At 55.2% G+C, this 56,304-nt stretch overlaps 5 protein-coding genes and 1 long non-coding RNA gene across 29 annotated transcripts in view; 3 read left to right on the plus strand and 3 right to left on the minus strand.

Annotated features, from left to right (window-relative positions):
• The window catches only part of NLRP6 (NLR family pyrin domain containing 6), a 7,280-nt gene extending 5,115 nt beyond the window's left edge, over positions 1–2,165 (plus strand). For both annotated transcript variants that reach the window (XM_010999557.3, XM_031448500.2), the window contains exons 5-7: positions 374–544; positions 622–789; positions 1,270–2,165. In XM_010999557.3, the coding sequence (XP_010997859.2) occupies positions 374–544; positions 622–789; positions 1,270–1,408 (478 nt within the window). In that variant the 3' untranslated portion in view covers positions 1,409–2,165. The remainder of the gene's footprint in view (positions 1–373; positions 545–621; positions 790–1,269) is intronic.
• A 1,693-nt stretch (positions 2,166–3,858) lies between these two features.
• PGGHG (protein-glucosylgalactosylhydroxylysine glucosidase) lies at positions 3,859–10,285 on the plus strand. 9 transcript variants are annotated; one of them, XR_004135614.2, is made up of 14 exons: positions 3,859–3,962; positions 4,411–4,694; positions 5,046–5,256; positions 5,332–5,767; positions 6,671–6,790; positions 7,178–7,309; positions 7,534–7,645; positions 7,848–7,920; positions 8,010–8,146; positions 8,264–8,418; positions 8,543–8,638; positions 8,712–8,809; positions 8,966–9,095; positions 9,199–10,285. XR_004135614.2 is itself a non-coding variant. In XM_031448028.2 (14 exons), the coding sequence occupies exons 2-14, from the start codon at positions 4,436–4,438 to the stop codon at positions 9,252–9,254; spliced, it is 2,097 nt and encodes a 698-aa protein (XP_031303888.1). In that variant the 5' UTR covers positions 3,859–3,962; positions 4,411–4,435; the 3' UTR covers positions 9,255–10,285. The 9 variants fall into 9 exon arrangements, 6 of the variants coding, with proteins under 6 accessions (XP_031303888.1, XP_031303890.1, XP_031303889.1 ...); XM_031448028.2 differs by having other exon boundaries at positions 8,884–9,095; XM_031448030.2 differs by having other exon boundaries at positions 8,285–8,418; positions 8,884–9,095.
• Positions 10,286–12,150: 1,865 nt separating this feature from the next.
• Positions 12,151–30,418, minus strand: IFITM5 (interferon induced transmembrane protein 5). Of its 15 annotated transcripts, XM_064491905.1 has the most exons (7): positions 27,970–28,088; positions 17,576–20,707; positions 17,356–17,484; positions 15,341–16,717; positions 14,972–15,128; positions 13,560–13,849; positions 12,151–12,855 (listed from the first exon to the last, which is right to left on the minus strand). In XM_064491905.1, the coding sequence occupies exons 4-7, from the start codon at positions 15,524–15,526 to the stop codon at positions 12,643–12,645; spliced, it is 846 nt and encodes a 281-aa protein (XP_064347975.1). In that variant the 5' UTR covers positions 15,527–16,717; positions 17,356–17,484; positions 17,576–20,707; positions 27,970–28,088; the 3' UTR covers positions 12,151–12,642. The 15 variants fall into 15 exon arrangements, with proteins under 15 accessions (XP_064347975.1, XP_064347971.1, XP_064347973.1 ...); XM_064491901.1 differs by lacking the exon at positions 27,970–28,088 and adding an exon at positions 30,089–30,418 and having other exon boundaries at positions 15,341–17,484; positions 17,576–17,654; XM_064491903.1 differs by having other exon boundaries at positions 15,341–17,484; positions 17,586–17,654; positions 27,970–28,090.
• A 6,845-nt stretch (positions 30,419–37,263) lies between these two features.
• Positions 37,264–38,388, plus strand: LOC105105730 (interferon-induced transmembrane protein 3). Its single transcript, XM_010999546.3, has 2 exons — positions 37,264–37,620; positions 38,116–38,388. Exons 1-2 carry the CDS (start codon positions 37,372–37,374, stop codon positions 38,305–38,307), a joined length of 441 nt encoding a protein of 146 aa, XP_010997848.3. The 5' UTR covers positions 37,264–37,371; the 3' UTR covers positions 38,308–38,388.
• LOC135322616 (uncharacterized) lies at positions 38,254–41,699 on the minus strand. Its single transcript, XR_010383265.1, has 2 exons — positions 40,505–41,699; positions 38,254–40,157 (listed from the first exon to the last, which is right to left on the minus strand). It is a non-coding gene; the product is annotated as an uncharacterized LOC135322616 (long non-coding RNA).
• Positions 41,700–41,813: 114 nt separating this feature from the next.
• On the minus strand, positions 41,814–42,998 carry LOC116152066 (interferon-induced transmembrane protein 1). The gene is made up of 2 exons (XM_031448066.2): positions 42,656–42,998; positions 41,814–42,156 (listed from the first exon to the last, which is right to left on the minus strand). Exons 1-2 carry the CDS (start codon positions 42,839–42,841, stop codon positions 41,965–41,967), a joined length of 378 nt encoding a protein of 125 aa, XP_031303926.1. The 5' UTR covers positions 42,842–42,998; the 3' UTR covers positions 41,814–41,964.
• Between the last annotated feature and the right edge of the window lie 13,306 nt (positions 42,999–56,304).

The following is a 56,304-nucleotide window of genomic DNA, read 5'->3' on the forward strand; positions in this document are numbered from 1 at the left end:
AACAGCAAAAAAGCAGAACTGACACAACTACCAGCTGTCAGGGACGGGCTGACTAAGCTCTGCCCACCTGTCCCCAAGCGGTGGTCGCAGGGAGTCAGACAGGGCGAGGGTAAGGGCTCTTATCAGCTCGTCCGAAAGCTCGTGGAGACTATACAGAGGGAAACTGGGAGGTGCCGTCCAGCCACTGCACACATGGTCATGGCTCCCCAGGGATAGTCATGGTGACAAAGGGCGGGAGAAGCTCTGTGGGGCCCAGGGAGACAGGTGTGGCGCCAAACCATCTGCGTACTGCACCTCGGCCCCCAGGGAGAGGCAGTTGCCCAGCTGGGGAGTAGCCAAGAGGCAAACAGACTCCTGTACTTCTTGACCACAGGCTGTCCCACTGCAAACTCCCCGACTTGGTCTGCAGAGACCTCTCTGAGGCCCTGAGGGAGGCCCCTGCCCTGACGGAGCTGGGCCTTGTTTGCAACAGCCTCAGCGAGGCCGGCTTGCGTGTGCTGAGTGAGGGCCTGGCCTGGCCCCAGTGCCGGGTGCAGACGCTCAGGTGAGGCTCGGCCTGGAAGGGACCAAGGGAGGGGCGGCGGCTCCTACAGCAGCTCCTGAAGTCAACCCTCCCGCTAGGGTGCAGCAGCCCGGCCTCCAGGAAGCACTCCAGTACGTGGTGGGCGTGCTCCAGCATAGCCCAGCACTGACCACCCTGGATCTCAGTGGCTGCCAGCTGTCGGGACCCATGGTGACCTACTTGTGTGCTGCCCTGCAGTACCCAGGATGCCGCCTGCAGACCCTCAGGTAGAAGGAGGGGTGGGAAGGGTGCTGGGAACACAGACTGTCAACCCTGGGCTGGGGTGGGCGCCAGGGGCTTCCCCCGGACCCTAAAGAGGAGCCCCTCCCAGGACCCTCCTGAGTGGCCTCACTGAAACCCAGCCCCTGGAGCCTCACCCTCCAAACCCCTGGCCCCAGCCCTTGGCCTTGACCACTCTGCCACACCAAATATCCATCTTTTGTCTGCTGCCCTTGGCCACAGTCTGGGCCAGTGATCCCAACACTCTCTTGCTCCCCCGGAGGCTCTGGCCCCTAGTCCCTGCCCACTACCCCCATCTTCTGACAATCCCCCGGACTGGCCACCTCTTGTCACTGTGTGCCATTGGCATGACCCAGGTCAACAGCTCCATCACTATCCCCACACCCGCTCCCCTGTCACTGCCTCCCCAGAGCCCTGGCCTCCTCCCCCCGCCAACCTCGACTTCTGTCCTCTGCCCGTGGCTATAGCCTCACCTCCGTGGACCTGAGCGAGCAGTCATTGCAAGCACTGCGTGCCCTGGGGACAGCAAAGCCAGGACTGGTCATCACGCACCCGATGTTGGACAGCCACCCCGAGCCTCCCAAAGGATTCAACAGTACCCTCTGAGGCCCTGAAGGCCAGGCTTGCGGAGGACTCTGTCAGCCCCACGGAGTAGTCCTCCCCAGTCCAGGGGCGAGAGGATGCTGCCCTCTGCTCTGAGCAGAGGGTCCTGGACAGGCAGACGGGAGACCCAGACAGACATGGCCCCTCACCTGGCCCTGGACAGGACCAGGACATGCCCCTTCCCCCACACCCTGGGGACAGGTTATGTCTCTGTCCCCCACACCCTGGGGACAGGTTATGTCTCTGTCCCCCACACCCAGGGGACTCCTCCCCCCAAACCCCCACCGCTGTTCCACCTACCTTCCTCTCCTGGGACCCTCCAGTCATCCCCATTATAGGCGCCCCCAGCAACAAGAGTGATGGCTGAGAGCTCCCAGCAACTGGGCACCTTCCATGGCAGGGCCTGTACCTGCTGATCCCAGCACTGGGTGACCCCTTCACTGACCCTGCCCCCAGGCACAGTATGGGCTCCCACAGCCCCACAGTGCTGCTCCCAGCCACAGGCGATCAAGCAGGGCTGCCCTGGGCTGAAAGTAGGTAGGCCACTGTCCCTCAGGAATTTGGGTCTTGGCATTAGGAATGAAGCCATCCCTGAGGCTGTGTGGTCCGAGTACAGAGGTGTCCACACGCTGTCTGAGGTCTTCAGGACAGAGACCACAGGAGTAGAGATGGAGCAGTGGTCCTTAGCTCAGGATGTGGGTTGTGATGGCACTGGTGGTGGGCAGCGCCCCAGGCACTGAAAATAAATTCTTTGGATTCACTTTTGTTGGTTGTTGCACTTGGCCGGGCACCTAACAGGTGCTCATAGTCTTTCCTTTGGGACCCAATCCATCTGAGTGGGGTGGAGTTTTAGCCCCATTTCACGGACGAAGAAACTGAGGCAGGAAGCTCTGAAGTGAGGCTTGGCCTCGATGGCAAGGCCAGCAGTGGACAGCTCCTGCGTCCTCAAGTCTCCTCTGCTCAGTCAGCTGCACTCGGCCAGCTTCTGAGATCCCAGTCCAGGTGGGAGGGAACCCTGGGGGTCAGCCCCTACATGTCCCAAAATTCCCCTTCCATAATCTATTTTCAAATGCACAAAACAGACAAAAAATCCCTGCCCACCTGGAGCTGGCATTCTGGGGAGCTGATAGCTGCTGTGGAGGCGGGGAAAGCAGGGTAAGAGGAGGAAAGTGGAGCCAGGGGCTTCCTGTCCCGGGTGAAGAGTTGGGGGAAACCTAGTTGAGACTGAAAGAGAGTGGGGAGCAAGCCCCAAGGACGTCTTGGAGGAAGGGCAATGGAATAGCAAGGGTGAAGGCCGAGAAGGGGCCTGTCTCAGTCAGCTCAGCTCAGCTGCGATAACAGAATGCGTAGACCCAGGGGCTTGTCAGCAACAGAAGTTGGTTCTCACAGTTCTGGGGGCTGGGAAGTCCAAGGTCAAGATGCCATTCACTTTGGCTCCTGGCTGCAGAAGCAGCTCTGGCTGTGTCCTTCCCTGCATGACACTAACCCACTCTTGCCACTCTTGACCTAGCTGTGTCCCGAGGGCCCACCCCCGAGTACTGTCACGTTGGGGATTCGAATTCCCGGGTGGACTTTGGGGGACACATCCATCCATAACGGAGAGCAAGCTTGGGCAGGCACAGAAGCAGCAAGGAAGCTGGATGGCAGCGGTGGGTGGGGTCGGGAGGGGCTGCGTGCAGGGTCCTGCCAGTGAGGGCACCACTGCAGCTTCTGAGCAGAACCTAACCGCTCTCGGGGTGGCTGCAGCTCTGCTGACAAGGGTTGTAGGGGCAGGAGCAGGCACTCATCCAGGAGGACAGCCTGGTCTTACAGGTGGCAGGGCATGCAGCTGGTGAGAGCCGCACACCCGGGAAGGCAGGGCCCACAGGACTCGAGGATGGATGTGGGTGTGGGGACAGAGGGGGCTGTGCAGTGGACAGGTGAAGTCACCATCACCTGGGCTAGGGAGGCCACAGGAAGAGCAGTTTAGGGGATGGGTTAAATCTGAGTGCCTCTGGCTGGGGCACTGTGTGGTCGGAGTACAGTCATTCGGGTCAGGCCAGGGTTACACAAAGCTGAGATAGCCTAGGGCCTGTGACCTCCAGGGGGTGGGGGTGGGGGCAAGTAGGGAGACGGAGCATGAGAGGAGAGGCTGGGGAGAGCCAGAAAGTGAGATCGGGACTAAGGCAGGAAGGATGAGGACGGCCAGTGTCACCCTTGGGGGAGGGGGGAAGCTCAGGGAAAGAGGCAAGAGCCGGAGACAGGAGAGGGGCCACCTCAGCTGAAGGCCCCGGTTCCTCTCAGATCCACCCTTGGAGAAATCTCAGGTCAAAGTTCCAACAGGCTCCTGGCACAAGTTCCCGCGAGTCCGACCTGTGCACTGGTCCGCCGGTCGGGCAGGAGGGACGGTGGAGGCTGCGCAGCCCGCCGGGCCCCGCCCCGGAGGTGGGGCTCGGCCTTCCCTCCCGCCCCGCGCCGCCCTGGGGCGGGGACCGCGCGGCCTTCCGGGAGACTCAACCCTGCAGGCGACTTCTCTCTACGGTCCCAGAGGGGCGGCACCGACCCAGCTGGAGCCAAGGTACACGGCAGGCCTGCGGCGAGCCCCGGAGCCCTGCCTGCCGTCGGCAGCCTGCATCCCCGAACTCCTGCACACAACCCACCCGGGCCCAGCCTGGCCGAGGCCTCCTCGCTTCCTGGCCAGCAAGACCCATTCGTGGGTGTGGGGCTTGGAGGGAGCTGGAAGGGTTAGGATTGAGGTCCTAAAGTGGGAGTCTGTGGTCTCAGTTGGGTCCATGGAGATCAATATTGGGGGGGGGGGGGCGGTGTTGAGCATCCCTGAAGATTCAGGGTGTTTCCTGGGGTGGCTTAAGAGTGGGGGGTCTGGAAAATCAGGGCTTCCCAGGTGGGCCTACAATTCTCCCACCATCTGTGTGGGCATCAGCCAAGTTCCAAGGCAGGTTTTAGGGTTTACAGTCAGAAGAGGAAGTCCCTGCCGTTGAGAGGCCTCTGACTCCCCCCTTTTCCAGGCCACTCCACTGTGCAAGCCTTTCCATGGAGGATGCCGGCAAGAACCCCACCATATTCTCTGCCCATTCTCTGCCCAGTGACCCCCGGCTCTTGGCCACTGTGACCAACGCATACTTGGGCACACGCGTGTATCATGATACACTGCATGTGAGCGGCGTGTACAATGGGGCTTGTGGGGACACGCACCGGGCCATTCTGCCCAGTCCCCTCAATGTCAAGCTGGAGGTCCCTGCAGGGACAGGAGAGCAGCTGACCAAGACCTTTGCCCTGGACACTAACACAGGTAGCCACTGCCTGTCCTGCCCCCACAGCCCCCACCATTGTCCCAGGGAATGGAGAACTGACAGAGGTCCCGTGCTGGCACCTCCTCACTCAGGATGGCCGACTCCCAGAGAAAAGGAGGCCCTGAGAGGCCACTTTGTGAGGCCTTCAGCCCAGTGGGCCTCCTGGACTGGCCTGAGCCTGGGGTCCCCTATGCAGCTGTAACTTCCCAGACAAGGCAGCTGGGGCTTGGAGGTAGAGATACCTTACTAGGGGAGAGACGGACTCCACTCCCAGCCCAGAAAGGCCAGCAGCTCTGAAACTGTCCTCAGTGGCCCAAAGTGGGGTGTGCAAGTTGCTGTGTCCTCCCCAGGCTCCTTTCTGCACACCCTGGAGGGCCCCCGCTTCCGGGCCTCTCAGCGCATCTATGCCCACCGCACACTGCCTCACGTCCTGGCCTTCAGTGTGTCCATCACCCGCTTGGCTGCAGGAAGCTGGCCCGTCACAGTGCTGCTGCAGTCAGCCTTCTCCCCAGAAAGCCCGGACCTGGACCTGCATCTGGGTCCTGACTTCCAGGGAGCCCGGTGAGTAGGGGGCCGGGGCAGGCCGGGTGGCTGGAGGAGGGAGCCTGTCCCTGAGACACAGCCGTGCACTTGCAGGTACGTGTACGGCCGCACACTCACGTCTGAGCAGCCAGGGGGGCCACAGCAGGAGGTGCACATGCTGTGGTCACCAGTGCCCCCAGCCTTGACTCTTAGGGAAGGGGAGGAGGTGGGGACATGGGAGTTCCTGACGGTGGTGGGTGGCAGCCAAGCAGAGGCCCAGGCCTGCCTCTCCGACGCCTTGCACCTGCAGGCCCAGGGCACTCTTTACACAGCCCATGCCCAGGCCTGGGCTCAGCTCTGGGCAGACTGTGGGCTGGACGTGGTGGGGCCCCTGCCCCTGCGCCAGGCCCTGCGTGGGGCCCTCTACTACCTGCTCAGTGCCCTGCCCCAGCCCGGTGCCCCGCATTATGTCTGCCATGGCCTCAGCCCTGGGGGCCTCTCCAACGGGAGCCGCGAGGAATGCTACTGGGGCCACGTCTTCTGGGACCAGGTGGGCACGCTTCACCCCTGACACGCACCTGCAGCAGGGCCAGCAGCACACAGATGAGGAGAGTCCTGTGGCTAAGGACAGGGCACTGCTGCTGCCTCTCCCTGCCTGGGACAGGGGCTGTGGCTGGGGAAGCACAGGGACCATGGCAGAGGGAAGGCTTCCTGGAGGAGGCAGTGTCTCAGTTGAAGGATGTGTAGGCATTTGGTGGAAAGGAGTGATTCGGGCCAGGGGACCAGAAGGTACAAAGGCCCAGAGCTAAGCGGGTGTATGGCACCCGGCCAGGGCAAGGGGTGCCCTCACCGAGGCAGGAGAGCAGCCGTAGAGGGATTGAGGAGGCCACGGACACTTTGCCTGGGGAAGGACAGGGACAGAGGTGTGTTCTGGAGAGAGCTGTGGCTGCTGAGTGGAGGGAGGGTGGAGGAAGGTGAGGCCTGAGACAGGAGCGGGGCCCAGAGGCAGCAGGGATTGGGTGACCACTGGGCTTGGGAGAGTCCAGAGTGCTGCTCCCACGCCACCTGGTGCCAGAGGAGCCTGTGCTGGGGCTCCCTTTACAGGTGAGGCTCAGAGAAGCTGAGTCATTCCCTCTCGTCAGGCAGCCAGTGAGCAACAGAGTAGCCCCCCACCCCATCCCACTCCCTAGGCTGCCCACGCCCAGATCCTGGCCCCAGCCCAGATGCCAGATGGGGACACGAAGTGCTGGGCTGGGGACCAGGCCTGAGGAGCAACTGGGCTGCAGATGGGGCCTTGTGGTTGGCAGGTGGAGGGTCCAGGACAGACCCGAGTTGGCAGTGGAGGAGGGGCTGCCAAGGAGGCAGTGAGAGCAGGGGTTGCTCAGAGCCCCCAGGGAAGGTGGGGGAGAGGGGTGAGAGCTCCACTCCAGGGACTCCTCTGCTGTGCTCACAGGACCTCTGGATGCTCCCCAATATCCTGATGTTCCACCCCGAGGCTGCCAGGGCTCTCCTGGAGTACCGCATCCGGACACTGGGCGGGGCCCTGAACAATGCCCGGGACCTGGGCTTCCAGGTGAGGGGGACCTGGGCACCCAGCCTATGGGGCCCCCTCCCATGGCCCTCCCAAGCCTACATCCCTCACCCCAGACCCCTCTGCGGGTGGGCTTAGCAACATTCCCCAGCCTGTATGCACGTGTGGGAAGAACAGCCTGACTGGGAGCCGGCTGGGGTCCACTCAGGGCCCTGCCATAGGGCAAGCATGCAGCGGAAACTAGGCAGAAGCCACCTGGCCCATGGTGGGGACTCAGAGCAGCAGGCCCCACAAGGGCACCCGGGACAAGTGGGTCCCCCACCTCTGTCTGCCCTCCATGGCTGAAGGCTGACAGCATCAGGAAATGGGCCAGCTAACCCCTGGCCCTGAGAACAGCATCAAGTCTGCTCCATCCCCCCAACCCCGCAGGGAGCCAAGTTTGCCTGGGAGAGCGCAGGCTCTGGCCTGGAGGTGTGCCCCGAGGCCATTTATGGGACCCAGGAGCTCCACATCAACGGGGCCGTGGTGCTGGCCTTCCAGCTGTACTACCACGCCACCCAGGTGAGGGGTCACTGTGCCCACCGGGTGTGACCTCCCACCCAGCGGGGCCACACCCTCTCGCGCTGCCCTGACTTCCTGTCTGGGGCCAGTCCCTTGGAGTGTCTCGGAGCTGGGTGTTCATTTCCGGGCATTCAGAGGGTGGGTGTTGGCAAGAAATGCAGTGACCAGTGGGAGCTAGAACCACAGGTCCTGTGGCTTCTGGCCCACCCTCTCCTGCTCCCCAGGACCTGCAGCTCTTCCGAGAGGCTGGTGGCTGGGATGTGGTCAGTGCCGTGGCTGAGTTTTGGTGCAGCCGTGTCGAGTGGAATCCTGGGGACGAGAAGTACCACCTGAAGGGTAAGAGCGTGAGGAAGGTGGAAGGTCGGGGCAGGAGGCACGTGGATGATGGAGGGGAAAGCGGCAGGAGAGTGGAGGGTCACGGGGCGGGGCTGGAGAGTGATTTCTGGCACCTGGTGTTGCCAGCCCCATGCTGGCTGCCGGCACCAGGAGCCGGGCCCTGAGACCCTGCACTAAACATCGTCCTGCACTGTGTGCCCAGGAGTCATGCCGCCTGATGAGTATCATTCAGGAGTTGACAACTCCGTGTACACCAACGTCCTGGTCCAGAACAGGTCAGACCCAGGAGTCCCCCAGCCTCTACTCTGCAGGGGGCCAGCAGGAGTGCCGGGGCTGCAGCCCCCTGTCCCCTTTCTGCTCCTAGCCTGCACTTTGCTGCTGCTCTGGCACAGGACCTGGGTCGGCCCATTCCCAACCAGTGGCTGGTGGTGGCTGATAAGATCAAGGTGCCCTTTGACCCGAAGCTGAACTTCCACCCTGAATTTGATGGGTACCAGCCTGGTGAGTGGACTCCGAGCTCCTTCAAGGCCCCTCTCCCCTCCCACAGGACCTCGTTTCCACCCTGGATGCCTCCTTCCCAATAGAGTTGTCCCCACCCTCCCCCCACCCCATCTGCAGCACCTGTCCCCTCACCCCCAGGAGAGGAGGTGAAGCAGGCAGATGTCGTGCTGCTGGGGTACCCTGTCCCCTTCCCCCTAAGTCCTCAGGTTCGCAAGAAAAACCTGGAGTTCTATGAGCCTGTAACATCCCCCCAGGGCCCGGCCATGACCTGGGTAAGGAGACTGAGGGGTGATGGGTGGTGGTCTTCACGCGGCCCCAGCCCCGCCCCACTGGCCTGGTCTTACCTCCCCACGCAGTGGGCCTCACCCCATCATGTCCTCTGATCTCTGACCCCAGAGCATGTTTGCTGTGGGCTGGTTGGAGCTGAAGGACGCCAGGCGGGCGTGGGACCTCCTGGAGAAGAGCTTTCCCAACATCTCGGAGCCCTTCAAGGTCTGCCTGGCCCCAGCCTCAACCTACACGCTGACTGCGCCCTCCCCTTGTATGACTGCCTTGCCCCCTGCAGGTGTGGACGGAGAATGCAGACGGGTCGGGGGCCGTGAACTTCTTAACGGGCATGGGGGGCTTCCTGCAAGCGGCACTGTTCGGGTTCACGGGGTTCAGGTGAGTACAGTGGCCAGCGGAGGGCAATCGTCTGCCGCCACCTGCCCTCCGCACAGAAGCTTCCCCTCCCCCAGGATCACCCAGGCTGGTCTGACCTTCGACCCCATGTGTCCTGCGGGAGTCTCAGGAGTGTATGTCGCTGGCATCTCCTACCAGGGAAGCAAGCTTGACTTTTCCTTCTCCGAGGGCTCTGTGACAGTCGAGGTCATGGCCCGGTCAGGTCCATGGGCCCCTCCACTGGAGGCTGAGCTCTGGCCATCACAGGCTCGGCTCCCCCTGCCCCCAGGTAGGCAGCCACTCCCAGACCCACTCAGGGGTCCAGGACGTGTGACCCCCAAGGTAGCCCCCCAGTGTGTGCCCTCACTCCACAACGCCCACTCTCCCTGCAGGACACAAGATCTCCTTTCCCTGCTCAGCTGGCCGGATACAGAGGTCACGCCTGTAGGAAGCAGGGGCAGCAGGTTCTGCTCCAACAGTTTCCTGGGAGGATTTTTGGACTACATGAGACACCTGCCCCAGAGCCCACAAGACCCCCTCCAGCCCCACAGAGTCCCTCCTCCGGCCCTGACCTGCCCCTGCCCCCAGACGGCCAGGGCTCTTGGCTAACCCTAACCCTTCTGGCCACTCCCTCTGGAGGTGCCCCCAGCTGGCTGCACCCCCGTCCTCGATGCCCTCCTGGCCTGCCACCCACTTCCACCCTCCACCTGGCAGCCAGACTCACAGGTTCCAGGGAAAGTCTGGATTCTTTGGCCTAAGTTCAAGACGCTGCCTCTAGCCTGGGCGCCCCTCCCCCAGCCTAAACCCCATGGACGGGCAGCTTCCCTGCAGCCACGTCTGCTCCTGCCCCTCCGGGCTGACACCTGCACCTGCCCTCCCTTGGCGCCCCTTCCCTAGACGCCACAGGGTGAGCTGGGGGGGTGACGAACAGTTCTGCAGAGAAGACAGAGGCAGGTGTAGGCAGATGTGGACGGCAGGGAGGAGGGGTGTCGGGGAAGACTCAGTCTCCTGTGGGCTCACTCAGGACCCTGAGTCGCAGCTTTGCCGCAAAGGGCCTTCTGTGTCACACAGCAGCAGCAGGCGTGGCAGGGTCCAGGTGCCCTGGGCTGTTGTGGGGCCTCAGTGTCCTCCGTCCTGGCTCCTCTTGCCTCTGGGCCCCTTCGGTCGAGTGGCTGCCTCTGTCACATGCCTGCCCTCAGCCAGCAAGGGACGGAGTGGGACACCCAGCAGGATCCTGCATTTCCCTCTGACCGGCCAGAAGGGCTTGGGCCAGCTGTGTGTGAGTTCAAGGCCACGACCTGCGCAGGCTGCCCTCAGCGAGGCTCTGCCCACCCTCCCCCCGGGGCCTTCGCACATCAGACTTGGGCTCTCTGGGGTCTCCCGAGGATGAGGTCAGGTGGCGTCTGCCCTGAAATCTTGGTGAAGGCCGTGCACGAGGCACCAGATCTGCCTGAGGAATTAAAGTTCAGTGCTGGGCAAGCTTTGTCTGCTGCGAGGCGCTGCTGGGCTCCCTCCTGAAAGGGAGGATTTGAACCGGAGGCAGTTTCCCTTCCACTCGGGCCAGAACCACAGAACCTTGCCCATGTAGAGACGTCACATCTGCGTCTCCACCCTCCTTCGTCCTGGCTGTTCTCAGAGAGTTAGCCCCAGGTCTCCAAGAAGCAGCCACTGGGCAGACAAGCTGGAGGGACCAAGCCCCACAATGGAGAGGGTGAGGAGGGTGGGCGGAGGTCCGGCGTCACAGGGCTGCCTCCGTGCCACTGCAGGGACTGTGGCCTCCAGGCAGCTCACTGGCCAATGTGCAGGCTAGTGTCCTCGGAATAGTGCCTGTACCCTGCTGGGGCGCCCATGGGCTCTCCCTTAGCCTCCAGCAGTGCGGCAGAGGCCCAGACAGGTCTGTTAAAGCCAAGCGCGGTGGCCAGTGACCGTCCCCTTGGAGCGAACGCTCACCTTGCAGTCCTGGAGCCACATGTGTGCACAGGCATCGGGTTGGGGTGGTGTGTGGCCCTTCACCCCTGGGACCGATGTGACCTGATACTTGCTGTGTGGGTGCCGTGTATATGCGTCCACCTGCACGTGAAGTGGGGCAGCCCTCTGAGGGGCCTGACAGGGTGACAGTGCGTAGCCCATGGCAGCCAACTGCTTAAACTTGATCAGGGTCCCTCGACCTGCCCAGGAGATAGCCTGAGGCAGGAAGGGTTGCTGGTGACCTTCCCCTGCGTCTGATTTGACTGCATATTCTCTGTCCTCAGCACCTGGGCACAGGCTGGATAATCTCTGCTCCCTTCACCAAACATGGGCACTGGCAGACCACCATGCTTGGAGACATGTACCTGGCCATGCACAGGCTGACCCCCGCTCCCAGACTCTGTGTCCAGCATGAGCTGGTACCTTCCTGGGTCAAACCTGGAGCTTAGTGTTGGAACACTGTCTCCTTCCTGGTCCAAGCACTGGCCTTGTCCCTGGCCCAACCTGGGACTGGCGCCAGCATGGGCCAGTGCCATCTCCACCCCAGGCCCCTGCCAGCACAACCTCTGCCTTGGGCTGGCTCGAGCAGCACCAAGCAGCCGGGACTCATCTCTGAGGGCACACTGTTGGCTGTCAGAGAAGGGGGGCTACTCAGGGGGCTCCAGTTACATCAGCTAGACAGAGACCCACACCCCCAGCCCAGGCAGGGTGGGCAGGCAAAGAGGGCTCCCTGGGGAGGGAAGGGACCATGGGTGGAGTGCTCAAAGCCCTGCACCACCCTGTGATTAAGGTCCCTGCAATTAGCCTGCCCTGTCATTGGCCCAGCCACAGCCAGGCCCCAGGGGCCTCAGCCCCAGCCACACAGGGTGTGCGCGTGTGTTTAGCAATGCCCCCTCTGCCAGACTGCTGGGTCTGGGGTGGGGGGTGCACAAGGGAGATGAATTGATACGAGGACATGCACCTCGCACCCAGGACACTCAGAAAATGTCCTCACCCCCAAATTTCTCCCTCTCTGCACAGTTGTGTGTGTGTGTGTGTGTGTGTGTGTGTGTGTGTGTAGGATGTATGTGTGCACGGATGACAGTGGGACTCTGTCCAGCCCCAATGATCCAGGAAGGAGGGGTCCCACTGCCAGGATGGAGATTTACCAGAATTAAAGGGATGCAGGGGTCATGAGGACAGAGTGACCCAAAGAAGGTCAGCACAGGCCCACCCAGACAGGAACACACAGGACAAGGACAAGTCCCTCGCCAGCCAGGACTCCTACTTAACATGCATGCCCATGCACTGACTTGGGGATGGGCACACACGTGGAATTGGGGACACACATTCTGGAAGACAGGCCACTAAACCACAGCACTACAGAGATCAAAAGCTTGAGTTTCCAAACTTCATTCTAAAATACCCAGGCACCTCCACCCAGAAGCCACAGGACCAGCTGAGTAAAGGGGACAGTCAGGGCACGGCCAAGCTGCAGGACAGGACGTCCCACCATCCATGCTGGGGGCAGTCCAGGGGGATTTGGCTGCGGTGGTCCCTAGGAAGCTCCCTCAGGAAGACACTCTCCCCCACCGAGCCAGGAATGGGTCCCAGAAGGCACTTTCTAGAGCCAGGCACTTTTAATTGTGAAGCCAAAGCTAAGCCTGGTGAGTGGGGAGGGAGGGAACTGGGGAGCATCAAGGTCAGAGCAAGCCCCCTGGGGTCCAAAAGGAGGGTCTTCAAGGTCAGTGTTAGGTGCCCAGACTGGGGCTGGTGGTGAGCCTTAAGCCTGTAGGAGAGCTGGGGTTCCAGGGGATTAGGGTGGAGCCCCTGGGGCAGTGCTCTGGGGCCAGGGTCCCTGGGTCAGGACGGGGACAGGGCCCAGCCTGTCAGTCATAGTCTGAGTCGTCGAACTTGGTGCTGAAGAAGGCGGCAGAGCCCTTGGCCAGCCGGGACAGGTGCAGGGCGCCAGTCACCACCAGCGCCAGGAGCAGCAGAGGCGGCACCAATGCCCACATAGTGGCCAGGATGTTGTAGCACTTGGCTTTGGAGCCAAAACGCCGGGCTGCCTCGAGGTCTCCAGCCATCTTCTGGTCTCGGGCCTGCAGACCAGCAGCACGGCCAGGTCACTACACATGCTTGGGGCCGGGGGCCCTGCCACCCCTACCCCAGGCAGCCACTAGGTCCACAGCTTGGAGGACCCGTGCTGGACCCAAAATCGGGCTGGAGAGGTGTGGCCTGAGGGGATATTACCTGGGCTGACCCACTCCCTTCACTGCCTCCAACTGGACACATGAGCTTGGTGCCCTCGGGGGTGGGGGTTAAGGGGGCCGCAGCCTAACTTGGAGCTGGAAGGGGCCTCTGCATCCTCCCACCCCAGCTATAGGCCCAGTGGCTATCCCAGGCCAGCATCAGTCTCCAAGGACCTCTAGGGGTGGGGAGTCCTCTGGGGGGCTGAGACCCCTCCCAGAGGAGCCGAAGCCAGGGGGCTTTGTTCACAGGAGCCCCCCACATGAGAAAAGTCCCCATTTGGTGGAAGAGACCCCCTTGGGTAAGCCCCCATTAACCCTGGGCTCTTTGGGACAGACTAGACCACCCCCCCGCCAAGGACCAGACCCATCTTCGTTTTCAGGAGTGGCACCCGCCGCGGTGGAGACACCTGCATGAGGGGAAGGGCCGCCACCACCTCCATGCTGACGGAGCGGACCCCTCACAGGCGGTTCCCCATGGAGAGCCCTCCTGCATCCCACCGTGACAAGCTGCTCCCCATGAAACGCTCCTGAGCCCCCCTTGAAACACAGCCCACCTTGATGGAGTAGGCCAGCGCCAGGAAGCCAAGGCAGCACAGGTTCAGGTAGAGGGTGCTGAACACGGACCAGATCAAGTGGTCTCGAGGTGGGGGTCCCGGTGCCCCCAGGGTGAGGGCCGTGTGGGGGGCGCCGTCGGCCTTGCGGGGCGTCGGAGCCCGGGGGTCCTCGCGGGGGTACGATGTGTCCATAGGTTCCAGCGCCGTCTCCTTCTCAGCCTCTTGCTTTGAGGGTGGGCGCCCCAGCCACTTATAGCCCCCACCACCGCCCCAGCCGACCAGCCCTGCCGCTAAATATAACGACAAATGACAGCCCGGAGCCGAGTGGTCATCCCCGCCCGTCCCCGCCCATCTCCACCCGCCCCACCGCCCCGCCGGCGCGAGCCCCCCTGCCTTCACCATCCCGCGGAGAGCCCTCCTGCCCCCGAAGAGAACCCCCGGTCCCCGCAGAAAAACACTACCCTCAGAGAGGCTGGGGGTGCGGTGCAGAGCCCCAGAGCCCCAGAGCCCCTCCTGTCAGGGTGGTCCAGCCCAGGGAGTCCCCATCCAAGGCTGCCAAGGCGGGGCAAGCAGGGCCCAGGGAGGCCTGCCAGAGCCCCCCTTCACTTCCCCATCCAAGGCTGCTGGCGGCAGCAGGCAGTGGCGGCAGTCTGCCCACCAGAGCCCCCCCCCCGCCCCATGGCCAAAAGGAGGTGGAGGTCACCAGCTTAGGGCTGGGTAGGTGCGACCCTGCCTTGCTCAGGGAAGGACTGGAGCCCCCAGGCTTGGGCTAGGCAGAGCTCCTCAGGACCAGGGCTGCTGAACACACTGCCCCTCTATCCCCAGAACTGCCCGCAGCACCTTCTGGTCGCAGTGCTCAGCCTTGGGGATACAAAAGTTGCTGCTGGCATGCCAGTGGGAGGAGCCGGGCCACAGCCTGGTGGAGAGGGACAGAGCTAGGGAGAAACCAGTAGGGAAGAGAGGAAGCCGGGGCGAAGCCTGTTAAGGGTCTGTGAGAGGAGCCCCAGCAGACCCCAGTCAGGAGCTCTGCAGGGTGTGCCCTGCGCCTGCCCCTCCCTCCAGGGCAGGCAGCTGCCGCTTCTCAGGCTCCTTGGCTGGTTACCCCCCTCCCCCACCCAGGACTGCTAGGGGGATGAGCCTACGGCTGCGCTCGGGCCTCACCTCCCTCTAGGGGCCCAGCAGCCTCCTGGCTATAAATGGGGCTGTGCGCCCATGACTCACATTTATGTCGAAGGGCCAGACTTCACTCCGGAGCCCCAGACTCACACACCCAAGTGGCTGCTCCACGGAAGGGAGCTCTAACTCCTCAACAGGAGACCTCAGGCCCCCAAACCTCCCGTCTTACTCAGCTGGGGAGCTGTAACAGAGTACCACAGGCCAGTGCTCGCAAGTAATAGGAATTCATTTCTTACGCTTCTGGAGGCTGGAGGCTGGAGGCCGGAGGTCACGGTGCCTGCTGGACGGGTTCTGGTGAGGCCTCTTCCTGGTTGCAGATGGCCGACTTCTCACTGTTCCTCCCTGGGGTCCTGGGATCCACTCCTGTGACCTAATTGCCTTCCAGTGGTCTGCCTGCTGACACCATCTCATTAGGGTTTATTTCAACATACGAACTTGGGGGAACACGTCAGCCCACTGCTCATCCTCTGCACAGTCTCTCCCAGCAAAGGTGGTGGCGGACCCACCCATCCAACGGCTCAGGCCAAAAGCATTAGTTCCCCCTGCCCCTCCCACCACTCACTCTGAATCCATGTGGTCCCACCTTCCAGAGCACAGAGACTCACCACCCACACTGTGACTTCACACTGTGACTTCTGAGCCTCAGCCACCCTGGCCGCCTCCTGGATCAGGGCAGCCCCCTCCTGGGCACTCTCAGTACTACAGCCAGAGTGATCCCGGTGCAACAGAAAACAGGTGGTGCCTCCCACCCCTCTAGGGCCCCACCTCAGTCCGGTGACAGCCAAAGTCATTGTGATGGCTAACAAGGGCCTGCAGGGTTGCTCCAGGCCACGCTCCTGGACTCTGAGAAGGAGACTCGGCAGTAGGACTTTAAGAGGAGGCTCTCCCTGTCAAGTGCTGAGGTGGGGAAGGAACGGGATGGGAGCAGAAACGCTGAGCTGCACCGAGGACCAGCACATGCCTGAGCTGAGCCCTCAGGAGCTCTGGAGCTTGGAGGACCCTCCAGAGACATCCAGAGCAGCGCAAGTCATCCATTTTGGTCACACATTGCCCCTCAAAGGAGATGTGACCTTAAGTGACACCATTTTCTTCAGCAGATCCAGTCCCCAAGACAGCTGCCCACTCTCCCAGCAGTTGGGAGAGTGAGTCCTTCCTTCCTGAAGGTGGGTGTGAATGCGCAGCCTGCCCCTTAAGCTGCCCACGTGAGCCTCCTTGAGAAGGTTTGTGAGCAGCCCCTCGAGGAGGTTCCTCTTCCTAAGTGAGTGGGACGAAGTCTGGCTTCTGCTACTGCAGCCGGTCCCAGGGCCAAGCTGATGCTCAGCAACTCTCCTCCAGGGTCCAGTCTGCATCCTCCTCACCCTCAGCCACCATCCTGTTGCACTGATCTTCATGTCCGTTTTTGTGTTGATACCATACTGTTTTGATCACTGTGGCTTTGTACTATAGTCTGAAGTCAGGGAGCCTGGGTCCCCAGCTCCATTCTTCTTTGTCAAGAGTGTTTTGGCTTTTTGGGGTCTTTTGTGATTTCCATACAAATTTAACAATTTTTTGTTCTAGTTCTGTGTGAAATGTCATGGCAATTTGATAGGAATTACATTGAATCTGTATACTGCCTTGGGTAGTATGGACATTTTAACAGTATTGATTATTCCAGTCCAAGAACACAGAATATCTTTCAGTCTGTTTGTCACATCTTCAATTTCTTTCATCAGTGTCTTACAGTTTTCAGAGTACAGGTCCTTTGCCTCCTTAGGTAGGTTTATTCCTGGGTGTTTTTTGAAGTCATTACTTTTACCTTTGGTCCCAGTGCACATGAGATTTTGTGTATGACCTTTCAAAGTGAAGTCTCTGTTTCCCCAGACCTGTGGAGTTACTGCAGTTAAGTCCCAGTGGCCATCATAGTCAGATGCTCTGGGGGGCTCCTCTTCCTGGCGACCAGCCCCTGGGCTGGAGAGCCTGTGTAGGGCTCAGAACTCTCTCTCCTGTGGAGGAACCACCACAATACACTTATTCTCCAGCAGTGGGTCACCCGCCCAGCAGGTATGGGGTTTGATTACATTACAAGTGCCCCCGCTCCTACTCTCCCATTTCGGTTCTTTCTTTATGTCTTTAGATGTAGAAGCTCTTTGTTTTTGGTAGGTTCTACTCTTTTATCAATTGTTGTTCAGCAGTTAGTTGATGGAACTTTTTATAAGGAGTCTCAGATTGAACTTTAAAAGGCCTCCCAAGGCCAGGAAAGTCACACCAAGGACTTGCCATCAGGTTCTGCCTGCAGTACCTACAGGTTTGGGTGGATTCCACTCTTCTCAAAGCCCCCAGAATATACTGAGATTTCTGCACCTGCCAGGAGGTGACCTTCCTTATTCACCTGATAAAGCTGCTTGGAACCCAGTAAACAAGGTATCAGGTTGTTTTTCCAAGAAGCTTCAGGCTCCATAAAGTTCACCTTTGTTCTTTAAAGCTGTCTGGTCATATCTGATTTTATGCATATTCTCAAATAGGACATTTCAAAGCCAGGTTAATATAACTTATGCTTCCAATTGTGTTTTGTTATAGGGAGAAGAGATTCTCATTGAACTTCCAAAAATAACTATATTGCCAGGAAGGTAAGAACACTCACTAGGAGTTTCCAAACTCTGGAGGGATCAGGTGGAGAGAAAAGATAAATGACTCAATTCTGCTTGCAAAGGTATAATTTATCAAATTGCTGTAAGTCATGGTAACCTTAAGGAGAAAGTTTTCCTTAGATCTGAAAAACAAACATTAAAAACCAATATTTCAGACAAAAAGTCGTAACAGTTGCCCTTCATCCCTGTGTACTAATTCTTCTGGATCTTGACCTTCTGTTACCAGGTTTATGTAGCCATCAGGTTCCCCATCAGAATTCTGTCATGTCTTCCCCAGTTCAGTGGCAGTTGTCTGAAAGTGATCAGAAATGCTTCACCTTGGTATTTTGTCCTTTGCTTTCCCTTTCTATTTCAACTTCTTTTTAGAACAAAATTATTTCTTCCATTGACAAAATGCATTTCCATTCTTTATACCTTCTTTTTCCTTGCATGCAAAGATGTCTTCCTCATTAATTTTAGTAGTTTTAATTACCTATTTTAATTACAATCCTTAACCTTTAAAAAAAAACCCTTAATTTCTAGTGAAAATCAAGAAGTAAGCAATTATGAACTCTTTTACATTAGCACTCTGTAGATCAGAAAACTTACTATTTATAATTTCAAAAGACATGTGCTTTCTTATAGAATATGCCTCAGTGTGGTGATGCAGGAAAATGGATGTGGGGCATGAGGAGGGCCAAGTCCCAGGTCTCAGCTGAACCCCTGGTATGTGCCCCGCCAAGTGCGGGTCCTTGGCTTCATGCAGGAAAGAATTCGAGTGTGAGCCACCATTGAGTAAAGGTAGATTTATTTAGAGAGATACATACTGCATAGAGTGTAAGGCAAGAGAAAGAGAAGGAAAGAGGTGTGGGAATTGGGTGCTCAGGTTAAAGTAAAAGTAGGTGCACACTCCGTAGACAGAATGCTGGCATCTCCGAAGGGGAGAGAGAGCACTAGGTGCCACTAGGCGTGGTAGTGTCACTTTTTATGGGCTCAGTAGCTTCACACGCCTACAGGTGGGATCAATCCAACTGCCCTGGGGAAGGGGCTGGGGTTCCCAGGGGTTGGGCCACCGCCCATTCTTTGGCCTTTTGCGGTTGGGCATGTTATTTGATCACGCTATTACAATGAGCGTATAATGAAGCTCAAGGTCTAGTAGAAGTTAAACCTCTTAATCCTCAAGGCCAGGTAGAAGGTGAATCCCCCACCATTTTGGTGTTAAATTGCTGTCATTCCTTGAGTGGCTGTGCCCTGCCCCCTTCCATCCTGTCTCAGTGGCACCAAACGTACTTACTAATATCTTTCATAATAACTTTCTGTAGTTAATCTTCCAGTATTTTATTTGGAAATGACCTAGACATTCAATAAATTTTCATCATTTAACTTAAGAAGATTCTTAAGTTTCAAGTTACCAAAACTCTGGAGAAATTACTTTTAACTAGACATATCATAAAACAATTATTCTTGAAATGTTCACCTGGAGGCTCTTACTCCATTTCTATCTCTTTAATTCACTTATTACCAATAATTATGTTTAGATTATCCATTGAAACTTCATGAGACACTAGACCGAGATGATGCAGGAAAATGGATGTGGGGCATGAGGAGGGCTGTGTCCCAGGCTTCGGTTGGGCCCCCGGGACGTGCCCCGCCAAGTGTGGGTCCTAGGCTTCGCGCAGGAAAGTATTCAAGAGGGAGCCACGGTTGAGTGAAGGTAGATTTATTCACAGAGATACCATGAAAGGCAAGGGACAGGCCAGGAGGTGTGGGGGTTGGGTGCTCAGATTAAAAGTAGGTACACACTCCACAGACAGACTGCGGGCCATCTCTGAAGAGGGGGGCGGCGGCCATAAGGCACCGTGTTGCTAGTTTTTATGGGCTTGGTGGCTTATGCTAATAAGTGGAAGGACCAGTGCAAGTAGCCTGAGGAAGGGGCTGGGATTCCCAGGAAGTTGGCCATTTCCCACTCTTTGACCTTTTGTGGCTGACCTCGGGACTGCCATGGCGCGTGTGGGCGTGTTATTCCCCATGTTAATATATTACAGTGGGCGTATAGTGAAGCTCTAGATCTGCTGGAAGTTAAATCTCCCACCATCCTGAGCCTCAAGGCCTGCTGGGGGTTGAATCTTTCCCCATTTTGGTGTTAATTGCTGTGGCATTCCCTGAATGGCTGTGCCCTCTTCCCTCCTGTCTCAGTCAGCCATCATCCCAAACTACTTTTCTTGCTGACAAATTTTGTAACAGAGATAACATAAACTTACTTGACTTTTAGTAAACTTGGGTACAATAACAGTATTATATTTAATGTTGATGACTCAAAAAACATGTTTGTATTAATTAAACCAAACTTAAACTAACTTTAAAACTGAATATTAATCTAATACTGGATATTTCCTGGATCTCATAAACCTGAAATTTATCTGGGTTAGTTTCTATCCTATTTCTGAGAATGAACATAAGCACTTAACTTTTTGTGAACAAACTAAATAGAGCTAATTTTACGATTACTTTTAGCAATACCATCTGGACATAGAAACATATTTGTAATGTACATACCTTCACATAGACTCATAGTTTTCATTTTAAAATTTAGTCATGAATCAAGTATTAAATATAAAACTCACTAGTTTATAAATAATAGTTGGAATAAACTAAGTCTATTTGCTTGAGTTTCTAAAAAGGCCTCTTCCCTCTTTTTCCTTTAGTCTCAGGAACTGGAGATGGTCTAGACAAGAGTTGTCTGACCTGTCAGAGCACCTACATCCAAAGGCCCAGGGAGAGAAACGCAAGCTTCTTCTAGAAGGAATTTTGTTCCCTTAGGGTTAGAACTGTAAAAGATGTTTTGTCAAGCCAGCTTTCTCTAACTGCTTACACAACAAACAGTTTTGGAATGTCAAAAAAGCCCCACCGTGGCCATTTCAGGGTGAGGATTTTGTATTTCCCAATTAAGTACTTCACGTATAGTCCCATACGTACATAAACCTGTTACCAGGAAAAGGGCCATAAGAATTACCTCAGTTCTTAGTCACCCAAAAAAACAGAATTTTTAATGAGAGGCAGAAAGCGTGGTATGAGCAAGATTTTTACTAGTAAAGTAAAGAAGTAGCAAAAGACAGCGCCCTCCTGAGAACTGGGAGCCGGCCAGCCCACGACAGGGGAAGTGGGGCCTCTCCTTTGCTTTCCTATCTTCTATCCTGGCTTAGGGGCATTTCTTGTGATTCATTGATTGATTAGCAGCTCAGGTTCTTTGAGTGATCGAGCTGATTGACAGCTCAGGTTCCTGGTGTTCAGGTTGATTGACAGCTCAGGTTCCTTGTGCTCTGGCACACCCATCCCCTTTTGGGCAGGTTCTTCACACGGAGAAACCTATGGGAGGGGGCTCAAACTGTAATGTTAATTTCATTTTAACGAGCATTGGATCAAGTTACGCCAGGTCCTTCTCCGCACACCTGCAGCATTTTGATTTTAGCTGGCTGCTTTTGCTGGCCCTCATTTAGAGAAAGTAAGTTTCTGGAGTCCTTTATCCTGCGTGCAGATGTACTGTTGTTTTCTGGGTTACTCCCTTCCCCTTCCCCTTCCCCTTCCCCTTCCACTCCCCCTGCCCAGTGCTCATCTCTATCTAACTGCCTAACAAACCCAGCTGGCGTGTTAGCTGGAGATTATTTGGCACCTCTTTTTCTTCTGTTCTGAAGGCTTTGTTTCCCATTTCAGGGTCATCTGAGGTAAAATTACTACCAAAAACTGTGTGGGAAAAGGCTCTTGTCGTGAGTGGCACAGGTAAGGCAGCTTGATTGCTCTGCATGTGGAATTGACATTGTCGACTGAAATAAACGCACAACCTAAAAGCTGAGAGTTATGTTTTATTCAGTGGACAATTCTGAAGACTCAGCCCAGGGTGACAGCCTCTCAGATGGCTCTGAGGGACGGCTCCAAAGAGGCAGGGGAGGAGCTTTACAACAAGGACCAGGTAGTCAGATCATTAAAAGACTACTTGTTAACTGAAGACCAGACATCTCAAGTTAAAGAATTTAGCGGTTTTCTACGTATGGGAAGAAGCAAGCATTTGGGCTCACTGAATTCATTCCTTTGACAAGCACCTAGCTGCCTAGGGCCAGTGTCCTGTCCTTTCTTGTTCTGAGTCTCCTCTGAGTGCACCACTGTGAGTGGCTGCAGAGGCCAGGCTGCAGGCTGGTCTTCACTGGGGGGTGGGGCAGCCGCTGATGACATGATGGCTTCAGCATTCCTTGTTTACTGATGTGGTTTGCAGTATTTTTTGTTCACATCAAGAGATTTCCGAAGCAAAAGTCTTTGGTATTTGGGCAGCTGGTGACCGTTGGTCCTGGAGCCCCTATTTGGAAGTCTGAAATAAAAGGGCAGTGTTTCAGTTAAAAAGAAAGCTTTGTGGAGGGCTGGTGTGCTGTCTATGAGCTTGATTCCTGTAGGTGTCACTCCAGGGTCCTTTAGCTCCATTATGTATCTTGGCTGCTCTCTCTGGTCGTCTAAAACCAGAGCTCTGGATAGTCGTCAGTCCTTCTGTGTGCATCTTCAGTCTGTCTGTGTTCGTGGGTTCCTTCCACAGGCTTTGGGATTGTTGTTTTCTTATTCCTGGAATCTGCCCCCTGGTGGATGGGGCTGGACTAGAGGCTTGTGCAGGTTTCCTGGCAAGAGGAGCTGGTGCCTGCCCACTGCCGGGTGGAGCTTGGTCCTGGACCTCTGGTGGGTAGGGCCGTGTCTAGAGGCCTTTGTGGCTTAGGAATTCTGCTGATGGGTGGGGCTGTGTTCCCACCCACTATGTTGTTTGGCCTGAGGCTTCCCAGCCCTTAAGCCCACAGGCTGTTGGGTGGGGCTCGGTCTTGGTGGTAATGATCCAATCAAGATGTCAGCCTCCAGTCCAGGAAAGCTTATGTAGATGGACCCTCCTGGAATGTCCACTACCAGCCTCTATGTCCCCTGAGTGAGCGCAGCCATCCCCTACGTCCCCAGACGATCTTCCAAAACCAGCAGGCGGGCCTGCCCCAGGTTCCCATGAAATCGCTGCCTCTGCCCTTGGGCGTCGCACACTCAGGGTTCTGTGCACACTTCCCAAGAGAATGAAGTTGCTGTTTCCCCACTCCCGTGGGGCTCCTGGAGTTAAGTCCTGCCGGCCTTCAAAACCAGCTGTCCTGGGGTCTCCTCTTCCTCCCAATGCCAGAACCCCAGGCTGGGGAGACTGGTGTGGGGCTCAGAACTCACTCCTGTGGGATCACCTCTGTGACTTACTTATTCTTCAGCTTGTGAGTCACCCACCCTGGGACTCAAGCACGCCCCTCCTACCATCCTGCTGTGGTTCCTTCTTTATGTTTCTAGTTGAAGAAGATCTTTTTTGCTAGGTTCCAGTTCTTTTTTCTTTCTCTTGATGGTTGTTTAGCAGTCAGTTGTGGTTTTGTTTAGTCGTGATAAGAGGCAAGCTGGTGGTCCTAATATTCTGCCATCTTGATTGGAAATTGCATTTCTTTATACAATCAATGAAATATCAAAAAAGGAAAGTAAAGACACAATCCCTTTTTTAAAAGTATATCCAAAACAATAAAATACTTAGGAATAAATCTGACCAAGGAAGTGAAAGACTTACACACAGAGAACTACAAAACATTGACTAAGAAAATTAAATATGACGTAAAGAAGTGGAAAGATATCCCATGTTCTTGGGTTGGAAGAATTAATATTGTTTAAAATGGCAAAACAACCCAAAGCAATCTACAGATGTAATGTGATCCCTATCAAATTACTCAGGACATGTTTCACAGAACCAGAACAAATAATCCTAAAATTTATATGAAATCACTAAAGACTCAGAATTGTCAAAGTAATATTGAAGAGAAAGAACAAAGCTGGAGGAATAATCCTCCCAGACTTCAGACAATACTACAGAGCTACAGTAATCAAAAGAGTGTGGTATTGGCACAAAAACAGACACACAGATCAATGGAACAGATCAGAGAGCCCAGAGACAAACCCTCATGCCCACAGTCAACTAATCTTTGACAAAGAAGACAAGAAGATACAGTGGAGAAAAGACAGTCTCTTCAGCAAATGGCATTGGGAAAGCTGGACAGCCACTTGTAAATCAGTGAAGTGAGAACACTCCCTCACGCCATACACAAAAATAAACTCAAAATGGCTTGAAGACTTAAACGTAAGACAAGACACTGTAAACCTCCCAGAAGAAAGCGCAGCAAAGCATTCTCTGACACAGATCTCAGCAGTGTTCTCCTCGGGCAGTCTACCCAGGCAATAGAAGTAAAAGCAAGAATAAACAGATGGGACCCAATTAAGCTTATAAGCTTTTGCACAGCAAAGGAAACTAAAAACAAAACGAAAAGACAACCTACGGAATGGGAGAACATATTTGCATACGATGCAACTGACAAGGGCTCAATTTCCAGAACATACAAACAGCTCATACAACTTAATAACCAAAAAACAAACAAGCCAATCCAAAAATGGGCAGAAGACCTAACCAAGCAATTCCCCAGTGAAGACATACAAATGGCCAACAGGCTCATGAAAAAATGCTCAGTGTTGCTAATCATTAGAGTAATGCAAATCCAAACTACAATGCGGTATCACCTCACACCAGTCAGAATGGCCATCATTCCAAAGCCCGTGAATGATAAATGCTGGAGAGGCTGTGAGAAAAGGGAGCCCTCCTACACTGTTGTGGGAATGCAGTTTGGTGCAGCTGTTATGGAAAACAGTATGGAGATTCCTCAACAGACTGAAAATAGACTTTCCCAGCAATCCCACTCCTGGGCATATATCCAGAGGGAACCATAATTCAAAAAGACACATGCACCCCAATATTCACAGCAGCACTATTTACAATAGCCAAGACATGGAAACAGCCTAAATGTCCATCGACAGATGACTGGATAAAGAAGATGTGAATATATTTATGTAATGGAATACTACTCAGCCATAAAAACGAATGAAAGAGTGCCATTTGCAGCAACATGGATGGACCTGGAGATCGTCATTCTAAGAGAAGTAAGCCAGAAAGAGAAAGAAAAATACCATATGATATCACTTATATGTGGAATCTTTAAAAAAGAAAAAAGGCAAATGAACTTATTTGCAAAACAGAAACAGACTCACAGACACAGAAAGCAAACTTGTGGTTATGGGGGGAGGGGGAATTAGAGATTTGCAAAGACTAACTGATATATGTAGAATAGATTAACAACAAGATCACCCTGTACAGCACAGGGAACCATATTCAATATCTTGTAGTAACTCATGGTGGAAAAGAATATGAAAATGAATGTAAGTGTGTTCATGTGTGGCTGAAGCACTGTGCTGGACACCAGAAATTGACACAACATTGTAAACTGATTGTACTTCAATAGTAATAATAAAGAAAGACAGCATGCCCTGCAGCGCTCCTGACGGAGCCCCTGAGGGTCTCAGGGCGGAGGAGAGCAGGACAGTGGCCCTAGGTAGTTAAGGTGCAGAGCAAAGGATTTCAGTGAGCCAGACTTTTGCATGTCTCACACATAGGAAAGTTCTAAATTCATTAACTTGAGGTACCTTGTTTTTCTTTAATTAACAGACATCTTTAAATATTCCAACTACTTAGTTTTTGTTGGAAAAACTCTTATATATCCTGGCTCCTCCCCTAACTCTTCAGAACAGCCAGTCAGAGCTATCTAAGAGGCTGTCTCCCAAGGTTAAGTCCTCAGAAAATCCACAGAATAAAAATAATTCTCAACTTTTAGGTTGTGCATTTCTTTCAGTGGACACATCAGTAAAACAGAAGTGCAATAACGAATTATCTATTCAAAGACAGTAAGAAAGCTAGTGAAAGGAAAGCAGGATAAATAAAAATTGAATCAAAGTGTAAGACATTACACTTTTTCAAATTAAATTCATTGGTTGCTAGCATTGTTTTAAAACAAAAACCTTTTGTATTCTTATAAGAAGCAAACTTTGAGATAACTTTGAGAAGTTTACCTTATAAGAAGATAAACTTTGAGATAGAAAAGGATGAATTTTATAACAATGAAACCAAAAGATTGTCATGCATCTCGTTAATGCCAGACAGCATAAATCTGGAGGGAAAGCACCTTCAGTGGGATATTTCACAGCGGGGGGAAAAAATGCACACACAGCATATTCAATTCAAACTACAAAATTTTGAAGAAAGCCAGATTGAAAAACCAGTGCGTGAACCATTATACCTTATCTACAGAAAATCAATGAGACGAACTGTATCAAATGCCGCATCGGAGATCTTGCGAGAAACAGAGTCAGATATCGACTGTGTAGAAAGAAGGGAGAGAGCCCATCTACCTGGAATTCTATTTCTAGTGACTTTTTCCTTGAGGTTAAGGGGAAATAGACTTCCTAAACAAAAACAGGGCATTCCTTTGTCAGCAGATGGACCCGGTAAGAAATGCTACAAAAAGTTTTTTCTGGCAAGACATAAACTTATGCAGGTTAGAAATCTTGATCCTCATTAGGAAAGAAAGTGAATCAGTGAAGGAGTAAACGACAGGAAAATAGAATATTCTATTTCTTATTGTTAACTGAATGAGAAATAAGAACCACTGTTTGGTTACAGTGATTGTGGTGATTGTGAGTTCGGTTATGACAGCTCCAGGAAGGGAGATGAATGAGGCAATGTTGTCAGGCCCTGGCGGGAGGGCCTGGGAACACGCCAGGGTCCCTGCACCACCTGTGAAGCAGCACGGTGGTATCTGAAGGTGCACATAGTCGGTTAAAATGCGTTTAGGTGATTTTGGCAAGAATGGTAAAGTAAGCCTCCCCTCCTCTCTAAATCTTTTCTGTCATAAGAGCAACGAGTACCCCGGCAAAACTTGTAAGAATAAAACTTTTCAGAACTCTGGAAATTAGCAAACTTCTTGCACTAATCTGGGTGTGATTTAATCAAGAAAATGCCTGCATCTTTGTCAACACAGCAAGGCTGTGGTGTGTCTATGCATCTCCCACCCACCCTCTGTTGACTTGAAACCATCAGTCTGGGGCCGGCGGGGCGTGGCGGGGCTCCAGGCTCCTCCTCTGTCACCCTGCCCTGGGAGAAACCACACACAGAGAGCTCCTCTGATCTCTCCACTGGGAGCCTGCAGAGCACAAACAACTTTTCCCTATCGACATTCGTTGAAAAACAGAGCAATGGTTAAACACTGTGGCTCTTGAGGCGGTAGAGAGTATTCGGGGCAAACAAGAAGCTAACCAGAAAGCTCACCGGGAGACACTGGGGGTGAGATGTCCATAGGGGGCTTTGAAGAGACACGATTTTTATATGGACAAAGGTCTTGAATCGACATTTCTCCCAAGAACACACACAAGTGGCAAGTGGGCAACAAGCACATGAAAAGACATTAAACACCCCAGTCACTAAGAAATGCAAGTCAAACCCGCAATGAGCTACCACTTCACACCCAGGAGGGTAGGACAGCTGTGACCCCAAACCCCGGAGAATGACAAGTGTTGGCAAGGAGGCAGCGTACTGAGACAAGAGACAGCTGGACGGTCCTCCAGGACACGCCGAGGGAGAAGAGGCTGGCACGCAAGGCCACGCGTTGTACGCTTCCTTTTACACGACTTATCCGGAACAGGAACCTCCACAGAAACAGAAAGCATGTTAGTGGTTTTCGGGAGATGAGAGGGAAGGGCAGTGTTTACTGGGCACCGGATGTTTTTCTGGGGTCACGAAAAGTGTTGAAACTAGAGAAAAGTGGAAGTTGCACAACATTGTGTGTTCACCAAATGCCCCTGAACTGTACAGTTTCTTTTTTTATTCCTACATTTTTTTCTATTTCCACCTCCTCCTTTTCTTGTTCCCTCATTCCCTCTGCTTCTTTTTACATTCATCCCTTTAACAAATATTTATCGATAAGTATGCTTCCAGTCAAATTCACCTGCAGTTGGCCTCCAGGCATGCTTTCTTACTGCATAGCCTTCACCCCCGAGCACCACCCTGGCTCCGTGAACCCCACCTTCCCATTCACCCATCATGTGTACACACGACCACCCCAAGTGGCATCACCCACACCCTAACTCAATTACGTGTCTCTTGACCAGCCCCCTGCACCAACCCCGACACCAAAAATCCTTCCCTATGCTCCCAACCTCGCTCCTCTGGTCTCCTCAGGCTCAGCGCCTCCGGCAACTCTCCAGAGCTGGGACCCCTAGACAGCAGCGCCTCGTCCCTGCCTCTCTCAGGGCTCGGTGTCACAGAAACCATTGTCCCAGTGCGGGGCTCACTCCCCCTGCCCTGCCTCCCTCACGGCTGAGGCTGAGGAAAGGGAGGAGGGGAGGAAGCTAACTGCACACTCTTTACCTCAATTTAGAAACAGCAAGGAAAAATAAAAGGTCAGACTTCTCCCTGGGCTTCTAGAAGCCAGGCACACACGTAGGGCTGTGTCAACACTCAGGAGAGCCAGAGGGACCCTATACACAGCCCTCCTCCCCCGTGCCTTCACCCACCCTGACCCGAGCCGGCCTCGGAGCCGACTTCTCTGCCTGAGGAATGCAGCAGCCATGCTACTGACAAAGAGGGGGCCTGACTGGTTCCGGAAGTTTAAGAAACATTAGCTGACCACAGATATCATCAGGAACGTACGTACCACCGAGGTAGCAGAATTACTGGGGTTCATCCCACAGCAGCTCCAGTTCTGCTTAGCAAAAGTGGCCCCGCAAGCACTCGCGTTCCACGCCAGCGAGCCAGGCTTCTTACCCATTGGAATTCTGAGAAGAGGTTGAGATCGTTTCAGCCCCAAGACCTCTAATCATTCGCTTGACCGGACAAAACTGCCTTGCGTGCGACGCTACTTTGGGGAAAGGACAGACAGTAGCCATGAGAGAGCAGGAGACTAGCGGAAGGGCTTCCCCGATGCGAAGGCTGTTTGCTGACCCGTTCTGACTTAAAGTCCTTGCAGCTTGTTTTCTCTTTTCTCTGACAAACCCCCATCTCTGCTCGCTGCACTCCCCCCCACCAATCCCTGTACGCTCTTCTCCCAGAACAGCCGCTCCTCTAGCCCAGCAGTGGTGCTCCAGGAAGGTGCTCATGGCTGACAGCCTCGGAAGGATGAGCAGACCCTCTGGAGTTTCCCTGTGGTGCCCGGTGGCCTCATCAAGGTGAGGAAGAGGGCAGCGCCCAGAAGACGCCCCGATGGCTGTTGCCTTTCTGTTCCAGCCGGGTTTTCTATAAAACCTCAGGACACCAGCCCCAGGATGGATTTGAGACAGGAAGGAAGGGGTCAGGGCAGGGCCATTTGAGGACTGATGCAGCAGTTAGCACCAAAGCTATGGAAGGGTCCGCTCCCGGCAGACCTTGGGGCCCAGGGTGGCGGAGATGCGGCTTCTTACGGACCTTGAGCTTCATTATACACTCACTGCAGTGTATCAGCATGGTAAACGGCCTTCCCACAGGGAGGGTGTTTGGCCCAATTCCTGGGAATCCCAGCCCCTCCCTCAGAGTGGTTGGAATAATCCTCCCACTTGTCAGCCTAAGAAGGTACCAGCCCATAAAAGCTAGCAACCCCCACACCTCATGGCCGCTCTCCCTTCTGAGGGAGCCAGGCCACAGTCTGTCTGAAGAGTGTGCATCTACCGAGCACCCAACCCCGACACCTCGTGGCCTTTCTCTTGCTTCTGAAACAGCCTGCACTCCGAAGTACGTATCCCTCTACATAAATCTGCCTTCACTCAACTGTGGCTCCCTCTTGAATTCTTTCCTGCGTGAAGCCAAGAACCCACACTCAGCGGGGCACATCCCGGGGGCTCAGCTGAGACCTGGGACACGGTCGCCCTCTTGCCCACATTCGTTTTCCCTGTGTCAGAGTCGCAGCCTCTGAGGCACGAGCCTGCTGTGACCCCCTTTGCAGGCAAAGCAGTAAAGCTGTTCTCTTCTAACTCTGCCCAGGCTCTGCCTCCGAGTCTCAGCTTGGCCATTAGGGTACAGAGGCCGGTTTTTCAGCAACAGCAGTGACAGTAACAAGAAAGGAGAAACGGTCCCCTCTGGGGAAGGGGAATCTAGTTTCCTGAGTTGTCACATTATTTTAAAAGCCCAGTTTTTACCCGAAGAATTATGAGAAGTGCAAATAAACAAGAAACTACGGCCCACACACAGGAAAAAAACGTAGTCAATAGAAATTGTGTCTGAGGAAGCCCAGACGTTGTAATTACTAGAAAAATACTCTAAATCAGCCAACAGAGTCTGTTCAAAGAACTAAAGGAAATCATATCAAACCAACAGAGAAGTGCACGAGCATGTGTCTCACCAAGTAGAAACCACCGAAAAGGACCAAGCAGAAGCCCCAGAGCAGAGAGCGATGCGAAGAGAAGGAAGAAGGAGGGAGGGAAGACAGGAGGAGAAACAGGAAACGGCCGCGCTGAGGCTGTCCAATTCCTGGCCTCACACTTGCTGTTTGCTTTTAAAACAGTCAGTAAATCTGACTGACAGGACACTGTCCCCAGCCCCAGGCCCACTGTTACAATTAGAGCTAGAGCTGGAGTTGCTGGTTTTCCTGTTTGTTTACCTCACTCTGGCAACTGGAATTGACAATCATGTTTGGATTCTGAGTCATTCCCCTAGAAAGGGGGTCACTAGACAACAACCTCAGGAGAGTGACCAGACCTTCCGAAGTCCCTCCTGGGGCCTAATGAGTCTGATCAGATAGAGAAGGTTGCGGGCTGATGACACTCCAGACCCCCAGACAGTCCCACGATGCTGCACAGACTCACCAAGATTCGGGAGGGAGCTTCACCAGAGACTCCTGTTGATTGCTGCCCCCTTTCACTCTCTAGTTTGTTCACTATGTAATCACTAAGCCCCACCCCGAGACCGGCTGACAGTTCTGAAGGCGCCAGCCTGCCGTGAGTCCCCTCTGCCCAGCAAAGTGACACAGCTGCCTCTTTTCTTCCAAGCTCCAAGACCTCGTCTCTGGGTTATCTGGCTCGTCAGGGGCAGGGGCCAAACTTTCAGCAACAGGCAGGTAGGCAGAGACACCGAGAGGAACTCAGCGAAGGAAGTGCCAGTGGACTTCAGATCACTCCCCTGAGGAAAGCCCTGAGGCAGCTGGCAAGAGTGCTAACAAAGGATCACCCCCAGCGGATAGTGCGTCTCCAAAAAGCATCTGACACACGAATAATGGGTGTCCCAGGACGGGAGGGGCGATGGGAGGGGGTTGGAAGTGCTTGCTGAAGAAGTAAGGGCCGAGAACCTCCCAACTGTGGTGAAAAGTTTAATGCACACACCCCAGAAGGTCAACAACTCCCCAAAGGGTAGACGCAGAGACCCAGCCTGGACACTGGCCCCCGCGCTAATCACCGAAAGACCCCTATTTTGGGAGGAAACCCAGAAGCCAAGGATGGAGGTTCTTCCAGGACCTTCCAGGACCAAGTGACAACACGGTCACCCCCAGTGCCCTGCGGTTCTAAGCCCCACACGCTGGCGGCGTCACACCCACGGGAAGCACAGGCGGGTCCATACAGTGCCTTCTTCAGGGTTTCTGATGATAAGGCTGGCCAGTAGGTTTCTGTCCTCACCAGGCAAGGAAACGACTGCCCCCGGGCTCACAGTCCCTCCTACCTTTCACAGGTCTGGGAAGCTGAGCTTCGATGAGATAAAGTCTTCTGCAGACTTGGCTTTGCTACAACACGAAGATGATCTGCTTCCCTTCCCCAGACCTCTTCCCAGGAATCAGCGTCCACCTGTTAGAGCTTTTGGCCTTGAAGGGACATAAGTCTCCAAGGAAAAACTGCAGTCACTCAAACTCAGGATGGATATTTAGGGCACCTGATCCCAGAACAAAGATGACATTTGGATCCAAGTAGACTTCACTGCATCCTGAGCTTTCCCAAACCTAAAACTAAGCCCCAATTATGAGGTTTTCTCTGGCCAGCTGGCTACTGTCGAAACTCGATCCCAAATTCCTCTCTCCTGGCCCAGCCCCTAGGTGCTTCACTACCAAAGAGCAAATGCCCTCGCTTGGGTTTTGCCCAGGGCAAACCCACAAGCCTTCTCACCCGCAGTCGTATGCCTTTGGGAGAGCAAATGCCCTCACTTGGTTTTGCCCAGGGCAAACCCACAAGCCTTCTCACCGGCAGTCGTATGCCTTTGGGTAGCCCGTGACCTGGGGATGCTTATGGAAGCAGCGAGGTTTTCTTACCTCTAATGGGGAGAAGATTAAAAATGGCTCACGTGTCCAACATCTACGAGTACTCTCGCCAGCTGCCTTGGCCGTTATCAAGGTCCCTGCATTCCAAGCTTGACTCCCTAGAGGCTGCTGGGCTGGGGAAGTTCCCTCTACCCCTCTGGAGTTTTTGTAGCTGGACTAATAATAGAATTAATAGGAGAAGAAACAAATTTTAACTCATGAGCACTGGAGTCTCACAGAAATGAGATCTAAGAAGTGGCCAAGGCAGGAAGCTTTTATATTTTCAGACAAACAGTAAATTTGTGAGGGACTCACAGGACAAAGAAACTTAGGTTTTGGGTGCTTAATTAGTGAAGAATCTAAATAGAGTTTGGGCTTCTGACAATACTGTACAGCACAGGGAAATGTAGTCAAGATCTTGTAGTAGCTCACAGTGAAAAAGAATACGAAAATGAATATATGCATATTCACGTATGGCTGGAAAACTGTGCTGCACACCAGAAACTGACACAACATTGTAGACTGACGGTAAGTCAGTTAAAAGCAAACAAACAAAGAAACAAACAATGTCCTACTTGCAGATGCAGGGAGGGCACCTTTCACATGAGGACTTTACTCCCTGCTTGGAACAGAGAAGAGGGTCAGCGTCCCTCTTGCAGCAGCTCTGTCTTAGGCAACTTTAATTCACAATGCTCAGTATGCCATTGGGTGGCCTGCCCAGGGCCCCACCAGGGCTAAAGGAAAACACCTTGCTGGTGTTTCCACCAGAAGAGCTGTTCTCCAAGGAAAACAGTAGCTGAGCCTCTGTCGTGGTCCCAAAGGATGTTCTTCCAGATACCAATGTGGAAAAGTTGACTGAAGATGCCCGACATGTGCCCCTGGGAAAGGAAAAGCAGTATCAGAAACCTAACAGCTGTTGGCTCAGTGGAGAAAGAGAAACTCTGGTTTGGGCCAAACGACAGCCTGGTCTTCCCAGAAGTCCTGCAGTTCCTACTCCTGACCTGTGTCCGTGCACTGAGCCGCTGGTCCATGAGAAGATGACAACCTTCATGAACCAGTATCGGTGGGAAATGCTAATAAGTCTGAAAAGAGCACCTGCCTCCTTTGTCCAAAATGTGACCCAGGTAAGCCTGTTCACACTGTTCCTCAACATTCTAAACTGCCTAGAACGGGCCATTCGAGGTGTGGCAAGTGGATTTCACACAGCTGCCCCATCTCTCGGATGCAAACATGTTTGCATTGTGGTCTGTGTGTTTTCTCACCGGACTGAATCCCTTGTAGACAGCCCACAGCATCGTACCTTACAACCTGGAGGTTTTGTCTATTGGAAAAGACATCCCCAGAAAGACTCGTCCACCTGTGTGGAGAGGCTGCTGTCAGGTACTGCTGACCAAATGTTATGCCACCAAACTGCAGGGACGGGCTCCTGGCATCAGGTGAACCGTAAACAAAGCGCCAGCCCCCAAGTGGCCCTGCCCACCGTCCAGGGACCTGAAGGTAAGGATCTCCCAGAATGGAAGCAGACGGCATCTGACCAGATACCTTCCCAAAATGTCCGGGCCAGGCCTGTGCACCCCTTTCTCACTGTTGCTCCTTACTTTACTTTCTCCCTCTCCTTCATGGAAAAGCAATGTCCTTACCTGCATTTCCCAATCCCTTGCAAAAAGACTGTTGGATTTGCCATCAGAAACCTTGATCTATCAAAGACAGCCACGACCACTTAGCTGACCCTGTAAGGAATTTTGCCGGAATTCCAAGTGCCCCTTTATGTCTAAATTGTTCTGAGGATTTCTCGGAAAGGAGCAGATGCACTGATCTTGGGTGACTCAAGTTGTTAACACAGACAGGGCCCTGGCAGAAATACTGAGCCCTGAGCCATCTGAAAAACAGTCCGGCAGCAACTGAAAAGGAGTTACCGTGTGACCCAGCACGTCCACGCCTAGGTATAGCCACCAGAGAAATGAAAACGTGTCCACGCAGAGCTGTACACGGCTGTCGTCAACTGTGATAATAAAACCGCCAGTTATTTCACCAGCAAAGGCGGGTTCACTCAGGAATAGCAGAGGAACGGCAATTCTGGACCTGCGAACCGCGCTGGGCCGCAGGCAAATCCAGAGACCAAGGGAAGGAACCTGCCTTTACAGGGAGAAGGGGGAGCTGCAGGAGCCGGGAGCCCAGAGTACAGAGGCTCCCCGTGGGCGGGGCCGCTGCAGGCCTGGATTGGCTGGGCTGTCGTGGGGTGCAGAGGGATTTCCTTCTTCCTGATTGGTTGTAGGTAGAGGCGCCTTCCTGTCAGAGGCATAGGGGACTCTTTTTCTCTTTGCAGTAATTGAGGATGCATGGCAGGTGTGAGAGCTCCCCTTACAGGGCTGTCCTGACTCCAATCATAGATGAGTTTCTTTAATTAATTCCAGACCCCATTCCTCGTTCCAATTTAACCCAACCCTGGGATGGAAAAGCAAGGTCTGGGGGAGGGTATAGCTCAGTGGTAGAGCACATGCTTAGCATGCACAAGGTCCTGGGTTCAGTCCCCAGCACCTCCACTGAAAAAAGAAAACAAACACAAGATCTGTGTTATAAGACAGACTGCAGGGAGGCCAGTGCCTTGGATGAGTGGTGCGGATGCCTTCGCACCGGCGGGTCTGCAGGTGCTGCGACTCAGGAGCACAACCCAGCCCCGACTTTGTAAGCAGAGGTCTGTGTTTGGGCAGCTCTGATTTGACAGCTGCAGGGTAAAAACGCAGTGTGCTCTTGTTGCATTTACTGTCCTGTTTTCTCTCCACAGCAGATCAGAAGCCGCTGTGGGTCCACCCATCAAGCCTCCTCAGCACCATAAACAGGATCTCCCCAGACGCAGACATGGCTCCAGGTTTGCCTCCACTGGGAGGGCTTTTCCCCCAGGTCACTGCAAACACGACGAGATGCTGGTGTCCAATGCTAGGAGAGCTGTCTGCTCCCACAGCCTCAAGAGTGCCAGGTGCAGGCGGCGACACTGGTCACCTCGAAATGTGTCTCTTTGGACTGAGGATTGATTTAGATTGATTATTCGTAAGACACAGAAGACTCAGGAAGTTTTTTTGTTACCTCCCCATACCTGCCTCAAATAATTTAGATGAAGGACTTGTTAGAGACCAGAGTCCACTCTGTCCTGCTATCTCTGCTGGCCGGGCAAACACTGGTTTACCAACATTTGCTTTCCCAACACCATGTCAATATCCTCCCTCCCACTTGAGGTCCCAGACCTCTCCCCAGCGCCCCCTTTGTCTCAGCTGGAGACGGTGTTTCTGGTGAGGGCATCACCATTGTGGCAAGCGACTCAGTTTCCTGGGGCTGTCCCACGTATACGTATTATTGAAATTTTTTGTGGTTTTCTCCTGTTAAACTGTCTCATGTCCACTTAATCCTTAGACCAGCCAGAAGAACTTACAAGGGTAGAGGAAGACTCTCCCCACCAGCAGCAAGCCCAGCCAATGGCACCCAGTAACACACACTGTTACAGAAACGACAGGCCAGCCAAGAAACAAGCTGCACTCGGGGGTTAGGGTACTCAGCTTCGTTACGCCGGCGGGCTCAGAAGGGCTATCGCTCTGGGGCTCTGAGCACCTCCAAGACGTGTGCGTGAGGTTTTCTTGGGTAGATTACAAGCTTGGGGTATGCTGGCCAATAAGGCGCAAACAGCTCAGCAACACCACAAAAGGGGAGCAGGGAATCAGTGAACAAGGACTCAGCTATTAAGAACAGAAAAGGTACCCACACTCTTCAAACTTAGATTTACAAGTAGGCCCAGCCCAGCGTTTTCTTCTCAAGATCATTGGACCTACCACCACCATGAACCGTTCCTCCAATTGACTTTCCTTCAAAGCAGTGCCCCGGGTGCCCAACTGCCTCCTTTTTCTCTGTATGTAACATTTTTATCCTTTGTCTCAAAAATTTTCTTAGTTTTTGCAGTCGGTTGCTTATTCTGAATCGTAATCTGTTATTCCTCAATAAACCTATTTTGCAGGTAAAATAATTGGCAGTTTGTAAGTCTTGAGAGAGCTGAGTCCTGGCCTGAGCTGAGCTGACCCCGTCCATCCCTGAGAAGGGGGCACAGGGCCCACAGCCAAGGAGCTGTCCCACCAACACCCAGTTCCTGTGTGAAATGCCAGGGGTGGGGGGAAGGAGGGAGGCAGCGGAGGTGGGCCGCACAAGCACGCAGGCCCTGGGCCCCGAAGCTGCTGCCTAAGGTCTCCCACCACGGCTGCCTCCTCGGGTCAGCAGCTCCCAGTGTCCTGCTCATGGGAGCCCTTGGGAGATCATGGGAGGCTCCCCCGGGGCAGGCAACACGGGCTTCTGGGTGCCCACCTGCAGCCAGGCAGGCCCCCAAGCCCGCCTGGAGCTCGGACTCAGAACCTGGACGGCACAGTGCGCGTCAGGGGGAGGGTGTGCAGCTGCGGTGTGGGCTCTGGGGTGCGGCTCCCTCTGGGGGCTGGGGTGTGGGGGCTGTGAGGGGCTGGCAGGGCCCTGCGTGGGGGCAGGGAGGGCCTGCAGCAGGCTTGGGTCCCCAGACCCCCAGGCCAGGGAAGAGCCCCCGGGGCCTGACCACACCCCTATATAGGGGTGGGGGCGGCTGAGCAGGAGTGACTTGAGTAGGAAGGGAAGCAGAACTCATCACCCCAAAATACGCCTCCTTGTCATATTGACCATTTGCAGCTGGTTACACCGTGGAGACGCTCCGAAGCTGAGTAAAGGTCGCACTTTGCAGGAGACATTTACTGCACAGAGGGAACCTGTTTGTAAGGCTGTCTCCTCTTGTGCCAGGAAGGGGGACGACTCCTTTCTCGAAAGTCTTGCGGCTGGAGGCGGCAGGACTTGGGGCTGCATGAGGCCGGACCCTTGTTCGTGTGCTGTTCCGGGTCCCCCCCCAACAGGCCTCTGCCCCCGGCGCCATTGGTCTCTGGTGGAGGTGGCACTTCGGGTGGTGGCTCTGATACAGGAAAACATGGGGCGAGAGGATGGCCGTGTCCCATGTCGGGTCTGAGCCCCTGGGACGCGCCCCGCCAAGTGAGGGTCCTTGGCGTCGTGCAGGTAAGAATTCCGGATCGAGCCACGACTGAGACAAAGTGGATTTACTCCTTAGACCGCGTGTGGGGCTGCTCCCGTGGGGAGGGATCCAGAGGCCGCGAGGCGTGGGGTTGCTAGCTTCTCTGGGCTCGCGAGCTGCTTGTGCTGACAAGTGGGAGGGTTATTCCAACCACTTCGGGGAAGGGGCAGGGGTTCCCAGGAACGGGGCCGCTGCCCACTTTTTGACCTTTTATGGTCAGCCTCGGAACTGCCCCGGCCCCCGTGGGAGGGCCCTTCAGCAGGCTCTTACTTTACAATGAGCCGGGAGGCTCAAGGTCAACCGGCACCAAACCTCCCGAAATATTGGTGCTAATGGCTGTGTGGTTCCTTTAATGGCTGTGCCCTGCCTGCCTCCCTCCTGTCGCAGCTTCAGCCATTTCGGGGAGTTTCTCAGTTTTCCTGGGGGTCTCCCATGTACACAGGATGCAACGCATGTTATTCAACTCATATTCACTTTTTTCCAGACAACCTGTCTTTTTGAAACAGGGGATCTCAGCCAAGTCAGGCCATGGAGGGAGGAAGGAAAATGTTCGGCCACCTCCAGCCTCTGGGACAGGAAGCGCCCTCTGAGCCCCCGGCCCCCCTCCCGCCCACCCCTGTGTAATCTGACACGCAGCGGTTCAGCCCGCCCCCAGTACCAGCCCATTTCCGTTTCCCAAAACTCCAGGCAAGAGAAATTTTAGAGAAATCGAAACTACTGGGGAGAGGGTGGGTCCCCCGAGCACCGTGCCGCCGTCCCGACCGCAGCTTCTCTCTTCTGGCACCATGAACCGCGTCGCCCAGGCCGCCTTCCCCGGTGCCCACGTGGGCATACCCCCGGCGTATGAGATGCTCAAGGAGGAGCACGAGGTGGGGGTGCTGGGGGCTTCCCAGAGCCCGGCCCCCGTGACAACCACTGTGATCAACATCCGCAGTGAGACCTCCGTGCCCGACCACATCGTCTGGTCCCTGTTCAACACCCTCTTCCTGAACGTGTGCTGCCTGGGCTTCGTGGCATTCGCCTACTCCGTGAAGGTGGGAGGGTGCCTGGGGGAAGGAGCGTGAGCCCGGCGAGGCCCCTGCCCAGACGGCACGTGGCCTGTGGGAGGCCTTGTGCATACAGTTCTGTGTGTGTGTGTGTGTGTGTGTGTGTGTGTGTGTGTGCGCGCGCGCGCGCGCACGCCCAGGTGTGCAGGTCGTGATGAGGTTGCAGGGGTGCGTGGGGATGACCAGGTCAGCCTTTTGCCCCGTGGTGGGGCGGGCGGCCAGTAGGAGGCCAGAGCAGAGGGACGGTGAGCCCTGGGGCCTCCTGGACAGGCTGAGAGTCTGTGAGGAGGGAGATCCAGGCCCCAGGAGGGGAGGGAGGGCCCGCCGGGCACGGTCCTGCTCAGGCTGTGGGGGGACGGGCAGGGGTGGGTCCCCACCTGGGTGAATGGACACCGGGGGACCAGCAGGGGAGGACCTGAGTCTTGGCACCTGGCCTTCACCTGGCCCGGCCCCAGGTCCCCCTCACCATCTCTTCTCCCCCAGTCCAGGGACCGGAAGATGGTGGGCGACGTCCTTGGGGCCCAGAGCTATGCCTCCACCGCCAAGTGCCTGAACGTCTGCGCCCTGGTGCTGGGCATCCTTCTGACCATCGTGTTCATCATTATTTTTGCCACCGGCTCCCTGATGATTTTCCAGGCGGTTTCACAGATCATAAAGGAGTATGGAGGATACTAGTAGCTGCCCGCGGCCACCCCTTCACAGCAGTTTATACACACCCCCGTCTACAGCTGAATAAAAGCCGGCGTTCCTGTGTGAGGCTGCTGTGTTCTCACCTGGGGAGGGCGCCCTGCTGAGAGCTCCCGCCTGCCCCTGAGACAGCCCAGCCCCACCTCTCCCTCCTGCTCTGCTGCCCAGGGGCCTGAGCCCCGGCCCAAGATGGGCCCTGTGGGGGCGGGCTGTGCTCGGTCCAACTCCCTTGCCTGTCGAGAAAAAAAAAAAACGAGACAGAGAGAGAGAGAAAGCCCGCAGAAGCCTGCAAAAGAGAGAAAAGGCTTTTTGGGGGAGCTTTAGGATCTGCAACTGGGAGGCACACATTCGAGTAGCAAGTCAAATGTGCTCCGAGGGAAGTAAACACGGTGGGGGTTACAAAGACAAAGACATTCCTGAGAAGTTACAGGGCTGTTTCAGAGCTGGGAGTGGGGCCAGCAGGCTTTGAGGCTCACGTCGCAGCTGACTGGTTGCTAGAGTGAGGTCTGCAGGGACTGAAGAAAGTGAGTCCCCGCTGGTCCCAGCGTGTGAGGTGGGTGTCAGCCCCACGTCCCGGGGGCTCTGGGGCTGTCTGAGACCCCACCATGAGGCTGCATTTGGTGGTCCGTAGCCCTCAACCCCGGGGTCCCCGTCAGTGGGAGGGCTGCAGGAGCCCTTGGTCCACCTGTGGAGGGACGGCCCCGGCGGTCCCTGCTTTTCAGGTGGAGGAGACCCCCCTGCCCTGGAAATCAGCCCCCCGTCCGGTTTTGCCGTGGCCTCCAGGCTTGTGGGCACGGGGTGGCCCCGGGGCAGACCCTGCCCACAACCAGCTGGGCAGGTGCGGTGTGAGCTGGGGTGGCCATCGCCTGCCCCTTCCTCCCCGCCACCTGACCCCAGCTGCGGGCCCTCCTGTGAGTGGACGATATCACCTGCCGTGTCCGTAAGCAAAGGATGTTGCAGCCACCCAGTCCTCAGCCACGGCAGCCACCCGGGACCCTGAGCCCTGAGCCCTGAGCCCTGAGCCCTGAGGGGCTCAGGCGGGGAGAGCCCGGACACTGGCCCTAGGAGCTCAGCTGCACATCACAGGAAGGATTCCAAGGAGCCCAGACTCTGGCATCTTCCCAGACACAGAGACACCTGAAATTCCTTCCCTCGAGGTAGTTGATCTTAATGAACAGTAATCTTTGATGTGCCGACCGCCTGGCGTCTTACAAAGCTCCCCTGTGTCCTGGCTCCTCCCCGACCTCTCGGGGCAGTCCTTCAGAGCCATCTGCCTCCCGGCTTGACGTCCTCAGAAAGCCCACCAGATAAAACATAATTTTAACTTTCAGGTCGTGCAGTTCTTTAGTCAGTAAGCCCCAGCCCTCACCCACACCCCTTTTCTGTTCCCGGCAGCAGAACCTGAGTCCAGGAAATGGGGTGTTGGGGGTCCCAGGGCGGGCCATGGAGAAGCCCCCTCTCCCGGGCGATCTGACTCCTGTCAGCAGGCGTGGGGACAGAGCCCGGGAAGGTTGGCCCTGGAGGAGGGAAGGCAAGCCGACCTGGCGCTCTGGGTTGGGAAGGACCGACTCCAAGGTGGGAAGGGGCCAACAGCCAGCAAAGCATTGGAGTCTGGAGCAGGCGCTGCCCAGCGGCACGGACCCCTGCTGGGGTGGGCTGGGCAGATGGAATCTTCCGGACCAGCAGTGCCTGGCAAGGGAGCCGGCGGTGTGCGGCCAGGAGCAACCCTCTGTCCTCCCAGGAGCACAGGTGTCCTGTTCCGCCCTCGTGCCCCCTCAGCAGGAGTCGTAAGGTGCGACTTCCTCCAGGCAAAGCAGAAGAGCATTCTCTCTCCAGGGCTATTCGGAAAATGTCCAGAAAGGCCTCTGACGCTGCTGCCGCCCACCTGTGCGCCCGGTCCTGGCTCTGTGTCCTCCTGGCCCACCATCCCAACCTCTCCGTGCCCTCCTCCGCCGCCTGCATGCCCTCCTCCGCCGCCTGCATGCCCTCCTCCGCCGCCTCCTTGCCCTCCTCCGCCGCCTCCTTGCCCTCCTCTCCCCCTCCTTGCCCTCCTCCCCCACCTCCGCGCCCTCCTCCTCCCACTTCACTGTTCTCCCAGCTCTGGGCCCTCCAGCGTTCAGTGCTCCCAGCTCGCCCAGCTCTCTCAGCCCCGCATAGATCGTCCACCTCACCAGGCAGCGCCCACCTGCAGGTGCCACAGGACACTGTAACTGCCCACGTCAGAACCAGAGCTGGTGGTGTGGCTCCAAGGGTTAGAGCTGCTCAGGACCCAGCGGTCAGCACCCAGGACCTTGGAAGGGACCTACAGTTCCCCGGCGCGATGCCTGGGACATCACCTGCTTATTTTGGAAAGCTCCAGATCCCTAGTTCTTTGCTAGCTGCCAAGAGAGGGGGTCTTCCACCTGGCAGGAGCCTAATCCCGAGTCAGTGGAGCACAGGTGGGGTTGGGCTCAATGCCCATCGCCCTTCTGGACGGCTGCCCAACAGGGGAATGTGGGACCCGCCTAGTCTTCCCTGTTGGGGCTGGGGTCAGGGTCATGCGTTCTGGCCCCCAGCCCCAGCTTGGAGAAAGTCCTTTTGGGCCTAGAGGGGCAGGTCTGCCAGCCTCCCCTCCTCCAGGACCCACCTTCCCTGGGCCGAGCCTCCCGTGATGAAGTGGGACCCGAGAGAGCGTGGGCAGCCTCTTCTGAGACACCGCCCACCAGTGAGGACCCCAAGCAGCGTGGCCTCGGAGTTAGGCCACTGCGGGGGGTGGGCGCCCTTCCCTCCTGGGTGCCTGGACTGAAGGGAACCCAGCGTGAAGGGCTGAGACTTCAGTGAGAGCCAGCAGGTCTTGGCCTCAGCTCTCTGGGCGTGTCCAGGGGCAGGTGGAGAAGGGGTCACCTTCTCGACACAAGGCGAGGCTGCCTGGGCTCCTCCTGCCTCCCCAGGGTGACGCCCAGCACACTCGGGATAGTGTGCAGGGCACGGTGGTCTGTGGCAGGGTGCCCCTTCCCCACCCACCAACTCCCTCTGGGGCCTCAGAGATGGGAACACAGGTCTGGGGCCTTTCTCCCGCATTGGGCTGAGGACGGTCCCCACCTCTCTGGGTGCAGCCCAGGCTCTGGCAAAGGTTCACACCCAATGCCCCAGGGTCCCCAGTTTCTGGGAGACCTTCCCGGGACACTGAGCAGTCGCTCACCCAGCAGGGCCAGGCGGGTTTGGAGGGAGGAAGTGGTCTTTCCTCTGGGGGTTTCTGTTCATCCAGGTGAAACACCGGCTCTGCTATCTGCTTCTGCAGTCGGGCCACTGGGGACTCCCAGCCGTGCCCCCTCCCCGGGGACATCACTGCGCCCTCACATCTGGGGACTCCCAGCCGTGCCCCCTCCCCAGGGACTTCACTGCACCCTCACATCTGGGGACTCCCAGCCGTGCCCCCTCCCCGGGGACTTCACTGCACCCTCACATCTGGGGACTCCCAGCCGTGCCCCCTCCCCTGGGACATCACTGCACCCTCACATACAAGTGCACTTTATTGAATTCAGTTGTCATCAGGTGTGTTTATAAACTGCTGTGTAAAGGGTGGGTTGAGAGCAGGCTCCCAGCCTCAGGGGCAGGGACAGCAGTGGATGGTGGAAGACCTGGGCTGCCTTCCATGGGTAGCTGTTAGTAGCCTCTATTCTTCTTCATAAACTCTGAAACCATTTGGTAGACTGCCACATGTCCAACCCCGAGGAGAACGATGACTCCAATGGTCAGAAGGATGCCCAGCACCAGGGCGCAGACGTTCAGGCACTTGGCGGTGGAGGCATAGCTCTGGGCCCCAAGGACGTCGCCCACCATCTTCCGGTCCCTGGACTGGGGGAGAAGAGATGGTGAGGGGGACCTGGGGCCGGGCCAGGTGAAGGCCAGGTGCCAAGACTCTGGTCCTCCCCTGCTGGTCCCCCAGTGTCCATCCACCCAGGTGGGGACCCACCCCTGCCCGTCCCCCCACAGCCTGAGCAGGACCGTGCCCGGCGGGCCCTCCCTCCCCTCCTGGGGCCTGGATCTCCCTCCTCACAGACTCTCAGCCTGTCCAGGAGGCCCCAGGGCTCACCGTCCCTCTGCTCTGGCCTCCTACTGGCCGCCCGCCCCACCACGGGGCAAAAGGCTGACCTGGTCATCCCCACGCACCCCTGCAACCTCATCACGACCTGCACACCTGGGCGTGCGCGCGCGCGCGCGCACAAACACACACACACACACACACACACACACACACACACAGAACTGTATGCACAAGGCCTCCCACATGCCACATGCCGTCTGGGCAGGGGCCTCTCCGGGCTCACGCTCCTTCCCCCAGGCACCCTCCCACCTTCACGGAGTAGGCGAATGCCACGAAGCCCAGGCAGCACACGTTCAGGAAGAGGCTGTTGAACAGGGACCAGACGATGTGGTCGGGCACGGAGGTCTCACTGCGGATGTTGATCACGGTGGGGGGCACGGGGGCCAGGTAATTGGGAGCTCCCAGCACCCCCACCTGGTGCTCTTCTTTGAGCATCTCAGGAGTTGAGAGAAGCAGGTGCTGGTGTCTCAGAAGTGGGTTTTCTGAGCAGGGGAGTGAGCAGCTGTGGTCCGACGCCTGGACCGCCTGGATGGTGCTCAAGGGACGCTCTGTTTCCCCAGATGTTTTGAATCCTCTGAAATTTCCTCTTCCTGGTGCTTGGGGAATTGGAAATGGGCTGGCCGTAGGAGGCCCGTTGAACCACTGAGTGTCAAGTTACACTAGGGAAGGGGGGAGGGAGCCTGAGGGCTCTGAAGGAGCTGCAGGTCCTGCTCAACCGCCCCCACCCCTATATAGGGGTGTGGTCAGGCCCCGGGGGCTCTTCCCTGGCCTGGGGGTCTGGGGACCCAAGCCTGCTGCAGGCCCTCCCTGCCCCCACGCAGGGCCCTGCCAGCCCCTCACAGCCCCCACACCCCAGCCCCCAGAGAGGGCCGCACCCCAGAGCCCACACCGCAGCTGCACACCCTCCCCCTGACGCGCACTGTGCCGTCCCGGTTCTGATTCCGAGCTCCAGGCGGGCTTGGGGGCCTGCCTGGCTGCAGGTGGGCACCCAGAAGCCCGTGTTGCCTGCCCCGGGGGAGCCTCCCATGATCTCCCAAGGGCTCCCATGAGCAGGACACTGGGAGCTGCTGACCCGAGGAGGCAGCCGTGGTGGGAGACCTTAGGCAGCAGCTTCGGGGCCCAGGGCCTGCGTGCCTGTGCGGCCCCACCTCCGCTGCCTCCCTCCTTCCCCCCACCCCTGGCATTTCACACAGGAACTGGGTGTTGGTGGGACAGCTCCTTGGCTGTGGGCCCTGTGCCCCCTTCTCAGGGATGGACGGGGTCAGCTCAGCTCAGGCCAGGACTCAGCTCTCCAGAAACTAAGGGACGGCAGCGTCTTGGGTGCCGCCTGCGCCCTTACCACCTGGGTGGAGGAGCGGGTGGGATGCGATGGTCCGGGCCGGACTGTCCTGCTAGGACCTACAGGCCTCACCCGAGTTGGCTCCCGTGGGCTCAGGGCCCCCAGTGGCCCCCACGCCCCCCAGAAGGCAGGCCTCTGGCCCTGGGGCCTCCTCCAGCTGTCCAGGCCCTGACCACTTCCGCCGCTGCCCTGGGCTCCCTCACAGGCGTCAGCTGCCCCCGCCCTGAGCACCTCCGGGCCCACGGACCCAGGCGTTCTCTGTGACCCGCTCCTCGTTTCAAGTCCTCCTCATCTTGAGACACCTGGTGTGGCCTGTTCTCCTGCTGGGCCCACACCGACCCAGAAGGCCGCCCTGATCGCCTGGGCGGACGTGCACGCGTGGGCAGTCTGAGGCCTGGGCCTGGCGCCCGGTCTGGGGTGAGGTCGGCGGGGGCGGGGCGGACGCCCGCAGGCCCTTACGCGCTGCCCCTGCCTGCGTCTGGGATGATGCTCCAGCCGAGGCTGTTCCCTCCACCAGCGCGACATCCGTGTTTGTGGCCAGTGCGGGGCCGTAGCTCTGCCCTGGGCAGCTTTCCACCAGGTGGCGGACCCAGCAGACAGAAGAGGCCTCCAGTGCAGAGGTGACCATAGGCCGTGGGGAATTTAATCGCCACAGCTGTGCTTTGGGTAGTGATAACTTTGGGTTGATATACTTTATTTAATTCATAGGTTATATGATTTAATTTTTAATCACATCAAATTTGTATGGGAAAAATTTGTCATTTTAGCAGTTGAAAGTGTACAATTTGGTGGCTTTTAGTCCCTTGTTGGTGTCGCAGTCATTACTCCAGCCCCAGCCTCCTCCTGGCAGCACAGAGAAACCCTTTAGACAATCAGTCTCTCCTCCCTTAGCCCCAGTTCCTTCAACCAGCAGTCAGCATTCTGTTTTTGTGGATTTCCCTTTTCTGGACATTCTTATAACATCAGTGGCTTTTTGTTTCTGTCTTATCTCACTGGGCGTGACATTGTCTGTGTCGTGGGCTCATCCGTGTCGTGGGCTCATCCGTGTCGTGGGCTCATCCATGTTGTGGGGTGCGTCGGAGCTGCATTCCTTCCTGGCTGATTAGTGTTGTACCCATACCCAATTTTGTGGGTTTTGTCATCAATTTATAGACATTTGGCTTGTTCTAGTTTCTTGGCTTTTAAGAAGAATGCTTAGAAACCCGTTCGTGCAAGTTTTTGTGTGAACACACACTTAATTCTCGTCAGTTTGCACCCAGGAGGGGGACTCCTGGGCCGCGTCGTAAAGCAGTGTTCAACCATTGCAGACCCGCTGTTTTACAGTCCAGCAACAGATGAGCTGTGCACCTGCCTTCCCTCTCCAACTCCTGTTTTCACCTCGATAGCAGTCGCAGCCGGTCCGCTGGCCGCGGTTTGATGTGCGTTTCCTACGTCACTGTCGTGTGTCTCTGGAGAAAGTCCCCACAAGGCCTTTGTCCCTTTGCTCGTTGGCTGTTGCCTTGCTGTTGTCAGACTGTGACTGGTCTACGTTCTGAATAGCAGTCCCCTGTCAGGTACAAGAATTGCAGACTTTCTCCCACTTTTTGGTTGTCTTTTCACTTTCTTGAGGGTGTCCTTTGAGGCACAAATATTTGCATTTGCCAAACTGCAATTTATCGGTGTCGTCTTCTGTTACTTGTATTGTATTTAAGAAATCGTTGCCTGTCCAAGGTCATAAAGATTTGCACCTACATTTCCTTCCAATTGTTCTGTAGGGTTGGGTTTTCACTAGATCCTACATCCAATTTGAGTTAATTTTTGTACAATTTGTCAGGTAAGGGTTCAACTCCCTTCCTTCCCATGTGGAGACCCAGCGTCTCTGTTGGTTGAAAGGGTGTGGCACTTTGTTGGATCCGAGGACCACAGATGTGCAGGTGTATGATTGGACTCCGACTTCTGCTCCGTTGGTCTCCGTGTCCACCCTGCACCCAGCACCACCTGCCTGTCACTGTGCTTTGTGGCATGGAAATCAGGGTGAGCGAGCCCTGTGTTCTCCTTCCACGAGGTTGTTTTGGCCTCACAATCCCATGTGGATTTTAGGGTCAGCCTGTCCATTTCTGGGAGGGGGAAGCAGTGGGGATTCCGGTAGTGACTGTATTGAAATGTAGGTCAGTTTGTGGGGCATCGCCTAAGAATTCAGTTCCGGGCATAGATGTCTGTTCACTTACTTAGGCTTCTTTCTTTCCTTTCGGCCAAGTTCTGTCGTTCTCAGCGTACAAGTCTCGCAGCTGTTCGGTTAAGTCTTTCACTAAGCAGTTTGCAGTACTACGGTAAACGGGCTACTTTGTCTATGGCGTGGTCGGACTGACTGTTGCCGGTGGCTGTTTATGTTGGTCTGCTGCCTGCAGCTTTGCTAACCCCGCTAGTAGATTTTCCTCTGTTTCCTTAGGGTTTTCCACATGCACAGTCACACCGTCTGCACAAGACTCTCCCTTTCTGGCCTGGAAGCTCCCCCTTTTCATCTTCTGTCTCATTACCCTGGGTAGAACCTCCTGGAGGCTGGATCCAGGCAGACGTCTTTGGTTCCTGCTCTTGGGGCAGCTTGCAGTCTTCGCCTTTCACCGCAGCGTGAGCTGACCCTTTTCCATGGATGCCCTTTATCAGGCTGAGGAAGTGTTTTTTTGGAATGTTTTTATCATGAAATGTTGTTGGTTTTTGTCTGATGCTTTTTCTGGAGCAGTTGAGATAATCACATGGTGTGATTATATTTTTTCTTCATTTTATTAATATTGTGCATTAATTATACTGATTGATTTTTATTCTTAAGCCATGCGTGCATTTCTGGGATAAAACCCTCTTGGTCATTAAACCAAGCAGGACCCTGTGGGGCTATCCCAGGTGCAAAAGCCCCTCCATGTCCTCTGTTTCTTGTTTGTAGAAAAAGGCTCTCGTCTCCTAGGCCCTCCCCTGAGTCACAGAAGCCTGGTTCAGGAATTAAGGATTGAAAAGATGTGAACATGTAGTGAAAACAGAGCAGTTGGGCCAGGAGAACTGGTTACAATCGAAACGGCAAATCAGCCGTCCAGCCGTGACAGAGGCCACGGTTCTTCCCTGAAGGGCACAGATAACAGTATCTCATGCCCTTTCCAGAGCTGTTTTGCAAACACTAAACCCCCGCCGGAGGCAAGGAGCTCCTGCACGGTGGCCAGGCTACAGCCATGGCATCAGCTGCTCCACCTTACACAGTTGAAGAACTGGCCTCAAGAAAACGGGAATAAACTGACCCTGGGGCTGAAGGTAACTGCGCTTAAAACACTCCAGACGACGCCGACCAGACCGCCCCAAGCCACTTTCAAGACACGGTGGGAGCTGCCGGTGCGCTTCTGAGTGTAGCCCTGGCACCCGGGAAACTCCCCTCTAATAGCTTTCGTCCCTCATCAGCAACTCTGAGAGAGTTTGGGGGACAATAGTCTGCATTCCCCCAGGTTGCCGGCCTCCTGAATAAAGAACCCTTCTCTGTAGAACATTGACTTTTGAGTGACAGCAGCTGACCCTGAATGCTGTTCTGCCATGGAGCTTGGAGGTTAGGGCTGGAACCAGGGACGTCAAGATGCCACAAAGCTCTGTACTGAAATTCCACTATTTTTTCTTGATTAAGCTGTCCTCTGATTTCTGTAAGCCTTTTGTCACTTTCCAGAGTCTGAAAATGTTGATTCTGATCATTTTTGCAAGTTTTTTTTCCTGCTTTTGTGGAGGGATGGGCCTTTGGAATTCCCCACCCCTCCCCCCAAATTTCTATGTGGTTTTTCATGACTGGCACACAAACGCCTAGTAATTGAAAGACCAACTCCAGCACATTGATAGGAGCTGACTGCAACACAGAGACGCTCTCCACCGTGATAAGTGTGTCAGCTGATTGGGCCCTCCTGCTTCAACACTGAGCAGCTACCAGTGAAGATGAATGCCAGCTTTTTAGTGTTAAAAACAATAACATAAAGGAAAAGAATGACAAAAAGAATGACAGACGACAAAATGCAGAATGTTGGTGACTGTGTGAGGCACATGGGGCTGAGTAAAGCACAGAGCCCTGGCCAAGTCCAGCTGGCATCTCCACTGCGGGGGGTGGGACGGGAGGACACATCAGGGGAGGTCTGCACGTCCGCACCCTGGGCCCGTGGCTTCTGGGTGAGAGCCAGGGTCGTGGGGCTGGCTGGTGGGGACGTCTGGAATTGCGCCCCAACACCCACCCTAGCAGGGGAAATACCAAAACCATATCCCATCCTGGGAAGGAGCAGCAATCGCGCCGCCTCAAAGCCCAGTGGGTGCAGGGTGCCCCCGACACACTCCTCCATTTCACTGACCAGTCTGACCCCAGACCCAGACGGTCCTGTCGGGCGCGGTGGACGGCGGCCGATCAGCCCGTGGGAGTCCAAGCGCAGCTGCTGTGCCAGACGGACACCAGCCCGGCCTCGGGGCTGGGGCGTGTGGACAGGGATCTGGTGGAGGTGGTCTTTCCTACCTACCTCTAAAGCCGGACACGGGCTGCCTGGGGAGCTGGCGGCGGAACTGTCTGCCACAGGAGGGTTGTGTCAGACCCACCCAGAGGGAGGCTGGGGTGCCCCGAGCAGCTGGGCCTTTGAGGATGGAAGTGGAACATCCCAGGTCAAACAGGCAAGGCTGTCCTGACCCCGAGTCACCACCGGGGCTTCCCAGTGCCTGTGCCCTGCTCCCTCCCGGGCTGCGGGGAACACGAAGATCTTCACGTGTTGCTCTCTGAGTAAAATGCACTTTCCAGGCAGAAGTCCCGCTGCGGACACGGCACCTTGTAGGGGCTGACCCTCAAGATCCAAGGAGTTTTGATGCCCGTTGTGAAGCGCAGCTGTCGTTACAATTAAATCACACAGGTAAAATGGCTCTGAAAGCCTCCCCCCACAAAATCAATGAATAAACTGTCAAAGGTGTCAGAATCAATTAAAATTTTTTTACTGTGGTAAAGTGTATGTAACATAAAATTGACCATTTTAAACTTATTAAAGTATACAGTTGAGTGTCTTTTCCTTTAAGCTAATTTTCCAGACTTTGGGTGCACCTGGGAGGACAGCCAGCGGGAGGGTCGGCAGAAACCGACCGCACTAGATCTGCCTTCCGCCCTCTGGGCCCTGACTGCCCCGCGTGGCCGCTCAGCCGAGCCCAGCAGAGCTGGGGCACTGCTCCCCAGTGCCAGCCTGAGGTCTCCGCCTCCACTCGGGACTACAGTGGGCGCTTGGCTGCTGGTGCTGGAGCCCCAGGGAGAAGCGCAAGTTCAAACCCAGGCCCCGTGGTGTCTGGTCACATCAGCTCAGCCAGAGCTCAGGAGGAGAGGAGGCCAGGCGCCAGCTTCACGACAAGGTGCTGGGCTGCGCCCCGCAGGGCCGCCTCAGGACGGAAGGAAGAGCCCGGAGTCAGCGACAGAGTCATCGGCGGTTTAACAGGCAGGGATCTTGTGTGTCTGAGGCAAGGCCCCGGAGCGACACCCCACCGTGTGCAGCAGACGGCGGTCAGGACGTGGCAGTGGTCACTACGGGGCCGGGCGGTGGGGAGAAGGAGGTTACCAGTTACAGGGCTGAGAGGTCAGGCGGGCTGACCGGTGACCAGGGACGCCGGCAGAGGGGCGTGCCCCCACCGCCCCTTTGATAAACCATCACGAGGAGATAGTTCTGATCTGCAGGTCAGAACAGTCACCAGCCGGGGCCAGGGGCGGGCAGGCGTTTACTGATTGGGATCTGTGACTCAGAGGGGAGGTCAGTGGGGTGAGTGCGTAGGTGAGGCAGAACTGGTCGAGCAGGGAGGTTCCAAGAGCCAGAGAGCAGCCATCTTGAAAGGCCTCACCACACACAAGGCCCAGACAGAATGGGAAGCACCCCCAAATTTGGCAATAAGAGTCCCCACCTACTCCCCGAGAACACACAGGCAGGATGCCCTGAGCTCCACATGTGGGCAGGAGTGTCGGGGAGCAACAGAAGCCCAGGCCTTCCCTCCCTCCCTCCCTCCGAGGTACCGCTGCTCCATCCCTCGTGGACTGTGATCCCGGCGGGTCCTCCTGATCAGATCCCACCAGGAGGGTGGCTGAAGCGCCCCACTGCCTTCAAGGTTGGAGCAGTTCAAATCTTGGCCCTCATTTCCCTCACCGCTGACGGAGGCCACTGTGTGCTAGTCCACAGCACAAGCCCTTTCCGCACCAAGTCCAGCCTGACTGGGCGTGCTGCCGGGACGCCCCGTCCCCACGAGTGCTGCCCCGGTCCTCAGTCCTGGGTGCGCAGACAGGGCAGGGGTGAGAGCAGGGGTTGTCGTGGCACCTGGACCCTCCCAGGCTTGCCCCTTGGTCTCCCCCAGGCCCCACCAGTCCTGTCCGAGGCTCGTGAGGTCTGCGGCCCCTGCTGCCCCACCCCAGTCGGGACCGAGCTGCTCCCCTAACGCAGCCGCTCCTCAGATGCTGTGTCCTGGGCGCCCACTGCTTTCCCATCTGGAGACACCACAGGAATTCTTCCCGTCGTGTGGTCTTCCTGTTGACTTAGGAGTAGCTGATCTGTGCAGCGGTGACAGATGGGAAAAAGGAAAAAATCACTCAAATCAATCCATCCACCACAGCCTAAAAGTCACAACGAAACTCTCTGTCTTTAGAAGACCCTTCTCTGTCCCCCCAGCGATTTTATTTTTGACCGATTCCCCACCTCACTTCCATAAGATAAACTTCTGTCTGTTATAGAGCTGGGGGTGGGCTGCTTGCTGCTCAAAAATTAACACTTGAGAGAGGCAATGTTGGTAGAAAGGAAAGTTCCCTTTAATCAGAATGCCAGCAACCCGGGGAGATGGTGGACTCAGTGTCCCCCAAAACCATCTCCAAATTCTGTGCTCAGCCATGAAAGTTCTAAAGGGAAAAGGGGAAGTGGTCTCACTGATCACTGAGCCGGGGGTCAGAGTCGTCACCACCCCCCACCGCATGCAGGCGTGTCGACTTCTCGAGGTCCTTCTTTAGGCGCTGTCTTGTTCACACGGTTTGTTCACGAAATGACTGAAGGGGAAGCTGGAGAAGATGTGCTCATCTGTTAGTCACTTCTTTCCCCTCCTACTTAGATCTGCCTAGAAAACCAGCAAGCCAGGCAAGGTGATCTGTAATCAAAAGATCTGAAAAGCACGGGGCTGCCTGATTTAAAAGTTAGTTACAGTGTGGCTAAAGGGACTAGGGAAAAGGAGTCTCCTGCTGAGGGCAGTTTCCTGCAAAGAACTGCTTACAAATCCACCCCTCCTCCCCCGCCCACGCCATCAGAACATCATTCCATTCCTGTGGGACTAGAGACCAAGTTCCGTCTTCTGTAACTGCTTCGTCCTGAGAAAAGGTGTCGAGGTCTTAGAGTGAAAGATGTCGACATGGGTTGAAGCATCTCTTTGCTGACAGTTTTAATTGCCCGCTTACATATGTGGGTGGAACAAGCTACACTTACGTTGATGCCCCTCAGATACAGCTCATTGTAAGCAGCAGTGGTGACGCCATTCTCTCAAAGCCAGTTCCTGGACTTGTGCTCGACACAGATTCAGTGCTGCTCAAGATGGGGCAGCCTCTCTCGCCGTGCAGATAGCCTTTCCCCTGGTCAGTCACAGTGTCTGTAAAGCTGCTTGGGGGTGAGCGCCAGACACGAGGCCCCGACTCCTCTCCTGACCATCGGCAGCTCGAGCTGCTCTTCTGTGACTCAGGGAGCCGGAGTGGGTGGGGCATCAGCTTTTCCACCAACAAGAGGCAGGGCTTGAGGGGGCTGCAGGGTCCTGCTTGGTTCCAATTCCCCTCTTTTCTTTGCTACCCCTCAATCCTGAGGAGGAACAGGGGTAGAACAAAAAAGGAATAAAGTTTTGGCTAGAGAGGTTAATGACAAACTTGACACAGGAACCCACAGGGTCCCACTCAGTTCCACGTCTACACAAAGGACACAGTGGCCTGAAGAGGGCAGTCTTGACCCCGCCCAAGTGGACCTGGAGGCTCCACAGGCAGAAGCCCATGACGTGTGGGCAGAGAGCCTCCTGGGAAAGCAGCGGAACCGGGCAGCCTGCCCCCCACCGGGCGGTTAGCACAGCAAAGGCGCAGACCCGGCGACCGACACACACCCCTGAGCCGTCCCACAGACACCGCAGCTGCTCCGGGGGAAAGGCACCTGCCCGGTGGCCAGCCCTCTTCCCTGGCCTCCCCCCGGTCCTCCCTTGAACATGCGTGTGAGCAAGACAGCGTCTGAGGAACATTCACAAGGAATCGACAAGCCCGCACGCGGCGGGCGTGGCCACGACTCTGACCCCCACCTCAGTGACAACTGAGGCTACTTTCCAGTTCCCTTTGAAGCCTTTGTGACAGCGCGGCATCTCGGGAGATGGTTTTTGGGGGGACACTGAATCCACCGATTGCCAGCATTCTAACTAAAAGCAACTTTCCTTTTGTTATTGATAACTGAAAGTCGGCCCTCGCCATCTGCCTCCGCTTGGGTTAAATCACGAGCCGCTGTGGCCGCCGACCCCCAGCGCTCCCGGGGAGGAGTGCAGGCTGGGGTCAGGAATGAGGCCTCTGCGCTCTGGGACAATGGGTGAACAGGCCTTCAGATAGTTAGGCATTTTCAGGAGATTTTAGGAGCCCAATACTTGCATCTCCCCATATCTAGAAAAGCAGTAAAATCATTAAGGGGACACCTGCTCCTCGAGCCCAGCGGCAGCCTCTGCCCCCGTGTGTGCTCGGCTGCACGTCCCCTTCACGGAAGTCACATGTGACACCGGTTCTCCCCCGGCCTCTTTGGAACAGGTTCTTGGCGCTTTCTGAGATGCTCTCTCCCGGGCTGTAGTCCTCATTTTGCCCCAGATGAAACTTAGCCCACAGCTCTCATGTTGTGTGATTTTATTTCAGTTGCCATGACCAAGGCCGTTGCCCCAGGATCATGCCCCTGCCCCTCCCTTGGATGGAAACCAATTACTCCTAATTAAGTCTCAGGAGGCAGCTGCAGAGAAGAAACAAGAACTAGTTACAACCAACTGGTCCCAAGATGGTGGAGGATCTGACCTCCAGTGGACCTTGAGCCTCATATACGCTCATTGTAATGTGTTAGCTGCTAAGTGACACACTCCCCTCAGCGCCATGACAGCTGACAATTGCCATGGCAACCACCAGAAAAGCCCGAACAAGGACTGATTGACTCCATCACACCTGGAAGGAGGACGTGATGGCAGAAGCTTCCCATAAAATCCCCCGTGGCCCGCCCTGGAGCTGGAGCCCTCTTGACCGTCGGTCTTGGCTGATGGCTCCCACTCAAGCACTTTCCTTCCATTTTCCTCTTTTGAGCAATAAAGCAGCTTTTCACTTTGTCCCTCTGCCTCTGCTGAGAATTCTTTCTCATCCAGCAGCAAGGACCCACACATTTGGTGGGCTTTCCAATGGAGGGGCTCTGTTTATCCACTGACAGCCGGTCTGGCAGGACACCCAGGGGTGCTCAGGGCCCACCCCAGGGCCCAAAGACACACCTGCTGGAGCACCCTGGCTGGAGGCTCCTGAATGTGGGTAGCTGGACCCTGACCACATGCACCTTGGTCCCAGATTGGCACCATTCCTGCTGGGGTCCCAGCGGGAATAACAATGGACCCACTCTGCAGGGCTCACATGGCAGCAGGGTACCCTCAGGGTGACCACAGGGCCCTGGGACGAAGGGCAGGAGGACACCAGGTGCTTGAGTGTGCTGCTGAGCCATCAGAGCTTGCCACACGCTCCGCCCTGGACTTGATGCCGCGCTGTGGGATGTCCTGGGCCAGTGGAAAATCAACAAATGTGCAGCAAGCAGCGCCTTGAAATGTGTTTGCATGCTGGCAGCTCTGCAGCAGCCAAAAATGTGCTGCGGGAAGGGCTTTCCTCCACCGACTCCAAACCCGAGGCAAAGCCGGGATGCGGGATGCGAACCCACAGCTTAGCAGCCAGAAGGAGGATTCTGTTCCTGTACTGCTCTGGCTTCCCCTGGGGGTATGAATGTTAAATTATAGAAGTAAGTTAAAATCATGTTGAACAATAGAGGATAAAATGCAGCAGCAGACAACTGTGAGAAGGTAGAACAAGGGGAGTATAATCCCCAAGCTTCATGGCTATGGTGACTGAATTGACAAAGTGCGAGTCGAGGTCTGCATCTTCCACACAAACACACTAACAGGGACAGAACTGCGAAGAGCAAAACCACAGCCGCAGGGATTCAACACGGATTTTACTCAACACAAACTTGTCGGAAGCTGACAGAGCCAAACTGAAAGAAAAGGCATCTGATAATTCAGCACTAATGTAGGAGATTGGAACAAAATAATAAAATAATTGACTTAATTGACTCTGCAAACACTTCATTTTATGTATGTATGTACAGAATGCAGTGTTCAGTATCTAGGTATCGACACACATAGGTGGGCGTGTGTATCATAAACATGATGTATTTGAAAACTTCACGGAACTTTTACAACTGTGCACTTGTTGAGTGTAAAGCAAATATTAAGCAATCTCAAAAAATTAAATAACTCATAGTATGTTCTGTGATCAGTGTGGGATGAATCCAGAAATTGGTAATGGAAGAGAGCAGTGAGTAGGTTTGCAGGTTGGCAGCATTTCACTCAGTGTTCAGCTGTCAGGTGAGAGATCAGAAAATGAATTAGGAAAGTTTGAGTTACATATGAGCTGAATACGAACACCAGGTGCATAAGCAGAATTAAAACTCAAAGAACAAAAGATAAGATGAAGTGAGGCAGGTATCAAGCCTCAACGTTTCTAAGGTACTTTTATTGTAACTAATATATATTGGAATTTAATGAATCTGAACTACATGGTGTAACCTGTGGAACTTAAAGTGCAGGAAAACACGCAGACGTATCATCTGTGGACAAAGGGTGTCCCCTGCCATATCAGTAAACAAAGGATGTTGGGGCCATCAAGCCATCAGGCACTGCAGCCGCCCCTGACCATGTGCCTGAGGGGACTCAGGCTGGAGGACAGGACACCAGTCCTAGATAGTGGAGGAGACATCAAAGGGAGGGTTCCAAGGAGCCCAGGCGCCGGGCTCTCCCCAGACACAGAAAAGCGCTACATTCCTTACCTTGGGCATCGGGCGTTCTTTAATTAACAGTACTCTTTGACGTTCTGACTGCCTGGTCTTCGTTGCAAAAACTCCTGTGACTCCTGGCTCCTCCCCCACCCCTCTGGAGGAGTATTCCGGGAGCCTGTCTCCCAGGCTTGAAGTCCTCAGAAAGTCCGCCGAATAAAACATCAGTCTCAACTTTTAGGTTGTGTGTGTGTGTGTTTTTTCTTTCCAGTCGACACCCTGCAGACGCCTCTATAGGGAAACCCACTCATTTGAATTATCTCTACTGACCCACCTCAGAACAGGGGGCAAAACTTTCAAAACAAAAGAAAAAAGAATGACAGATTGCCAGCCTCCAACTAACACCCCAGTCAGGTCTGTGCATGTACAAAGCTTACAGTTGCAAGTACTTAATTGGGAATTAAAGAAAATCTCACCTTGAAAATGACTAAAATGGAGCTCTTTTATTGTCTACGCAGTGAAGTAAAAAAAAGCCACCTTGATAAAACATCTTTTCAGAATTCTGACCAAGCCCTTCTAGGAGGAGCACACGTTTCTCTTCGTGTCTTTGAGATGTGAACGCTCTGCCTGGTCTTCAGCAGGGGGTGTGTGTGTGTCTGTGTGTCTGGTGTTTTGAGAACCTGGTCTCTGCCATCCAGAAGCTACAAGTATGGTGTCCATCTGGCAGCCAGTCAAACAGACTGGGGTTCTGAGCAGCCCCTCATCTGACTGTACTAACTCTCAGGCGCTCTTTGCCGTCTTAACCTTCACTACATCAGGCTGGGCCATGAAGGCCTTTACTTGCTTACACTGTTTTGGGGGATAAACGTTCTAGATCTTGTGAAGGCTACATCCTTCACACTCTCGTGCCTTTTGCATCTTACTGGTTTGCGTCACCAGGAAGATATATCTAATTAATGTCCGGATGATGGATCCTTCAAGTTGGAAAAACTCTTAATGGGTAAATTTTCAGAGAGGCCCCATCATAGACAGCTGGTTTATTGGTACCTACGTGGTGGTGGTGGGGAAACAAATTAGAAGGTGGAGAAAGATATTTGTGTATATATATTAACCTAACAACTCCTTTAGTTTAAAACAAACAAACAAAAAAACCTATTTGGGAAGACTTATTTGTGGTCTCCCCTTCCCCTCAGTGGGTCTTGTGGGTCCACAGACACCTGTCAGATTCCTGCTCCTCGGCCCCCAGGTGTCAGGCTGCCGCCCGTTAAAGATAACAAAGAACGTTCCTTTCCTAGCAGCACCTGCCTCAGCTGAACGCACCACCTACAGGATGGTCAGCTCTAGGCAGCGGCCGGGAGCCTGCCGGTCACAGCCTCTGCCAGAGTCCAGGAGCCCCACCCTCTCACCCCACCCACCACTCCCTTCCCTGTTACCTCCACCCCAGCCAGTCAGAGACGTGAGCACCGGCCGGCCTCACACCCCTGACCCCTCGTGCCCGATGTCACATC

The sequence above is a fragment of the Camelus dromedarius genome, chromosome 12 (genome assembly GCF_036321535.1).
Source record: "Camelus dromedarius isolate mCamDro1 chromosome 12, mCamDro1.pat, whole genome shotgun sequence".
Classification (NCBI taxonomy): Eukaryota; Metazoa; Chordata; class Mammalia; order Artiodactyla; family Camelidae; genus Camelus; species Camelus dromedarius.

Excerpts from the sequence above, each read along its gene's own strand:
- IFITM5 (XM_064491907.1), bottom strand. The coding sequence starts at position 15,526 with ATGACTTTGGCTGTCACCGGACTGAGGTGGGGCCCTAGAGGGGTGGGA. Across the intron at positions 15,129-15,340 it reads GTGAAGTCACAGTGTGGGTG|GCAGACCACTGGAAGGCAAT; the intron begins GTGAGTCTCTGT and ends TGGTGTCAGCAG. Across the intron at positions 13,850-14,971 it reads AGCCTCCAGCCTCCAGAAGC|CGGCAGGGCTGGTCGGCTGG; the intron begins GTAAGAAATGAA and ends CGTTATATTTAG.
- LOC105105730 (XM_010999546.3), top strand. The coding sequence starts at position 37,372 with ATGAACCGCGTCGCCCAGGCCGCCTTCCCCGGTGCCCACGTGGGCATA. Across the intron at positions 37,621-38,115 it reads CATTCGCCTACTCCGTGAAG|TCCAGGGACCGGAAGATGGT; the intron begins GTGGGAGGGTGC and ends CTTCTCCCCCAG.
- PGGHG (XM_031448028.2), top strand. The coding sequence starts at position 4,436 with ATGGAGGATGCCGGCAAGAACCCCACCATATTCTCTGCCCATTCTCTG. Across the intron at positions 8,810-8,883 it reads TTCGGGTTCACGGGGTTCAG|GATCACCCAGGCTGGTCTGA; the intron begins GTGAGTACAGTG and ends CCCCTCCCCCAG. Across the intron at positions 9,096-9,198 it reads TCGGCTCCCCCTGCCCCCAG|GACACAAGATCTCCTTTCCC; the intron begins GTAGGCAGCCAC and ends CTCTCCCTGCAG.
- LOC116152066 (XM_031448066.2), bottom strand. The coding sequence starts at position 42,841 with ATGCTCAAAGAAGAGCACCAGGTGGGGGTGCTGGGAGCTCCCAATTAC. Across the intron at positions 42,157-42,655 it reads CATTCGCCTACTCCGTGAAG|TCCAGGGACCGGAAGATGGT; the intron begins GTGGGAGGGTGC and ends CTTCTCCCCCAG.